Source organism: Macaca fascicularis, chromosome 5 (genome assembly GCF_037993035.2).
Source record: "Macaca fascicularis isolate 582-1 chromosome 5, T2T-MFA8v1.1".
NCBI classification, from domain to species: domain Eukaryota; kingdom Metazoa; phylum Chordata; class Mammalia; order Primates; family Cercopithecidae; genus Macaca; species Macaca fascicularis.
In genome coordinates this window covers 25,577,091-25,638,038 of record NC_088379.1, presented here as the reverse complement: position 1 = coordinate 25,638,038, position 60,948 = coordinate 25,577,091, and the positions used below count along the sequence as shown (strand labels likewise).

Here is a 60,948-nt window from a genome sequence, read left to right as displayed (position 1 = left end):
TTTTGAAATGGTTATATCATAAGTAAAATGGAGGGATAATTCTATCCAGTTTGAAAAATCCTACAATTTCAGACTCTTACATTTTCTTCCATATATAAAAATGATAAAATGACATTAAATGACATCAATCCTCCCATTTGCTCATTCTTTTACCCCACAAACATTTAGCGAATGCTTACATGCACTAACTATTGCAGAAATAAATGGAGATACAATTACAGCAAATGTGGTTGACAGGGCACTGCTCTCAAGGAGCTCAGGGTCCATCGTGGTGACAGATCGACCCTGCAGGCACAATGACATCACTGCATAGTAGGCTCTGAGACTGTGTGCTTGGGGCTATAACTACTCTGTGATCTGTAAATGCCTGTCTAAGACAAGTTACTTTCAAATCCAAGCTTTTATTATTGACAGGAGTAGAAATAATGTTTTCCTGACATTTCTCCTTTAATTGACTGGTTCATGAAAGGGTTAAAATCAAGTGTTCCATTCTGGCTCTCCCTTCCCAGTAATCAGGCCAGATAAGCATTATGGTGTTTAAACATTTCAAGGCACTTGTGTTTCCAATTGCTTTCACTTTTAAACCAGTTAATGGATTTGGTAGCTGTTACAATCCCAAAATAGCAAGTGGACTTGTGGGTGGATCAGATGCCACTGGGCACAAGTCTAAATGGTTCCCGTAAAAGCCACGAAGCTTGTTCCCCACGCCTCTGAGGAATGTGATCCTCAGGGTTTTAGTGATCCAGTGGTGCCTAGCAGCCTCCTCCTGACATGATGGGAGCATAATAACAGTGATATGGTAGGGCATTGGGCTGGCTGAGCTGGGACATAGACCTCCCACCACCCCAGGAAGACTCATCCATCCCTTTGCATCCTCTGATATTCCTGGGGGCTTTTGTCTCTTAATTTCCAGGGGAAAAAAGGGTTTGGATGGGGCAGTGCAGCAGGATAGCAGAGAGATGGAGGGCCACTGTGGGCCTTGGACTAGATTTGAGGGCTGGAGTTGATGGGACTGTTTTCCCAGGAGGCTTTCTAGGGTCTAACACAGTGGGGCTCCTTGGGTGCTCAGTCCCCACTGCTGCACACTGGTGTGCGAGGATGAGCCACTGCAGGACAGTGTCCTTTCGTGAGAATACATGAAAGATACAGAGACAGTGTCCTTCCCATGGTTCATGGCGTTCTCGTGATGAGATTCCAGTGGTTCAAGGTAGAAGTTTTCCGCAGTGGGATCCAGGGCAGGGGATAAAGTCATGGGTGGCATGAGGTAGCAATAGTTAAGAGTGTGACTTGCAGGTGTGTACATGAGGCCTGCCTTGAGGACTCCCACAGGTAAGTGGAGGATGCCTCATACTGGGGCAGCACGTTGTTGTGTGAGAAATAGGACATCTGATGGAGTGTTTGTGCCCAAAAACTGGTGCTTTTTTCCCTCGTCTCTCTAGAACTCAGATGGAACTTTCCCTCACATGCACCATCTCATGGGTTCCTAACGCAACCCTGTGAGGTTAATATTATGATCTGCACTTTGTGGAGGAGGAACTGGAAATGCAAAGGAATGAAGGTCAATGTAGAGCCCAACTGAGGTCAGGTCAGTGAAGATGGCCCAATAAAGTGGCACACTGGAGTTCCATGTGCTCACTGCGTAGCAGTGCCTCTTAGCTTCCTTCTCTGAGTGGTCCCGGAGAGCCTAAGAAAGGGTGAGAAAATTCTAAGCTAATTCTATACTGGCTTTGTGTTGACTCCCAAGTTAAGAGAACCTCCAAATACCTCCCCTAGGGTCTGCCATACATTATGAAATTTTATTCAGAGATTCATGTCCTTGAATCTTAAAGACTCACAAGCTTCCTCCTCAATTGTACTGAAGACCAGACCGGAGTAGGAACCAGTTTTTGGTCTCCGTTCCCAACCGACTCTGGAGTTTATTACGGTGATACTTTGTGCTGTTGGAGTTGGCATCAAGCCTACTTGGGTCTGAGTGCTGATTCTGCTATTATCATCTCTTTGAGACTCATTTTCCTCATGTGCAAGAAGGAATTATAATACCTTCTTTCTAGTGGCTTGAGGAGGAACACTGACCGATACATTGAGAAGTTAATTTAGTGACATGCAAAGCACAGCTCCTGTCTTCATGGAGCTTCTAGTGTGCAGACAGGTGAGCCAACAATCACACAAATTGTGATGGTGAATACTGAGTGTCAACTTGACTGGATTGAAGGATACAAAGTATTGATCCTGTGTGTGTCTATGAGGATGTTGCCAAAGGAGATTAACATTTGAGTCAGTGGGCTGGGAAAGGGAGACCCACTCTTAATCTAGGTAGGTACCATCTAATCAGCTGCCAGCACAGCTAGAATATAACAAGCAGAAAAATATGAAAAGGTTAGACTGGCCTAGCCTCCCAGCCTACATCTTTCTCCTGTGCTGGATGCTTCCTACCCTCAAACATCGGACTCCAAGTTCTTCAGTTTTGGAACTTGGACTCGCAATCATTGCTCCTCAGCCTATTGTGGGACCTTGTGATCATGTGAGTTAATACTTAATAAACTCCTATATACATACATAGGCTCCAGCTCCAGTAGTCACATCTTCATTCCAGTCAGAGGAAAGATGGAAAGGAAAGAAAAGGGCATGCTCCCTCTTTGTAAAGATGCTTTCCAGAAGCTGCACGTTCATTTCTGCCTACTTGTCAGTGGTCAGAACTTAGTCACATGGCCCTATCTAGCTGCAAAGGAGGCAGGAAAATATTTTATATATATATGTGTGTATATATATATATATGAGTTTATTGGAATATATTTTTTATATATATAGGAATATAGTTTATATATATATATATATATATATATATATATATATATATATTCCATTAGTTCTATCCCTCTAGAGAAACCTGACTAATACATAAATACACAAATCAATATTACAAGCCACAGTAAGTACTGCTAAAGAAAAGACCAGGTACCTGTGTGGGCAGCCAATGGGGAAACTTGTTTTAGTCTAAGTCCAAAGACAGATTTCCCTGAGGAAGGGCATTTGTGGGTGGGAATTCATGTGGGTAGGGCAGTCCAGACAGAGAGAAAACATGTGTGACGACTGACTGCAGGCGAGAGGAAGGGAGTGCACTAAGAGCATGGCAAGGGGGAGAAGCAAGTCTATGGCACACCCAGAAAGGAATTGGGGTGGGGAAGGGTGTAAGGTGGGGCCACAGAGGGAGGCAGGGGCCATCCAGGTCACTGAGAGACTCACCGGAAATGTCTGTAAAGTCAAGTAGGGAATAACATTCTGGCTTCTATTTTTAAAACACCACACAGGCTACTGCATGGAGGAGGGATTGGAGGAGTCATAGGGAAAGCGGGGAGCTCCAGCAACTCCCCCTGGGAGAGGTGAGGGCCACGTGCACTAGGGCAACAGCAGCAGAGATAGACAAAAGTGGAAAAATGAGGCAGAAATTTATCTTCAACCCATGAAAGGACAAGACCACTTGATTAAGTCCCAATGAGTGGAATTCGTGGTAAGGGCTGTGGAGGTTGAGAGAGAAAACCCAGCAATGAGGGCTGTAAACTGGAGAAGGCTGCTGGGAGGTAGATTGGAGTTGGGTCTTAAAGAATAGTAGACTCTGGGCCGGGTGCAGTGACTCACGCCTATAATCCCAGCACTTTGGGAGACCAAAGTGGATGAATCACTTGAGGTCAGGGGTTTGAAACCAGCCCGGCTAACATGACGAAACCCCATCTCTACTAAAAATACAAAAATTAGCTGGGAGTGGTGGCACGTGCCTGCAATCCCAGCTACTCAGGAGGCTGGGCCAGGAGAATCACTTGAACCCAGGAGGTGGAGGCTGTAATAAGCTGAGATTGCATCACTGCACTCCAGCCTGGGTGACAGAGAGAGGTGATATCTCAAAAATGTAAGAATAGTAGACTCTGGGCCAGGTGCAGTGACTCATATCTGTAATCCCAGCACTTTGGGAGGCCGAGGTGAGAGAATCACTTGAGGCCTGGAGTCCAAGACCAGCCTGGGCAACATGGTGAGATCTTATCTCTACAAAAATAAAAATAAATTTAAAAAGGAATAGTAGACTCAGATGAGGTGGTAAGGAATCAGACAGGCACATTGGGAGTCAGGGAAATATCACCAGTGTTCCAACCGATGGAAATATCACCAGTGTTGGTATGAAAGCTATGGTGATGTATCCGGACTATATTAATGGCTGTGGAGTAGTGTGAGGAAAAAAAAGACTAGAAACTAAAATTTGCAGACTCTCATTTACAGTGTTTCTGTTCAAATTAGGCTGAGAGTGGCAGAAAAATCCATAACAGCATTGGTTTTTTGAAATAAAATCCATTTTTCTTTCTTACATAAATGAAGTTTAAAGATAAGCAGTTCAGGTCTAGCTAATATACCAATTCTAAGATCGTCAGGGCTGGGCATGGTGGCTCATGCCCGTAATCCCAGCACTTTGGGAGGCCAAGGCAGGTGGATCACTTGAGGTCAGGAGTTCAAGACTAGCCTGGCCAACATGGTGAAATCCTGTCTCTACTAAAAATACAAAAAAATGAGCCGGGCAAGGTGGTGTGTGCCTGTAATCCCAGCTACTCAGGAGGCTAAGGCACGAGAATCGCTTGAACCCAGGAGGTGAAGGTTGTAGTGAGCCGAGATCATGCCACTGCACTCCAGCCTGGGTGACAAAGTGAGACCCTGTCTCAATAAATAAATAAATAAGATTGTCGGGAATCCAGGCTCCTCAAGTGTCTTGTTTCGTTACATCCAACACAGGCACCCACCTCATGGTACAAGACAGCATCTCCAGCTCCAGTGGTCACATCTTCATTCCAGTCAGAGGAAAGATGAAAAGGAAAGAAAAGGACATGCTCCCTCTTTGTAAAGATGCTTTCCAGAAGCTGCATGTTCATTTCTGCCTACTTGTCAGTGGTCAGAACTTAGTTACATGGCCCTATCTAGCTGCAAAGGAGGCAGGAAAATATTATTCATGCTAGGCAGTTGCGTACCCAATTAAAAATGGGAGACCCTATTATTATGTAGAAAGAGAAGGGAAGGAGTTTCTGCCACACGCACACACTGCAGTTTATGACAGTGATTTGCAAATTAAACATCATTCTCAGCTTTTTAGAGCTCGTATTAGGTGATGAGAAAAACTTTAAGACCACAATAACTGCCCTATCTGGAATGGTCTTCTCCCAAACTGTCTTGAGACTCTTTCCCTCAGAAAGGCCTTCCTAATGACCCATCACTCTCTATCCCCAAACCCGCTTTGTTTCCCTTCACAGCCCTTTACACTCTCTGACATAAAACTCCATTCAGTTATTTGCTTATTGCATGTCCCTCACAGAATGAGAGCTCTGTAAAGGAAGGGAATTTGTTTTGTTCACCACTGTGAACAGCACCTGCCCCAGTTCCTGCTACAGAGCAGATGTTCAATAAATATTTGTTGATGGTATAAAGAAATGGGCAAAGCATAGAATTCCTAAAAGATGCTCTGGCTTATCTTAGGTTTTGGTGAAGAAGAAATACAACTAGTAAACAAAGGTGGGAAATAGTGAGCATCTTTGATCATACAAGACCTGCACATTGGCCTTGCGCGGTGGCTCACGCCTGTAATCTCAGCACTTTGGGAGGTCAAGGCGGGCAGATCACATGAGGTCAGGAGTTCAAGACCAGTCTGGCCAAGATGGCGAAATCCTGTCTCTAGTAAAAATACCAAAAGAAAATTAGCTGAGCATGCTGGTGCACGCCTGTATTTCCAGCTACTCTGGAGGCTGAGGCCGGAGAATCGCTTGAACTCAGGAGGCGGAGGTTGCAGTGAGCCAAGATCACGCCATTGCACTCCAGCCTAGTGAGAGCAAGACTCTGTCTGAAAAATGAAAACAACAACAACAACAAAAATTAACCAGGCGTGATGGTGGGTGCCTGTAATTCCCACTACTTGGGAGGCTGAGGCAGGACAATCACTTGAACCTAGGAGGTGGAGGTTACAGAGAGCCGAGATCCTACCACTGCACTCCAGCCTGGGTGATAGAGCAGGACTCTGTCTCAAAAAAAAAAAAAAAAAAAAAAAAAAAAGGAAATAAACCAGTACTATTAAATAGCAGCCTTATAAAAGTACAAAGTATGATTTTTTTGGAAAGCAATTGCCCAGGCCTGCCAAGTGACCAGCTCCAGGGGATCATGCACCTTGCGTGGACAACTATATGAGGTTACATTTGCGTTGCATTCAGTGTGAATGCTGTGATTGTGCTGAGGGCAGCCCTGAAGTTACCAATGTACATCAAATGTCACAAAAACATGTGTGCATGTGTTCACTTATGAAAATAAAAAGCTAACAATAAAACCTAAATATTGGCCGGGCGCAATGGCTCATGCCTGTAATCCCAGCACTTTGGGAGGCCGAGGCAAATGGATCATGAGGTCAGGAGATCGAGACCATCCTGGCCAACATGGTGAAACCCCATCTCTACTAAAAATACAAAAATTAGCTGGGCGTGGTGGCGTGCACCTGTAGTCCCAGTTACTCAGGAGGCTGAGGCAGGAGAATCGCTTGAACCTGGGAGGCAGAAGTTGCAGTGAGCCGAGATGGCGCCACTGCACTCCAGCTTGGGTGACATAGTGAGACTCCGTCTCAAAAAAAAACAAAAACAAAAACAAAAAACAAACAAAAAAACATAATCATGGAATAATGTTAAGTGAAGAAAAGACATATGCAAAATAAATATACAAAATAAGATGTATATAAAACGTTTTTTTAAATTCTCCGGATAATGGGGCTATAGATGTTTTTACTTTCTTGTCTATCTAAGTATTTTTTTAAAAATACGTTTTTCCGTTATGCTACAAAAAACACATTTCTCATTTTGAGAGAAATTTTATCTTAAAATTACATTTTCAAAAAGTGGTAAGTAGAATAATTATGGTATATAGAGTATTATACCAATTCTCTCTTTTTTTAAGAATGTATTTAGAGGAAAAGGCTGAATGGATAACCACCAAACCACTAACAAAGGTTATCTTGAGACAGTGGTATCAGGGTTGGTTTTAATGTTCCTATCAATACATTTTTTGCTTGTTATTATCATTTATTGAGCCCCTATGACATGCAAAGTGCTCTCCTGGGTGCACTTTTTACACACATTGGGACAAGTAAGGTCCCAACAGCCTCTGAGGTGTGCGTTATCGCTGCGAATCCATTTTACAGGCGAGGAAATGGAGACTCAGAGAGGCAAAGCTGCTTGCCCAAAGCCCAAGTCCACTTTGCTAAGTGACATCTTCAAGCAGACACAGTACTGGCTTTCCTCTGTTCAAGGAGAAGGGATCTATTCATCAGCAAAGGTCCACTGTGCTTTTTCCAAGGAGGGCAGCTGTGGGGGAAGAACTTGAGAGGGTGGTTGCAAGCTGCCTTCTGTGGGCACCAGGGATGTGCGAGAGCCTCAGGGCATTAACTCCTCCCAGAGTAGCCCAGCTCGGCCAGCGTGCAATGAGGAAGAGAAGTCCCAGTCAGCCAGTGGCAGAAGGCTGAGAAGGCTAGAGGGAGGAAAATAGAAAAACCCTAGCAAACGGCACTCTGAGTGAGTCTGGGACTAGAGTGAGGAATGAAGAATTCAGGGAATGACAATCTGAGCAGCAGAGTGTACGGAGAAAGTGCAGAGGCAAGAGAATTTTAAGAAATGTCAGGCTGCCCTATGAACTGAGTCTCCCAGAACATGAAATTGCCTGTTCACTACCTTTGAGTGTCTGAGTTTCTCTGAAAGCGGCACCACATTGAGAATGAATCATGTAGGGCCCCAAAATGTATTTGTGTTACATTTATACCTATCTATTTTTCTTTATTATTTATTTATTTATTTGAGACAGTGTCACTCTTGTTGCCAGTCTGGAGTGCAATGGCGCCATCTTGGCCCACCGCAACCTCTGCCTCCCGGGTGCAAACGATTCTCCTGCCTCAGCCTCTCAAGTAGCTGGGATTACAGGCATGCACCACCACACCCGACTAATTTTGTATTTTTAGTAGAGACAGGGTTTCTCCATGTTGGTCAGGCCAGTCTCCAACTCCCGACTTCAGGTGACCCATCCACCTTGGCCTCCCAAAGTGCTGGGATTACAGGTGTGAGCCACCATACCCAGCCTTTATTTTTCTTTATTTTTAAAAAATGTGCAATAAGCATGTGATTAATGTCATAATGGGGTGGGGGAATCCATATAAATCCTTTAGGTGTTTTAGAACGATTGTTTCTTAACACAGAGAATAGCTTGGAGAACAGTTAATAATTTTATCAACCAGGAATCCGTGGAGATTGTTTACGTCTTTTCCTTCCAGGGCAGGGTTTGACAGAGAAGAGAGTCCCCAGTACTGAAAGGGTTTTATGGACTGCAGGAGGCACTTGGGCTTATGCCCTGTGTGTCTGTGTGTGTCTCAGAGAGAGGAGAGGCATTTATGCCATTCCAATTCAATTTAGTCCATTTGTATCAATTCATCTGGAACTGTGCCTAATCACAGGTTAGGTCTCCAGGGTGAAAAGGCATTTCCACTTTGCCCAAGTTACTCGTCTTCTATGTCCCACAGAGGACAGCGATTTCATGAGGACAGAAATTCCATCCACTTGGCTCACAAAATCCCTAGCACCAAATACAGCACCTGGCACTTATGAGACACTCACTATCATGTATGTTGAGGAATGAAACAAGGGCTGACACTTTGGAAATGCATCAGCTTTTCCCTTGAAAGTGCATTGGAATCTTTCATTGCAATTCTCTTTTGTTAGTTGAACTCTTAGGTAATACGAGGTTTTAGTCTGTTTTCATGCTGCTAATAAAGACATACCCAAGACTGGGTAATTTAAAAAGGAAAGAGGTTTAATGGACTCACAGCTCCACATGGCTGGGGAGACCTCACAATCATGGTGCAAGGTGAATGAGGAGCAAAGTCACACCTTATATGGTGGCAGGCAAGGGAGAGCATGTGCAAGGGAACTCCCCTTTATAAAAACATCAGCTCTCATGAGACTTATTCACTATCACAAGAACAGCAAGGGAAAGACCCATTCTCACGATTCAATTACCTCCCATCCAGTCCCTCCCACCACATGTGGGAATTATGGGAACTACAATTCAAGATGAGATTTGGGTGGGGACACACCCAAACCATATCACATGGGCTCACAAATTCAAAGTAAAAAATCCAGAGATGGCCAGAAAAGGAATCAATGTAATAGAATTATCAATGGGTGTAATAAGCAATGAAATATTGGCTCTTCTAATTTTTGCTGTTTATTCATTCATATTTACCAAGCACATACTATATGCCAGATTTTGTGCTAGGGTGTTGAAGATACTAATACAAGCCCTTAATCTGGCCATGATAATGGGATAAATAGAGCATCCCTAGAATTAATCTTACCCATTAATAATAACAAATAGTATCCAGCACTATGTTCCAGGCATTGTTCTGAGTTGTCTCCATGTATTGTTTTATTTATAGTAGCATTATTTTATCTCTATTTTACAGACGAGCAAGCTGAGATTCAGAAAGGTTAAGTAATTTCTTTGTTCATGCTTCTCAACCAGCCAGGGATGAAGATTAGGCTTCAACTTCTGCCTTCTGACAGCTCCCCTCACCCTCTTAACAGGTCCCAGGGAGTTTTCCCACAAGTGATCCTGAGATCACAGGTCTCCAAATCCCCAGGGATGCTGGATAAAAATGCAGATTTCCAGGCTCAGGGCTGAGGAATCAGAATCTCCAGGAGGAAAGTCTGGAAATCACCACTAATCCAGGTAATTCAGTTGTGCAGTAAAGTTTGTACAAAATAGAACTCAAAATGCTGCCATCCCCCCAACCGTGAGTTCACAAAATCGCTAACATCGACCACATCTCCCACTCCCACTTCCTACCAAACAATGAGCAGGAGGAAGAAACAGAATAGGAAGAAGGGAAAGGGAAGGGAAGGGAAAGGAGGAACTTGCCCCAAATTGGGCTCCATTTTGGTTTGGGGCAGATCGATGCTCAGCCCTCTGCTCTTCTGGTTCTCGGACTTACAGAACTACTGTCCCCCCAGCTTTAGAAGCAACTGCTGATGGGCCTGACAAGCCTCAGCAGGAGGCACCCTGAACGGCTGGTGACGTCTGCCCAGCTGGAGCAGCTGAAGCAGCAGCCGAAACCCTGGATGCTCATCCCTTCTCACATCAGAACACAGCTGCTCTGGGTCATCGCCCAGTGAGCAGGGTCCATCATCTGTGGACAGGGAGGATTCAGCCAAAAGGACTCATGGCAGGAAGGAGGAGTAAAGACGACAGCCCTGGCTCCAAACAGGCTACGTGATGCTAGAATGGGGATGCAAAGCTCCATGCCATGGGAAGAGCGGTGTGAGGATGGGGTCTGCAGGGCCCTCGAGGGGAAATCCACCACTGGTTCTCACCAGCAAAGCATGTGGCCACTGTGAGCCCCAGCCTTCTCATTTGTAAAAGGAAAATAGCCATTATTGTAGGAAGCTATGAATACTGCTGCCTGTGATTTATTGAACATTTTTTGTATGTCAGACACTGTCTTGAGTCAATCGTTCAATCTTCATAACAAATATCTATTAAATCATTCTGATCCCCATTTGACAGATGGAAATGAGTCTTAGGTTAAGAAACTTGCCCAGGCTGGGTGCAGTGGCTCACACTTGTAATCCCAGCACTTTGGGAGGCCGAGGCGGTTGGATCACTTGAGTTCAGGAATTTGAGACCAGACGGCCCAACTTGGTGAAATCTGTCTCTACTAAAAATGCAAAAATTAGCTGGGTGTGGTGGTGCACACCTGTAATTCCAGCTACTTGGGAGGCTGAGGCATGACAATTGCTTGCGACTGGGAGGTAGAGTTTGCAGTGAGCCTAGATCATGCCACTGCACTCCAGCCTGGGCAACAGAGCAAGACTCTGTCTCAAAAGGAAAGGAAAGGAAAGGAAAGGAAAGGAAAGGAGAGGAGAGGAGAGGAGAGGAGAGGAGAGGAGAGGAGAGGAGAGGAGAGGAGAGGGAAAAGCGGGAGGGAGGAAAGGAAGGAAGGAAGGGAGGAAGGAAGGGGGAGAGAGAGAAAGAAAGAGAGAGAAAGAAAGAAAGAAAGAAAAGAAAAGAAAAGAAAAGAAAAGAGAAAAGAAAAGAAAAAAGAAAAGAGAGAGAAAGAAACTTGCCCGATATTTCCTAGCAGGTAACCAGTGAAGCCAGGATTTGATCCCAAGTCTGTCTGATGCCAAAGTCTGTCCTCCTAATAACATCCACAGCTTCTCCAGTGTCCCTTCCCCTTCTTGTTTCTGTGACTAAATGCCCTGAACCATGTGGTCTTCGTGGTTTCAAGGAAAAGAGGCACCACTGTCTTTCCAGCCCCACATTGACAGTAAAAATGCGTTAGTTCCTCTGTGTCTGGCAGAGACTCAGCAAGATGTAGCATGCAGCCAGCGGAAGCACTGTCAGTACACAAGGAGCCCCACGGGTATCTAGCAAACAGACCAAGTCTCAGCACAGCCAAGCAGCACGTCAGAAACGCAGGTTCCACAGCCATTGTCGTGTGCTTTCCAAAGGGTCTGAACTGAGGAGATAATCTGTGCAATGGAGGCCGAAGGGCTTTCCAGCACCAGAGCTTCATGGAACACCCAGACCCCTGAGTTGGTCCCCCTCTCTGATCTCATGTCCTGCTGTTTGCCCCTCACTCACTCCTGCTTCTATCTATTCGTACCTCAATGGGGCCACCCTCATTCCCACCTCAGGGCCTTTGCACGTGCTGTTACCACTGCTAAAAATACTCCTCCTTTTGCCTGGGAGAAGCTGTCCCCGGATCTTCACAAGACTTTGTCCTCCTTGTGGTTCAGGTCTCAGATCACAGTCCCCTCCTTGAGACACCTCTCCTGACTACCCCTTCTAAATTAGCAGCCCCAGGCCAGGTGCAGTGGCTCACAACTGTAATCCCAACACTTGGAGGCCAAGGCAGGAGGATTGCTTGAGCTCAGGAGCTTGAGACCAGCCTGGGCAACATAGCGAGACCGCCTCTATTCTAAAACTAAAAAAATCAGCTGGGCTTAGTGGTGTGTACCCGTAGTCCCAGCTACTCAGGAGGCTAAGGTAGGAGGATTGCTTGAGCCAGGGAGATGAAGGCTGCAGTGAGCCATGATCGCACCACTCCACTGCAGCCTGGGGGACAGAGTAAGACCCTGTCCCCGCCCCCCAAAAAATCAGTCCCTAATCTGTTTGTATACATCACGTCTCCCTGCTTCACTTCCTTCATAGTACTTACTACCTGAAATAATTCTGTTCATTATTTGCTGACATGATAGAAAAGTGCCTGGCAAATGATTGACTCTCAGTGAAGATGTGCTGAACGCAAGACTTCATGAATGACGAGGAAATCTTACTAACATCTTTTGTAATAAGGACCCAGGTACCTATGTTCAAAAGTACCTCAATCCTTCTAGTTAACAAGGGCAGAGACCACGAGAAATAACACTGTGTTTAGTAGCAACTTAACAACCAGCCAGCAGTTCTATCCACAGACACACACCACCGGGCATGGTTCCAGAACTAAAAAGGCACTAATTGCTTTTCTATAAGGAGGTAGAACACAGTCCCTCCGTGTTCTTTAGGCCTGATGGTCTGCATTATCGGATCTGTTACCGTGTTAATTGTTCCTGTCTCATACAGCCAGTTTGGGCTTTCTTCTGCACATGTCTTGGATGGTGACAGGTTCCTATATAGAGGAGTACTGGGGAAGCCTGTGTGTGTGTGTATGTGTCCGTGCGTGTGTACACATGTGTGTATAAAAGCAGCCACACTCTGAGAATGGTTAACAGGCAACCAGGCTGTCTGTGCTCAGGGCCCTAAGACTGGCCCAGGAAAGGGCCGGGGGGGTCGGGGGTGAAGGTGGAGCGGGCTTCGCTTGCGCTCACTGCCTTTTCCACAACAGGAGTGCAAATGCTTGCCCAGCTGGAGTGAGTGTGGTGAACTCAAGTCGCCTTTAGGAATGGCTGAAAAAGCCCACACCTGGAAATCACTCCCTCCCTGCTCCTCCACGGCAGGTTGCATTTGGGAGACGCTTCAGTCATTAGAGAAATGAGCCGGGAGTGAGCAATTCACCAGCTCTCCAGCACTTGGTGGAAAGCAGCAGGCAAGGATGGATGTGGTTGACAGCCTTCTTGTGAATGGAAGCAACATCACTCCTCCCTGCGAACTCGGGCTCGAAAATGAGACGCTTTTCTGCTTGGATCAGCCTCGTCCCTCCAAAGGTAAGTGTCGGAAGCTGTTATTTTAATCCAGGAAACTACTGAGTTGCGGGAGAAATCAGCAAAGGCAAGGCTGATAAAAAAATATACATAACCAAGTCATTGTGAGACAAGGCTGGATAAAGTCATATGTTCAGAAGTTTGCAGAAGAGATTAACAAGCAGAATAGAGTCAAATATTCTTATTGTCCCCCATGGGAGAGTTGGGCATTCATGAATAGGACTTGAGGGAACAAAAGCAGGGGAGGAAAAGCTGAGTGAAGCAAGAGGGAGTACAAGTGTCAAAGCCTGAACTTACAAGCACAGCAGAAAAGGTGTTGTCACCATGCAGCCGTTTTCTTTTCTTGGGGGGAAACCAGCGTGAAGTGGTTACAGTGAAATCATGCTTAGCAGCCAGGAAAGAAAGTGATCACTGTTCACTTGAGGAGCTTTGTTCTTAAGAAAAAGTGGTTCCCTGAGTGATCCTTTAACAAACCAACCTTCTACAAACAAAATAATTCAGTCTCTGCTTTCCTCAGTTTGTTTCTGCAAAATGTTGTCAGGACAGGAATGGTGGGTCCAGTGATGTACACCCCGGTGAGGGGGGAAATCGGCAGGAAATCACCCTTGGCTTCGGTTTTAGCATTCTGCTCTCATCACCTCCATCCCTCCGTCTTGCTCCTGTTGCTGTCTGCAGAGTGGCAGCCAGCGGTGCAGATTCTCTTGTACTCCTTGATATTCCTGCTCAGCGTGCTGGGAAACACGCTGGTCATCACCGTGCTGATTCGGAACAAGCGGATGCGGACGGTCACCAACATCTTCCTCCTCTCCCTGGCTGTCAGCGATCTCATGCTCTGCCTCTTCTGCATGCCGTTCAACCTCATCCCCAGTCTGCTCAAGGATTTCATCTTCGGGAGCGCCGTCTGCAAGACCACCACCTACTTCATGGGTAAGTTGCTGCTGGTGACTCTTTCTGGAGCTTGCCCCAGACCCCACTCAGCCCCAGACCTTCCCAAACCTCTGACAATCACAGCAGAAGACCTCTGCTGAGGGCTGAATCACAGAACATTAGGCTGTGCACGGCTGTGTGCAAGGACATTGCTGCTGACTTGACGGTCATCCTTATATGTTCCCCGTAAGTCGGTCCCCATCATCCACGTTGGAGGTCAGTTTCTAAGAGTGAAATATATTGATAGGAAAACACAGGGGCAGTTAATTTTGCCTGATTCTATTTGAAGGAAAGAGGGACTTGCTTCCTTCTGTTTGAAGTCAAAAGTGACTTTAAGCTGCTCTATCCCTTTCTGGAAGCTGTTGACTGTGTCCTGAGCTATACCCAACTTGAGTCCTGGCTTCTAGGGAGAGTAAGGATTATGGAGGAGGGTTCTTTGTCATTGTTCCTCTTGTTTTCTTAGGGAACAGGGGCTATTTGAAAACCAGTTCTATCACAGTTCCAGATTCTCTTGCCAGGATTCACTTCTCAGCCTGTTCTCCCCAAAGCTGGGACCATCTCTGGCAAAGGGAGAGAGGTCTCTGCCCCTAGATGAGGAGTTGAATTTGCTCCTGGGGGCTGTGGGGTCGCTAAGCTGACCCTGATTGGCTGAGATATGTAGCTGTTTGCCTATGCCAAACAAAAATGATGATAATGAAAATCACAAGAGCTAAATTTTTTGTGCTTTTATGCACCCCATGTGGTACTAAGTGCTTTGACTTTCATGATCTTACCTTACCTCCCAACCACTCTATGAAGTAAATGCAATGATTCTTCCTTGTCTCATTAAGGAGGAAACAGAGGCACAGAGAGGTTCATAATGTGCCTAAAGCCACACAGATGGTAAGCAACAGAGCTGAGATTTGAGTCCAGATTAGTAGCCACACAGTGGTGAGCATGCTACCTCAGTTTGCCAACTGCTGTGGTTCTCCTGGAGTTGAACAAAGACACATTTCTTGGTCCCCTCTGGGTGCCAGATTGCCTAGTCCCTTGCCCTTTCTGAGAATTAGTTGGGAGAGGGGCAGAGGTGGGAAATAAGCAGGGAGTTATTTTTGTTCTGACCCAAGCCTTGAAGAATATGCAGCAGTGAGCTGGGCTAGGGTAGTCTTCAATGACCGGAAGGCTTTAAAAGTCTTTGTTTTTCCCAGTTGAGGAAGTGGGATTCCGCACTGACAAAATGATGATGAATTTCTGACCCTCGTGCCACCAAAAACCAAGAATGTGTCAATCCGTGTCCAAGTCCTCTGAAAAAAAAAAAAAAAAAAGGACGAAACTTACAAAGGACAAAGATCATTGTTAAATAATGAAGCAATAATAATAACTAGTGCTGTAGACATCCAAGGCCCATCCATATATATCTTATGGTAATACTATTTGGGAACCTTAACCGGAGAATGTGAACCGAGGTTTAAAACGAGTGTTTTCATGGTGGCAAAACATTCTGAGTGCCACAAAGTTGTTCAGTTTGAAATGTTTAATTTTATGTTATGTAAATTTCAACAGCATAAAAACAATTTTATTGGCCAAAAGAAAAGAAACATCATTCTGAAAGTATTTGCAATACCATAATAATTTTGTTGGATTTTTAATTCCAATAATTTAGGTTCTTCTCTTAATTTTGCAGTCTCCTCAATACTAATAATTAACATTGATTAGCTCCTAATTTGTAGCAACAAGAAAAAGAATGCTTGCCTGCCAGTGAGTTTATAGTTACTGAGGATCCATTACACAGAACTGACTCTTAGAGAGTTTTGGGCTATACTCTCGACTCTAAATGTCATCAACTCTTTAGGGTAAAATCCAGTAAAACACAGCAAATCCTATCCCCAGAACATGAGTTTTTAGTTAATGGTTTGGGGGTCATAGACTTCTTTAAGACTCTAAGGAAAGCTAGAGCCAGGCTCCCTAGAAAAATGACGTTTTTGGATATAGTTTCAGAGAATTAGTTTATATCCATAAGAATAATGAGAAACTAAGGACCCCAGTTTCAGGACCTCTGCTCCCAAATTTATATTAATTCGGAGGTTTAAGAAATCTTGGTAAGAGATATTCAGAAGAATTGACAGAATTTATAGCGGAAGGACTCTACAGGGAATTTTAAGGGAATAATAGGACATTTTAATAAGTATGCATATACAAAAATAATAGAAATTTAGCTTTTTGGACAAGAAGCACATGATTTTATTTATTTTTTATTTTAATTTTTATTTTTTCCATAGGCCATCTAAGACCAAGAAGTACATCACTTATTTTATTTTATTTTTGAGACAGAGTACCTCTCTGTCACCCAGGCTGGGATGCAGTGGTGCGATCTTAGCTCACTGCAACCTTGGCCTCCCAGGTTCCAGCGATTCTTCTGCCTCAGCCTTCCAAGTACCTGGGATTACAGACACATGCAGCCATGCCTGGCTAATTTTTGTATTTTTAGTAGAGATGGCGTTTCACCATGTTGGCCAGGCTGGTCTCGAACTCTTGACCTCAAGTGATCTGCCTGCCTCGGACTCCCAAAGTGCTGGTATTACCGGCATGAGCCACCACACCCAGAAAAGAAATACATTATTTTAAATGAGGTGTGTTTGATACCTTTCTCACTGTAATGGTGATGTTTGCTCCTTCTACAAAATACAGAAAAACAAAAACAACGAGACAGGAGACTTTATAGTCCCCCACCCAGAGAAACCTTTAGTTACTGTATGGGGCATTTTCCCTTGTCTTTTTACTACTTATTTTTTACAACAAGTTGCATTTTGAAATATAGATTGTTTCACTATTAAGAACAGTATGTACTCAAAATTTTTAGAAAAAGCCTTCATGCCTCCAGCTCAGGTCACAGTGACCTTTCAGGGTCAGAGAACGCTTGAGAATCTCGGGTTTTTAAAGTCAACTGAACTATGCAGACCGTACTCAAAATTAGAGCTTTTCTTCAGATTTTAGAGAAACCTTTTCTGTGGGGGCAAGAACAAATTTCATCCCCTTGGTTATTAATTAATGAGAGCCTTGAGCCTAAGCAGGTGTTAGGTGATAATCAAAGCTCAATAAACTTATTAAAAATTGGCAATGAGATGTATTTACAAATCCATTTCTTTAACTGCCTTAAACCCTTTCTGGAACAAAGCTGAGAATAAATCGTCTTTTAAAAATATACATACACAATATTTCTTTACCTTTTAAGCGTTTTCCTTTGATATCAAACCTGTGCGGATCAGATATATTCAAGCTAATGTGCAAATAAACTTTGGATTTCAGAGTCAACATAACCGGCTTCTTTGTTCCTTTCCCAGGCACCTCTGTGAGTGTATCTACCTTTAATCTGGTAGCCATATCTCTAGAGAGATACGGTGCGATTTGCAAACCTTTACAGTCCCGGGTCTGGCAAACAAAATCCCATGCTTTGAAGGTGATTGCTGCTACCTGGTGCCTTTCCTTTACCATCATGACTCCGTACCCCATTTATAGCAACTTGGTGCCTTTTACCAAAAATAACAACCAGACCGCGAATATGTGCCGCTTTCTACTGCCAAATGATGTCATGCAGCAGTCCTGGTAAGGTTGCATTGTTTATTTTTAAAAATACAACTTGATGTAATTTTGCAATATTATGAAAAACTGAGATGCCTTGTCCAGAGTGGTTGGGGGATCAGTTTCCTGGAGACTTTTTGAGGAAGTCATTCCAGCCTTGTTCTAGGATAATCACGATAGCAAACACTTAGCTGGGGAGCCCTGTTATAAATGCCATGAGTATATTCATTCAGTCAATCCTGTGAAAACACTCTAAGATAGGTATTACTGTTACTGTGCCCGTTTTGCAGTTGAGGAAACTGAGACTTGGAAAGGTTAAGTTTCCCAATTCACAAACCTAAGGAAGAGGCAGAGCCTCTGTGTTCAACCATCATGTAGTATGCTTTTAAATGCTGTAGTGGAGGGTTAGGCTAGATTAATTGTAGAGCTATGATTTTTTTTTTCTTTTTTTGAGATGGAGTTATGCTCTTGTTGCCCAGGCTGGAGTGCAATGGTGTGATCTTGGCTCACCACAACCTCTGCCTCCCGGGTTCAAGCAATTCTCCTGCATCAGCCTCCTGAGTAGCTGGGATTACAGGCATGCACCACTATGCCCGGCTAATTTTTTTTTTTATTTTTAGTAGAGACAGGGTTTCTCCATATTGGTCAGGCTGGTCTCGAACTCCTGACCTCGGGTTATCCACCCGCCTTGACCTCCCAAAGTACTAGGATTACAGGCGTGAGCCACCGTGCCTAGCCTTCTTTTATTTAATAAAATTTTTACTTTAAAATACAGATTAGGTCTCACTATGTTGCCTAGGCTGGTCTTGAATTCTTAGGCTCAAGTGATCCTCCTGCCTTGGCCTCCCAAATGCTGTAATTACAGGCATGAGCTACTGCACCTGGCAATGATTTTCTAAAGAATTAAGACAGAGCAGGGAATGAGTCCCAAATCCCACGTGGTTTTTCTTAGAGTTGCAGCAGCTCCGGTACTTACCCAGAGCATTTTACCAGAAATAAAAAGGCAAGATTGTAATACTGGTTCCTTTGCTTACTAACTGGGGACCTTGGGCAAGTTCACATAAGCTCTCTGAACGTCAGGTTCCTTATCTCTATTAGGAGTTTAAAATGTGGATATTTTAAAAATCTCCCTCATTGGGTGGCTGTAAGATACAAAGGAGAATGTGTGCATAAAAATATCATGATAAAAAAAGGCTACACAAATTGCAGGGTATTATATTTACCAATTCCAAGGATGTTTTAGAAGCAGGGAACTAGACATTGAGTAACAGCCCCAAACTGAGATCATCTCTGCTTTTTTTTTTTGCTTTCCTCCTTTCATTTCAACCAAGTAGCACACACACAAAGGAATTACGTTGCAAATGAGAGGAATATTTCCAAGGCTTGAAAAGGAATCTTATCAAAACATGTCAAATTGAAATGAGAAATGGCCCAGCCACCATAAGCCTCTGACAATTTTATGGCCTAATCGTGTAACCTCACACATGCCAGACTGCAGAAGTGATTTAGGGGCCAGACTCATAAAGAAGGAGGCTGTGATTCCTCAGGAATCAAAGATGTTTAGAGAAAGCATAGCTCTAGCCAGGCACTAGAATGACGATGCCACTGTGCCAGCCTCATGGGGTCATGGAGAATGGACGCCCATGTAAATGTCTGAGCTGCTTACGGGTCAGAAACAGCCAGAATGGCATGTTTTGTAAGACTCAGGAGGTTTTCCATTGTCCCTGCCTAAGCACTTGATTACTCTGTTGTTTGACAAATGCTATACTGTGATGCTTAAAAAGCATAGCTTCTAGGTTCTCGAATCATATTTTGGGGGTTCAAATTCCACCTCTGCTACCAGCCGTGTGACTTTGGACAAATTATTTAAGCTCTTTAAGTCTCAGTTTCCTCCTTTTTACTATAGGTATTAAGACAGTAGCACCTACCTCAATGGTTATTATGAGAGTTAAATGTAATGATGTATGTAAAATGCTTAGCCTATATGTAGCACATAGAAATCCTTGATGTAAGTCATTTTTAAAGGTTTTTAAAACAGCTTTATTGAAATGCTATTCACATACTCTCATTTTTTAAAGCTCACATTCTTTTTAATACATAGACTTCTTTCAAGCACAGAATTACACCAAACTTTTCCAATTAAACTAGTCCTTCATCAGAGACCTCATCTAAAAAAAGAAAAGAAGTAAACAACGTATGATGACTGAATCGCCAGACATGAAGTTGCCAAGGATATTAAATACTAGTAATTAATGCGTTTGCTCAGGCCAGTAAAAATAAACATAAACCCTATTCATTCCTTCCCATTTGAGTTTGAAGGCCTAAAGTTGCTGGTTATTGGATTTCTTCTGATTTCATTAGGCACACGTTCCTGTTACTCATCCTCTTTCTTATTCCTGGAATTGTGATGATGGTGGCATATGGATTAATCTCTTTGGAACTCTACCAGGGAATAAAATTTGAGGCTAGCCAGAAGAAATCTGCTAAAGGTAACTATCTTGTAGCTGTGTGTTTATGCCAAATGAGCACAAAAGCTTGTTTTCTATCATTTAAATAGAAATACCCGAGTTTATGTAAAGTTTGTTGGAAAATTTTTTAAGTATTCTTATGAGACTCTGTATCAAGAAGCACAGTCATGAGGCCCAGTGTCTCCATTTTCTCATCTGTAGAATGGGGAAATCTTTCCTTTCAAACGCATTCTGAGTGGAATAAAGTAACACACACATAACCCAATAACAAGCCGAGGCCTCTTCTGTGCCGGAAGTTCTGTAGTGCTGTATTCAAACAGAGCCCCTTCCACAACCAAAGCTACTTGTAATTCCAGCCTGTTTTGTGTCTCTCCAAAGGCACTGGAAGGGATTTGATTCCTAAACCACAGCTGGCTTTTTGTTGTCTCCTTTTCCTCATCCTCTCTCCTCCTTTTTATTCTCACCCGGCAGTGGCCACGAAACCTCACTCCTTCTCCATTTATTACAATCCACTGTCCATGAAAATTGACCTGGACACCCGTGTTGACATAGCTTTTCCCTTCTCACTCCATGCCCTAACTCAGCTCTCTACTGCATAGATAACTGAGTCTCTCTAGCTTCTTTGGTTTTCATGGGTTTTTTCCTTCTTATCCAAATTCCTCATAATAAAAGCAATCTGGAATCTTACCCAGCAAGCCCGAACCTTCCCTCTGGGGAGCTAAGGAAGCGAAGGAGAAGAGTGTGAATATTCATTCTTTAATCATTTTTTTCTTGTAAGCTACATGCATAAGATATTGTTTTTATCATATATTTTACTCATTTTAAGCAGCCTTTCATTGAAGGGCAGAACTAGTATAGATCAGTGCTTACCCATGTCAGTGTAAGGCCAGGTCGTCTGCCATTTTTCAGTTCCTTTTTGGTTTGGCCTTCTTCATGGAGGGGAGTGGGGGCTCCATGCCTTCTACCGGGCATGACCCATCCCCAACAATGAGTGGTCTCTTGCCCACGCAGAAAGGAAACCCAGCACCACCAGCAGCGGCAAATATGAGGACAGTGATGGGTGTTACCTGCAGAAGTCCAGGCCCGCGAGGAAGCTGGAGCTCCGGCAGCTGTCCACCGGCGGCAGCAGCAGGGCCCACCGCATCCGGAGCAGCAGCTCCGCGGCCAACCTGATGGCCAAGAAGCGGGTGATCCGCATGCTCATCGTCATCGTGGTCCTCTTCTTCCTGTGCTGGATGCCCATCTTCAGCGCCAACGCCTGGCGGGCCTACGACACCACCTCTGCGGAGCGCCGCCTCTCAGGGACCCCCATTTCCTTCATCCTCCTCCTGTCCTACACCTCCTCCTGCGTCAACCCCATCATCTACTGCTTCATGAACAAACGCTTCCGCCTCGGCTTCATGGCCACCTTCCCCTGCTGCCCCAATCCTGGTCCCCCAGGGGCGAGGGGAGAGGTGGGGGAGGAGGAGGAAGGCAGGACCATAGGAGCCTCTCTGTCCAGGTTCTCATACAGCCATATGAGTGCCTCGGCGCCACCCCAGTGAGCTGTCCCCTGACCCTCCACTGCAGAAGGAAGGAGGGGAGGAGGCAGAGGAGGAAGAACAGAAGAAGAGATCAGGAAGAGAAGGAAGCAGGGGTGATGGAGAAGGAAGGTTCCATCTCCAGTGGGAACTCTTCAAGGTCTGCTTTTCATCCTTCATCTGGATTCCAGAGCACTGCTTCAGTGGGGCCATGACTTGGTTTCTAGGCAGTTCAAAGCAGGAAATGTTAAGTAACACTCACCATCAGAAAAACCTCAGCAGGCCAGGGACAGGAGTTCAACAGGGCTCCTACTGCAAATGGAGTTGCTAAGCACATGTTCAAAATGGAGATGTGGGGCCTACTGAGCTTTCAAACCTTCTAGAACATCCAAGGTGGGCTCTCACTCCTCCTGTGACACATTTCCATGCTCTGCTTTTTCTGCTCATGCAGAATTGTGGCGGTTGCTCTGCCTGTAGGGAGCCCGTCACCCTCTCATATATCCACTGTAGCCTTCCACCACATTGTGACCACAAAGCGAACACGAAGCAAACCCTCTCTGGCCATTTTGTCCTGGGTATGACAGCAGCCTGATTTCTTCATCTTGAGGCTGGCCAAGAACATTCAGAGTCATAAGCTAGTTTTCATCAGAATAGCATAAGCAATGTCTGAAAGATGGAATTTTGAACTTATTTCTTTTCTTTTCTTTTTTTTCTTTTTTTTTATTTTTTTGAGACTGGGTCTGGCTCTGTCACCCAGGCTGAAATGCAGTTGTGCCATCTCAGCTTATTGCAAACTCTGCCTCCTGGTCTCAGATGATCCTCCCACCTCAGCCTCCATAGTAGCTGGGACTACTGGGATTATAGGCATGAGCCACCATGCCCAGCCTTGAATTTAGCATTTTTAAAAAGAAAAGAGTATAAGGCAAATAGCTAGATGGAATTCTATCTTACTTTAAGGAATGTTAAGTGGCAGAAGGTGCATGGGAATATTTTTTCTATTTTAATGATATATATTACTTAATTTCTCCTTTATGTGGTGATATTAAACCTTATGACTTCTTTGCCTCCACTCAATTTCTCATATTCATCTACACTTCCTTTTTCCCAGAAAAGATCTCCAGGAACAAAGGAGCATTGTAAGTTACATGTACCTGGCCAAAGGTAGAAACACATATAATCAGGCCCAGAATTAAATCTGGCATACTTGGACTCAGTTAACAAATAGCTTTTGAATGTCAGAACGGTCTATGCCTTTAAATGCAATCTATATGCTTGCTAATAATTGGCTAATTTTATGTATATGTGTAAACCAAGCATAAATTACATCCTTTACATATAAATATACTCTTTGATGTTCTTTAAAAAAAAAAAGAATAGTTATTGGATATAGGAATTCAGCTAGTATTATAATTTTACATTCCTTCATGACCAAGTTTCATGTGAACTTCATTTCTTAGCAGAATTAGTGTTGAAATATCTCTCCTCTGACTTAGAAATCTTAAATAAGATACAAGCTGTACATTCAGATACCAGGAAGTGCATTTCTAGAATAGTATGTATCAGTTCAGTCTACCAACACTTCTTACTTTTTTTTTAGAGCAACATTGTCCTGTCCACTTACGCAAATTAACGTGAACATATTTGACAGAAGCAAGTTTGCCTGCTACTGTGGGAAGCAAACAGGAAACAAACAAATAAACAACAACAACAACAACAAAAAAAACCATTGTTCATAGTTTCATGCCTCTAGGCATCTGAGAAGTGAGCTTTGCTTTTTCTTGTTTCCATGGGGTTATGGCCGTCCATTGATCCAGGCCCGATGCTCTGTGTGGCACACAAGGATTTCAATTCTCAAAAGAATTCAATCTGGAAAGGGGAAAAGGAAAGAGAGTGACAAGAAGTGATGATGAATAGCGTAACAGATGTATAATGGGACAAGATGTGAGTGTCACATTTTTGGAGAAGGGAATTGTCACGTGCTAACGGAAGAAATTATTGAGTGCGTGACTAGTACAGGGGACCTCTCAAGCCAGACTTCCTCAGACTGAAATCTAATTTTACTATCTGTCACTAGTCACCTCAGTCAAAGATTTCAAGGTAAAAATTCAACCGACTCAAACACACACTGCTAAAATGGTGACAATAAAGGGTGTAAGAAATGAAAATCTCTCCAATATTTGAGTAAGTCCTACATTATCTACAATTTTCCCGCCAGAAGAAAAAATCCTTCTTTCTGGCAGTGTTAGCATATAAATGAAGATAAATTAGGCCCCCATTATTAGGAAGCTCTGGAAGTTCCAAAGGCCTGTTAACCTAAAAATAGCTGCTAAATTCTAACTTCAGATTAGCAATGAATAGCTTTTAGGATGACCACGTCTCATGCACTAAAATACATCCTGTATTTTATCTGGCAACCCTACTTAAAAATATTTTTAAAGCACATAAAGTTTAAAAATATTTTAAAGCACATAAAAATAAAAACAATTTCCCAGATATAGAGTAGTAAAATGCCCCTGTTCACTAAATTTATTGGAAAGTCTTTCACATATGGAAGCTTGTTCTAAAAAGAATTTTAAAAGGCATTAACTTTTAGAATCTTTGTCCTTTAAGAAGGTCTGATTTTACTCTTTTTTTAAAAATTGACATAATTCTATTCTAGTACTTTGTTAACTGCCTTTATATCATGCTAAAGTAGAATGCTAATTTGAGTTTGAAATACAGTGGCTAATAGAGCTAAGAAAACACATTCATCATCATTCTCTGGCATTTTCTAGTGTCTTCTGGTAGCTCCCACTCATCCCCAGAGTAGCCAGGTAGAACTTGAACCCTGGAATGGAGACTTGTATCTTTGCTCTTCAGTTAAGCTGCGTGTCTCAGTGGCTTCTTGTACCCCAGTTCCTGTGGGAATCTTGTATCATAAGCATGTAGTAGTGAAAAAGCATGTATGTATTTCTGTGGCTTGTTTACATACGTCTGTGTATGTTTAACCGGTGTTCCCACGGTTCAAATCAAATGTAACCTTCATGAGGCTGACAACAGCTGTTGAACCTCCACTGTATTTCCTTCCAGTGTTTTGCCCAGTACTCTGCACTTTGTGTGTTCAATAAACGCTGTTACTGACTTCCACTGTGCACCTGTGCTTCCGGCGCCCTCTCTGTCCACAGTTGTGATTCCCAACAAGGAAAGGCACATTCTTGGGGAGGTGGAGGGGCATGGCAGCAGAATTTCTAGAAGAATTTTTCCAACTCTGGTGTATCCCCATCCAAGATTCTAGGTGTAAGCATTTGCTGCCTCCCCTTTTCTCTCCTCCTTGATGTGTGTGGGGGGAGAGGGCGAATGTAATCAAAGTGCTGCCGTTGGGCTGGAGGAGGTCCCCAAATGCCGGTGGGACCTGGACCCCAGCTTGTGTCCAGGCTGTTGACACCATCACAAGAAGGAATTCAAGGACAAGTCAGAAAATAGTGAGCGTATAGAGATTTATTGCAAAGGGAAAAGTACACACTCAAGAAAAGGGGGTGTGGGTGTGCTCAAAAGAGAGACACACAATGGAGTTTGGGGTTGCTACCTCTACTCTATGGGTTTCTTTTCTTTTTTTTTTTTTTTTTTTTTTGAGACATAGTTTCATTCTTGTAGCCCAGGCTGGAGTGCAGTGGTACTATCTCAGCTCACTGCAACTTTTGCCTCCTGGGTTCAAGCAATTCTCCTGCCTCAGCCTTCCAAGTAGCTGGAACTACAGGTGCACGCCACCACACCCAGCTAATTTTGGTATTCTTAGTTGAGACAGGGTTTCACCATGTTGGCCCAGCTGGTCTTGAACTTCTGACCTCAGGTGATCCGCCCTCCTCAGCCTCCCAAAGTGCTGAGATTACAGGTGTGAGCCACCGCGCCCGGCCAACTCTATGGATTTCTTTAACCAAGGGGTGGAATATTCATGAAGATTCCTGGAAAAAAGGTGGAGATCTCTCAAAGCTGTGATGCCACCCATTTTTACACCAAATATGGGTGGTCTCAGAGCTGTCATGGCACTGGTGGGTATGTGTTTAGTATGTTAATGAGTGAATAATGAGGTCCTAGGTGAAATCTAGTCAGATCCAGCACCATGTTGGATGCAGTCAGTCTTAGACAGCTTGGTCCACACCCTGGTTTTCAGGGTCTTATCAGCCCATAGCCTCTGTGGCTATTTCAACAGTTTCGTTTTGCTAGTCATGTGGAACTGCTGCCTGGAATTTTCTGTTCTCCTGAGACCACCCTGTATTATTCCTGTCTCAAAAGATGTCACAATGGGAGGGTGTTGCACCTGTGCATGCTGTGAAGCCACCGATGGAAGAGGACTGGGAGCCTGTGGTCTCTAGTATCCCTCAGCTTAGAGCCTCCTGCCCTCATTCCCTTTAAGGAGAACAGTCAAAAACCATCAACATGTGTCTAATCCATACTAAAGTATCCAGTTCACTCATTAGCAGTGATAAATGTTGTCAAAGCCACATGGCTTGCTTGGCCCTTCCCTCCCATCCATCTGCTCTCCCGCAGGGCCTCTCTGGGGACCGCTGGGAGATTTTCTGGGCCACCTGAACCCATGCTACATCTGCCGACTTCTGGTGGCTGGCTCTGCTCCAAGCATGGCACTCCCCTCCCTCTGCCTCCTTGAATTGGATGTTTCTGACTTCCCTGGCTTCCTGGCCCCCCTCAAGTATAACACAGAGCCTCCTGGTTTCCTAAACCTGATGCCACAGCCCAGGGCCAGCCTCACAACTCCAAGACGCACCTCAGGTCTTGGAAACCCAGCCCAGGTAGAATTTCAGATCCTCCTTCTTGCCTAGGAAGAGAAGTCAGACAAGTATACATTATTCAGCACTTAGCATTGTTCACAGAACATAGCTCAATACACATCTCAGGGAATGAGTAGATGAGTGAATCAACCAATACACTTGAATGGCATTGTTCCTTGATGCCGGTTCTTTCCTGGTGTCTTCGGGAAGGGTATGCCTTCCCAATCAAGAGGACTTTCGTGCGGAGGGTGCAGCAGTGCGTGATAAAGGAGGCAGTTGATTGGGCAATTGCGTTTCCAATCGTCCTCGCTGTATGTTATGTCTGGTAAATTTTGCTTTAGAATTCACTGACCATAAAAGCCACTTCTATGAGAAAAGAGGATATACTCTGGACTGGAAATTCTAAAGTCTGTATCCCAGTCTCAGCATCTATCACTAACTTACAGTGTGGCTCCAAGCAAGTCAGGCGCCTCCCTGGGTATCAATTTCCTCTTGTACATAATGAGGGACGAGGGGTTGTGGATCTGATCCTGTGTGACTCAGTGGGTCAGAATGTGCTACCCTTGATTGGGTGCAGTGGCTCATGCCTGTAATCTCAGCACTTCGGGAGGCCGAGGTAGGAGGCTCACCTGGGGCCAAGAGTTCGAGAACAGCCTGGGCAACATAACAAGACCCCGTCTCTATGAAAAAATACAAAAATTAGCTAGGCCTGTGGCATGCACCTGTAGTCCCAGCTACTTGAGAAACCGAGGTGGGAAGATTGCTTGAGCCTAGGAGGTTGATGCAGCAGTGAGCGAAGTTCATGCCACTGCACTCCAGCCTGGATGACAGAGCGAGACCTCACCTAAAAAAAAAAAAAGTGTGCTACTCTTTTACTATTCCACACCCTCCCTTAATTACATTCGCTTCCCATTCACTTTGCAATCAGGGGAGCTCCTTGACACCCAAGCACAGAACCAAGGCTTCCAGGACAAGAGATCAAGAGGAGGGGCCTCAGGAGGAGGTTCCAGGCTCCCGGTCCCTTCTAGGTCACAGCTTCCCAGTGCCACCAGTGAGAGGCTCATCTCTGGAACACCAGCCTCATCCAATTAAGATGTAAGCATAAAAATCCACTCCAGGCCGGGCTTGGTGGCTCACGCCTGTAATCCCAGCACTTTGGGAGGCCAAAGCATGCAAATCATCTGAGGTTGAGAGTTCGAGACCAGCCTGACCAACATGGAGAAACCCTGTCTCTACTAAAAATACAAAGTTAGTCCGGCATGGTGGTGCATGCCTGTAATCCCAGCTACTCAGGAAGGCTGAGGCAGGAGAATGGCCTGAACCCGGGAGACAGAGGTTGTGGTGAGCCAAGATCGCGCCATTTCACTCCAGCCTGGGCAACAAGAGCGAAACTCAAAAAAAAAAAAAAAAAAAAAAAAAAAAAATCCACTCCAAAACCAAATGTGGCCTAGGATTGACAGGGGTACCAACATCTATTAAAGCCTACCTTATATAGGCACTGCGAAAGTCACAAGTGACAGCAGGTGACAATGAACAGTGGCAGGAGGGAGGAATGAATGTCTGTTACATGTGGTCTCTTATTTAATTCTCCAAACAACATGTGTGAGGCATCATTTTTCACATTTCACAGGTGAAGGGATTGAGGCGCTGAGGGGCGGTAATCCGTCCAAGGTCAGACAGCTAGTGAATGACAGAGGCAGGGGTGAGCCCCGTCCTCATTCCGCCAGGCTGCTGTGGGATTAGCTGGCATCCACCAGCTAAGGAACCAAGAGCTGCCTATTTAGCTTCCTGTAAGGCTTTCTAGTTCTGAGGCCATGTGCTGTCATGGCCCTAAGGAAGAGAAATCCCCAGACTTGTTCTCTTTTCTTCCCTCCCCATGTGGACATCTGGGCCTCTCTCTGAGCTCCCTGAATCTGGAGGATTTGAAAGCTGAATCTTGCGCTTGTGTCCTGGATGCTTCCATCTCAATGCTTATTTTTAATTTTTTTTTTTTTTTTGAGACAGGGTATCACTCTATCACCCAGGCTGGAGTGCAATGGCGTGATCTTGGCTCACTGTAACTTTGAACTCCTGGGTTCAAGCAATCCTTCCCATCTCAGCCTCCTCAGTAGCACTACAAGTGTGTGCCACCGTGCCCCTCTAATTTTTAAATTGTTTGTAGAGACGGGGTCTCATGATGCTGCTGAGGCCCATCTTGAACTCCTGGTCCCAAGTGATCCTCCTGCCTTGGCCTCTCAAAGCACTGGGATCACAGGCATGAACCACCACACCCAGGCCCCTGTGTTTATCTTTAGAAGGAAGATAATATACTTTGCCATCTCGTGGAAGCCAAGTGATAGTAACAGTAAATGAACTTTCAGCAAATTATCAGCATTATTAAGGTAGATCTGTTTTCTCAGAATCATCAGAAAGGAGACAAATACAGTCCAACTGACAAATACAGTCCAAGGTGAGGCTTATTGCATCGGCCTGCAATAAAAAGCTTTCTGGTTTTCCCCTTCACCTGTTACCTTTTGAGCAAGTCCGCCCTTCCCTAGTGAAACGTGCAAGTTACTGTTACCCACAGGGCATCGCTGGGGTGTTCAACGTCCCCCACAACTTCAAACTTACCATATCTAAAATGGAGCTAATTGTCATATCCCATATCACTTCTCATCCTGATTCACTCTAACTGTTAATGGTACCCCAGCCTCCCAGGTTCGTAGACTCAAAATCTAGCTCATCTTTTGAAAGATGGTATCAGGAAGGGGTGAAGAACTTCATCTTTGGAGTCAGAAAGACTGGAATTCATTTCCTAGGCCTGGCTATGTATGGAATAGCGGGCAAATGACTCAGCCCCCAAGTCTTAGATTCTTCATCCATAGTACTCACCTTACGGGGTTTTTAAATTTTTATTTTATTGTGTTTCCAACTTTTATTTTAGATTCAGGAGGTACACATGCAGGTTTGTTACTGGGTATATCGCATGTTGCTGAGGTTTAGGGTATGAATGATCCCATCACCCAGGTACTGAGCATAGTACCTAATGGTCAGTTTTTCCACCTTCGTCCCCTTCTCTCCCTCCCCCTTCCAGTAGTCCCCAGTGACTCGTGTTGCCATCTTTATGTCCACAAGTACACAATGTTTAGCTCCCACTTATAAGTGAAAACATGCATTACTTGGCTTCTGTTCCTGCATTAATTTGCTTAGGATAATGGCCTCTAGCTGCATCTATGTTGCTAAAAAGGATATTATTTCATCCTTTTTTATGGATGCATAATATTCCATGATGTATATGTGCCACATTTTCTTCATCCGATCTACCATTGATGGGCACCTAGGTTGATTCCATGTCTTTGCTATTTTGAATAGTGCTACAATGAACATGTGAGTACCTATCTTTTTGGTAGAACAATTTATTTTCTTTTGGATTTATACCCAGTAAGGGGATTACTGGGTTGAATGGCAGTTCTGTTTTAAATTCTTTGAGAAATCTTCAAACTGCTTTCCACAGTGGCTGAACTGTTTACATTCTCACCGACAGTGTATAAACATTCCTTATAGGGTTTTTGTGAGAATTAAGTGATATTAAATAATATTAAAAGATTTGAATGATATTAAATTTTAAAGGGATACTGAAGGGGTTCTAGACTCAGGTTACGACTATAGACAGAGAATGACAAGTTGTCCAACATTCCAAACAGTGGGATGACATGTGAGTCCATGATTTGCTAAGAGATCATGAAATTTGTCCTTCAACATGTACCCCTTCACCTTTCTCCTGCCCCTACAAATATAAAGGGGAGAAAGAGAGAGAATTTCTTTGATAAGGTGGTCAACTGAATGGCCAGGGAATTCTGCGCCATTTTCCTTTTCCCTCACCATGAAACCACACCTTTCAAACCTTGCATCTGGAAACATTTGCGGAGGGTGCTGTTTTTGTCACACGGAAAATTGATCCTTCCTCTCATGGGACCTCAATTTGGGAACATAGTTCCAAGGGAACTTGTGTCTACTGGATTCAGGGTTTGTCTCTGGTGTCTGGTGCTGCGAAGTGTTAAGAAAGAGCCTGACTGGAGCCAGGTTTCCAACGATAGAGAGTGTCTTAGTTAGTTAGGGTTTCTATAACGAAAATATAGACTGGGGGGCTCAAACATTAGAAATTTATTCCTCACAGTTCTGAAGACTGGGACATCCAAGATCAAGCTGCCAGCCAAATCAGTCCCCGGTGAGGCCCCTCTTCCTGGCTTGCAAAAGAATGGCTTCTTGCTGTGTCTTCACATGGTGGAGAGAGGAATCATCTCTCTAGTGTCTCTTCTTATAAGGGCACTGGTCCCATTCATGGAGACCCCACCCTCATGCTTCAATTACCTTTGAAAGGCCTCCAGATACCATGACATTGTGGATTAGGGTTTCAACATACGAATTTGGGAGCGGACACAGGCATTCAGTTCACAGAAGAGAGGCAAAGAGGGATGGCTCCATGGACCCAGGAGACATCACAGGAAGTAGCCAGGCCTGGTCACCCTGGGGCAGAAGGAAGTCACATGGGCTATTCCACCAGAGCAGGAGCTGACCAGAGAATGTGCCTTTGCACCAGAACATGATGCAGTATTGGAGGTCCTCACACAATGTGTGTGCATGGGAGAGTGGTCTCTGGAAAATCACAAAGTTGCCCCAAAAGAGAAGGGCTCAGCATTTGCCAAAGGTCCTTTGACCACTGAAGAATTACAGATGACACCACTTTTGCCCCTTTACCACTGACCTCTCCTTCCATCCTCAAGAGGAAGAAATAGAACATGGAAGAGAGAAAGAGAGAGAGAGAGGAAAAAAAGACCACCAGCTTCTTCTCACTGCAGATGTCTTGCCTGGGACCTGTCTGATTTAGAGGAAAAGAGAGAGACTTCAAACTGAATGTGAGATGAAATTTTGGATTTGTATCATACTAAATACCTGAAGATGAAGTTGTCCTAATGAAGAGATGAAATAAGCAGGAAAGATGTGGGGAAAGCTATCGGTTGGGCAGAGATATCATGGCCGGGGCAGAATATCTAACAGACAGGGAGTGAAGACAGAGGTAGAAGAAAAACAAAGCTGTTTCTTGATTGTTCCACACTTTTCAGTAAACTAATTACATGTGAAGAGTGTCTGACAAACAGTAGGTGCTTAATGAGTGATAGCCATTGTAAGTGATGTCTAAGACACTAATTTCAGTTATTAGCCTGGTCCAGTTGGTCTTTTTTATTTTTATTGAGAGCACTCTAAATCAGAATTAACTTTGTTACTGATAACCCAAAATGTCACAGTTGCTGACCGATTGGCCTCTCCCCCTCCCAGTTCTCTGTCTCCTCCACTTGACCCCACTCTCTGGTAAGAGACTGGCCTTACCAATATAAGGTTTGGATCATTTTTCTCCCTGCCCAGTGGCTCCCCAGTGCTTAGTGGTTCGATTTCCTTAGCCTGGTATCCAGGTCCCCAGCAAGCAAGAGTCAATCTCCCTTCCCTATCAGTCAATTTCCTCTTCTTTTCAGAACAGAATGATTTGCTGTTCCCAAGCACTTCTTTGCGTGCATGCCTCCCTCAATTTGGGGCAGTCTCCTTTCTTTAGCACTTCCTGATAAAATCTTATCATTCTTCATAGCTCTGCTCACCTGTTAACTTCCCCCATAAAACCTCCAAAATTCTCTATCAGAAAAGATTTCTCTTTTTTCTGAGCTCTCATAATGCTGTCTTTGTATATTTCTTGTCATCTAACAACAGCTCAGTCCCCCCACCCTACTCTTTATTGCTTGCTCATGAACTCCATAATGGTACAGTACAGGTATTGACAGTTGCTATGCTTTGAATGTGTTCCCCAAAAAGCATGTGTTGAAAATTTAATCTTCAATGCTACAGTGTTGGTAGGTGGGGCCTAATGCGAGTGCTTGGGTCATGGGAGCACTGCCCTCACAAATGGATTAGTGCCATTATTTCAGGAGTGGGTTCCTTATAAAAGGACAAATTTGGCCCCCTCTTGCTTGCTCTCTCTCTCTCACCCTCTCTTTGTCCTTCTGCCAAGTTATGACTCAGCAAGAAGGCCCTTACCAGATGCAGGCCCCTCGGTATTAGACTTCCCAGTCTCCAAAATTGTGAGCCAATACATTTTTGTTTATTATAAATTACCTAGTCTCAGGTATGCTGTTATAGCAGTACAAAATAGACTGAGACAATGGCATTATGTTCAGAGAAAAAGAGCCCATGTCCAGGAGATAAATCATGATAAATCTGTGCCAGACATGATAATCTTATTCCCTTTTGCTAGTTATCGGTTTAGGGGTAGGTTTGTGTCCCAGTCTGGCCAGGGATGTTTAACAACTTGCCCTCCAATTGAAAAAGAAAAAAAAATTCTAATCTATAGCCAGTTTGCTGATTTCTATTGCATAAATATGATCACAGACAGTTTCAAGTTACCAGCATGGCCTCATTGAACAGGGAGCTGGGAGAGACGTGCTGTAACACATCACTTTATAGTATTTCCACCACGCAGACGTAAGAAACATAAATAACAAGAGCATAGATAATAGCTACCTGTAGTAAAATAATTAAAAAGTGATGCTGATACACTTTGGATATTTGTCCCGGCCCAAATCTCATATTGAAATGTAATCCTCAATGCTGGAAGTGGGGCCTGCGGGGGAGGTGATTGGATCATGGGTGAGGATTTCTCATAAATGGTTTAGCACCATCCCTTTGGTACTATCCTCATGATAGTGAGTGAATTCTCACAAGATCTGTTCGTTTAACAATGTGAGGCACCTACTTCTGCTCTCTCTCTCTTGCTCCTGTTTTGCCCGTACAGCCTGCAGAACTGTGAACCAATTAAAACTCTTTTCGTTATAAATTACCCAGTCTCAGATATTCCTTTATAGAAATGCAAGAATGGCCTAATATGGATGCATTTTGAGTATCAACTACCATGTTTTCTGGAAATTTAACAACTGGCCCTTGCAAGTCAATACAAGCCAACCCTAACACACCATTGGCTCTAGCCAATGAAATGTAAGAAACTCTGCTTGAGGTTTCTGGGTTTATTCATCAGTGTTTGTTGTCTTGTGCTTGAATAAAAAGCAACCCCCAAATCTAGCACAGGACATCATACATGAAAGTGTCATGATGACCTCATGCACACCCACGCACAGAGAGACAATCATGTGAACAGGCAGCAAGAAGGTGGCCAACTGCAAGCCAAGGAGAGGGCCCTTACCAGAAACCAACCTTGCTGACACCTTGATCTTGGACTTCCAGCCTCCAGAACTGTGAGATAATACATTTCTGTTGTTTAAGCCACCCACTAATGTGCCTCCACTCCCTAAAGGGTGTAGGATTCAAAAGTCCGCTCATTCCAAAGGCTCAGAACCAGCCCAACATGGTCAGAGAAGATGGAACCTTAATAATGCCCCTTACATGGCACTAGCAGAAACCACTGAAAACTTGAGCCAAGTCCTCACATCTGTTCTTTGACTTCTTCTTCATCAACTGCTTCTGTCTTTCTCTCCTATTCTCGAATTTCAATGACTTTTCTCAAGCACACAGGCAGCAGCTGCAACAAGAACACAGTCAATTGAGGCAAATAAAAAAGGTGGGCAAGACAGAACACAAATGGCTAAGGGGCTTTTAGTCCAGCTGAAAAATTCTCCAGGGGTGGAGCAAACAGATCCCAAGACCTAATTCTGCAGGTGTTTTCTTGGGCACCTTCCAGGTGTAAGGTTGCCAGATAAAATACAAAACGCTATTTCAACTTGAATTTCAGATAAATGGTGAATAATGTCTTAGTATAAGCATGTCTTGGGCAATGTTGTATTTTTATTTGCATACTCGGGCAACCCTAACCAGGGGCTGTCAATGGGGTAGGGGTAAGCAGCAGAGAAGAAAGATGAAGATATGAGAAATTACATATGAATGAGGGCTGCACTACAGCTGCGCAGGCAGAGGACATGACCAGGGTGGTCACATAACAGGCACTGCGCCCATCTGGAAGGAAAGAAAGGAGTGCCTCTGGGCAATAGGTCTCTGTCAGCTTCCCAGACTTCTGGCCCTCATTTGGAGTCAAGTCCAAGAATCCTAGCTGAAGCATTTTCTTATGGCTGCTTTAGCAAATGACCACAAACATAGTGGCTTAAAACAGATTCGTGATCTTATAGTTCAGAAGTCTGAAATGGGTTCCAGTGGGCTAACCTCAGGATGCCAGCAGGACTGTATTTCTTCTAGGAAGTCTAAGGGAGAATAAATTTCTTACCTTTCTCAGTTTCCTGAGGCTTCCTGCAGGATCCTTGACTTGTGATCTCTTCTTTCATCTTCAAGGCCAGCATCAGCACAGCATCTTCAAATCTCTCTCTCTCCCTCCCGCTCCCTTCCCATTCCTCTCCCTCCTCCCCCCTTCTCCACATGTTCTTCTCCTTTCTTTCTCTTTTTCTTTCTCTTTTTCTTTCTTTCTTTTTTTCTTTCTTTTCTTCCTTTCTTTCTTTCTTCTTTTCTTTCTTTCTTCTTTCTTTTTCTTTTTTTCTTTCTTTTTCTTTCTCTTTCTTTTTTCTTTTTTCTTTTTCTTCTTTCTTTTCTCTTTCTTTCTCTTTCTCCTCCTCCTCCTTCTTCTTCCTCTTCTTCTTTTCCTTCTTCTTCTCTCTCTCCATCCCTTCCCTCCTCCTCCTCCTCTTCCTGCATCTTCTTCTTTTCCTCCTCCTCCTTTCTTCTTCTCCTTCCTGTTCTTCTTCTCCTTCTCCTCCCTCTTCTTCTTCTCCTCCTCCTCCTCCTTCTTCTTCTTCCTCTCTCTCCCTATCCCTTCCCTCTTCTCTCTCCTCCTCCTCCTCCTCCTTCTTCTCCTCCTCCTCCCCTCCCTCCCTTCCTCCCTTCCTTCCTTCCTTCCTTCCTTCCTTCCTTCCTTCCTTCCTTCCTTCCTTCCTTCCTTCCTTCCTTCTTCTTCTTTTCTCTCTCTCTCCGTGCTTCCACCTACCTGTCTCCCCCTCTCTGACTCTGACTCTCCTGCCTCCCTTCTATAAGGACCCTTGTGATTGGTGACATTGGCCTGCCTGGAGAATGGTTACAGTAGTAGGTTCCGGGGATTAGGGTGTGGTGATCTTTGGCAGGGGGGTGCATTATTCTATCTTCCAGCATTGTTTCTCTCCTATGACATTTTCCTCCTGTCAAAGTTACTATTAGGAAAAAATAGTTTGACCAGGGTCCGCCGCTCCTAGATATATACAAGCACAGTGCCAGCAAATCCAGGTTCTGAGTTTGGTGAGTATTGTTAACCTCATTTTATAGTTGAGACTTTAAGAGATCAAGAAGCCTGCCCAGAGTCACATCCCTGGTGAGGGCAGAGCAGGAATGTATATCTTTGGAACACATGTATTCATTGTCCCCAGTCCTAGAAGAGGGATAAGTGAGCAAGGCTCAGGACTGGGACTCACCAAAGGGTATACCCTTGCAGGGACCTGAGTACCCTCTAAGGAACTGAGTAGGTACCTGGGTCTAGAATGTTCTGGCAAATTCTTTGAAGTGCAAGAAGCACTGCCAGCCAGGGAACAATTTACTGTGGAGTGGGCACGTGGGAAGCCTGAGTGAATGGGGCCACCAGGCTCCAGTGGTGATGCAGCCTCCAACTGCGCCTATAGGCAGAAAGTGTGGTCCTCAGCCCCACACCCACGGACACACAGCTTGGCATTTGCCATTCTTAACTCCCAGATGCCACACCACCCTGCCGATGAAAATGACGGTCTTTTTAATTAGAAAAATAGCACTACTTCCCCAGACCAAAGCAATATTGGAAGGACTCCCTAGTAAAAGTTACAAAAGAAGACTAGCATTCTCAAATGTGCACAGAGAGCATGGGAAGCGTTTCATTGAAATTCAGGTTGCTGGGCCTCATCCCTAGGGCCTGGTGTGGGGCTAAGGAACATGCATGATTAGCAAGCTTCCGGCTGACATGGATGGCGGGTGGTTCATGGGTGCACTTTCAGAATTCCTGTTCTGGAACTTCCTGCTTCTCAGCAGTTTTTTGTTTGCTTGTTTTTTGTTTGTTTGCTTGTTTGTTTGTTTTTGAGACGGAGTCTCGCTCTGTTGCCCAGGCTGGAGTGCAGTGGCGTGATCTCAGCTCACTGCAGGCTCTGCCTCCTGGGTTCAAGCAATTCTCCTGCCTCAGCCTCCCAAGTAGCTGGGATTACAGGTGCCCACCACCACGCCTGGCTAATTTTTTCATTTTTAATAGAGACAGGGTTTCACCATGTTGGCCAGGCTAGTCTCGAACTCCTGGCTTCAGGTCATCCGTCATCCACCTGCCTCGGCCTCCCAAAGTGCTTGGATTATAGGCATGAGCCACCGCGCCCCTCCTCTTCAGCAGTTTAGACTCCCTGTTTCCCAAGAGGAGGGTTTACGGGGCTGTGGATCTCACTACCGCCCCCCACTGCCTGTGAGCCACTGGAGGGGCCCCCGAGTCACAGACTGAGACTGACCCAGGACTGCAGTGGTCCAAGGGCAGGGAAGGAGTATCAGCCTTCCTATTCCATAAACATTATGGGACAGATGAGGAATGCTGGCATTGCCGGGGAGACTGGTGTCATGGATGTGGGGGGACACAAGGTGTAGGAGATCATCCACATTCTCAGCACCAGCCTCTGACTCTCCCTCTCAGACTGGACGCAAGAGATCCATTGCCAAACCACCAAGACCTGCGTAGTAATGGCGGGGTGGCTGGGGAGAGCCCACCACAAGCTGAGGCCCTATCCTCGCTAATTTAGAGAGTGTTGCTGTGGTGAAAAGGGGACAGGTAGCCTTACAGGGAGGACTCCAGAGCCAGACTACCAGGTTTACTCCCAGATTCTTACCTTTGCTGGCTGTGAGCCCTTGGACAAGTTAATAACCTCTCTGTGTCTCCATTTGATTGTCTATGAAGTGGGGGGAGGAGAGCAGTGTGTATTTCAAAGGGAATTGCAGAGAATGAATGAGGTCATCTTTTCAAAAAGGACTTATCATATCAAAAGTGCTCAAAAATGTTAGCTAACAGGCCAGGCACAGTGGTTCATGAGTCTCTACTAAAAATACAAAAATTAGCCAGGTGTGGTGGTGCACACCTGTAATCCCAGCTACTCGGGAGGCTGAGGCAAGAGAATCACTTGAACCCAGGAAGCAGAGGTTGCAGTGAACCGAGATCGCTCCACTGCATTCCAGCCTGGGCAACAGCACGAGATTTTGTCTCAAAAAATAAAAATAAACAAATAAATAAAAGAAGTTAGCTAACTAAAATTACTAATCAATGAGACAAGACATGATTGGAATTATCAATTTCGCTTCTGGCAAGCCCATAAAGAGGAACATGGTACAGAGGAGATGCTCAATAAATATTTTTTGAATTTTGCAGAGAGTGTTGGTAGAGTTTTGCAGTAGGATTTGCACCTGTGCCCCGCTGGTCTGCGTGTTTGTAAACCTTCTTTGCATGTTCTTCCTGTCTCCCTGCTTAGGTCCAAAGCTGGAAGAGCAAGTTCAGTGCCCTTTGATCTTCTCCATGGTCCTCAGCCCAGGGTTTGCCCAAGGTGAGTCTCAACGTCACGGACCAGCTCCCCAGACATCACTGGAACAAAAGCCAGATAGAGGCAGATCCCATAAGACAGTTACTTCATTTCCCCTAAACCTTCCTCTCCTATTTTGAAAGTGGGCTCCCAGGGTTTCCTTCCATATAAAAGTGGAAACTCAGCGTTGCTAACTCCTCACTCAGAGACTCCTTCACTATCCAAAATACTCTACTTGTAAACACATGGGGCCCTCCCCTCCTTTCTCACCCAGTCCTCAAAGGGCACCAGGCTGGATCTGCTGTTGGAGAAGAAGGGAGGTGACAGGAAGCCTGTTCCCGCTTCTCACAGGAATTGGGCAGGGCAGGTATCCACGCCGCCCAAGTCTCTCCCACTGAGTGAATTTGCACAACATGAGCTGGGTCCTGCTGATTCACTGGGGGCAAGGACTGCTGTTGCCCACTGTAATCGGCAGTCAACACCACCTGGGGAAGCAGAAAGCTGCTGCCATGCCTCACAGCCCTTTAGGGTTCCCATTCCTCCTGTTTACCTAAGTGGGTGCCTGTGAACCCAGCTGCTCGCAAATTGCAAGATCAAAGCCAAAGGTGAGAGGCACCGCGCATGTGCGCTGCAGGGCAAACAGGAAAATGTGTTTAGGTTTTGCTGTTGTCAGTTTTGATATGTCAATTTCTCATTTTTAGCTTGGCAGTAACAAAATACACTTATTAACTATGAAAATAACCTTTCTATTCAATTTCCTGCAGAGAAAGGAAAATCTCATTAAGGTGAGTCTGAAACTCTAGCTCCCAGGTCCCTGAACCCTTGTTTGTTTAAGGGGACTTTTGAAAAATTCCAGTATACTGAGCAATAGCTAGGTTTTCTATGGGGGTAGGAGGTGGCCCTCAGTATTCAAACCAAGAATATAAAGGTCCAGAGAGGGAAAGGGAATCTGAACCTTTTTAGGCCAAGGAAGTACAGTAAGCAGGGCCTGATGTCCTAGAGTTCAAAGTGAGTGGTGGAAACAGAGGAGCATTTAGGAGAGAGGAGTTATTTGCAGAATAAAATTATAGTGCACTGACAGGGTGGCGGGGCAACATGACATAACTATCCTTGACCTTAGTTAAGGTTCAATGTCCTAATTCTGTGAGGACCCAAGGAAACTAAAAGGGATAAACGCAATGCAGGATATATTGTGAGGCTGGTAAAGGTGGCCTTTGATATGCAGGCTGCCTGTGGAGGATTAAATTATTGCTCAGCAAACATCACCACTAGCACCTCCATGGGAGGCATACACTTCCCTGTCCCAGCGATATTGGGATTGACTGTGTGACTTACTTTGGCCAAAAGAATGGGGGTTCGGAGTGACAGTGGGCAAGTTTTAAGCCTAGGACTGAAGAGACTTGAGTGTTTCCACTCATTCCTCAGTACGAAGCTGGTCCAAGAAGGACAAGAGAGACCCAAAGCCAGATCAGGTTCTTATGTGCAGCTTGGAGCCAAGCATAAAACAGATCAGCTGAACCCAAGTTGACCAATGACCACATGAGGGAGAAATAAATGCTCAATAGATGTCACTGAGTCTGGATGTTTTTGTTACACAGCACTACTGTAGTGGTAGCTGACTGATACACTGTCCTTTCTTTATTTCCTTCCACCTCTCTCTATGTGCCTCCCAATCTTTCTTGTCTGCCTTCTCCCTACCAACACTTTTCAACCTAAAAGTCTGGGGTTGAGCTTTCACTTCTTAGACTGAATTTCAGTTACAGACTTTCTCTTCCCAAACATATGAGCTTTTCAAGTCTTGTGTCTTTGCAAAAAGAAAGACTTTGCTATTAGGATTTGAGAACTCAGCAGTCTCATGAGAGCAACATTTACAAGCTGAGGACATTTTATTTGAGTCTCCTGGTTTCGTACTCCTAGCAGCCTAGAGTGAGGCCGACTCCAGAATAGAGCTAATTTTTCAGGAAGTCTCAAAATCCTGCAAGAAGGGGTTAGCAAAAGCCATGCATCTGTTTCATTCTATCATTTGCTCAGGGAAAGTTGAAGCCTGTTGGCAATTCTAGCTGGGCGTATAAGGACTTCTCTTCCTCTTCACCCCTCCCTCAAAGTTTGGCCAGATCCCCAGTCCACATGGCAGTATGTGTTCAAGAAGATGATTAATGTGAGCAGAAGGCTCCAGGAAATCTCTCAGGGCCCTTCTGTTTATTAAATATAAAAACTCATGTTTAAATAGAATGTCAAAGGTATGACATGCAACAACACGATCCAAGACAGACTGTTGGCTTTAACATTCAATAACTAGAGGTTCTTCAAGGTTTGACTTCCGAGCTTAAAGTCTCTTAAAGATTTTCCAGGAAGGCTCAAACTACTCAAGGAAGAAGTCAGCAGAGGTCAGTGGAGTCCATCCATTTGTTTCCATCATCTGTTCTTAATGGCAGAAGCTGTGGCTTTTGGGTTGGGGTACAGTGTCTAATTGAGTCAATGTCATGCACTGTATCAGGAAGCCATTCCCTGACAGCCTGGCCGGAGCTAGAGAACACAACTGCATTCTCTCATAGCACCCCAACTTCTCATGTCTGTTCACTCATTCCTGTAGGACATAGTTCTTGAGAACCTACTGTATACCAGACCCAGCTCCAGGAACTGGAAATGCATGGGATACAAGACAATGCCCAGGTCTCCTGGCTTAGATTCTAGAGGTGGAGAGACACACAACACACAAATAAACACACAGGTAGTTCGGTCACAAGGACTATGAAGAAAATATAACAGCGTGATGTGGTACACTTGAATGGAAGGGGGTGTGCTGCAGGTGGGCAGGGTGGGTAGGGAATAACAGAGGAAGAAGTTTCTATGTTGCTTATGCTTTGGCACACACCATTCTAAGAACTTCGTGTATATTAACTCATTTAATCCTCACAGCAACCCTATGGAGTAGAAGCTGTTACCGCCCCTTTTCCAGATAAGAAAAGTGATACCCAGAGAAGTGAAGTAACTTGCCCTGCTTCACACAGCTGAAAAGCAGGAGAGCTGGGAGGCAGGCCCAGGTATTGGCACCACGAGTCACACTGTCACCCACTACCCCACACACTGCCTCGGGGAGCAGGTGAGGTTGGGGTGCAGGAAAGGGCCAGCCTCATAAAGAGCTGAGGAAGAGTATTCTAGACAAAAAAGCAAGAAAATCATTGCAGTCCTTTAGGCAAGAGATGAGGGAGGCAAGGACCAGACAGCAGCAATGGACACAGTGAGACGTGGACGGCTTCAGATCTGTTTTTGCTCCGTGGTGGCATTTCTTATTTAAATGCCCACCTTTCCTGATAAGCTGGTAGCTCCATAAGGGCCGATGCCTCATCTGTTTTGCTCACCTTATGTCCCCAATGCCTGGTACAGCATTTAGTTCATTTTTTTTTTATAGAGATGGGGTCTTGCTATGTTGGCCAGGTTGATGCTTGAACTCCTGACCTCAAGCAATCTTCCTACCTTGGCCTCCCAAAGTGTTGGGATTACAGGTATGAGCCGCCCCCAACACAACCTACAGATTTTAAAATAATTCTGTGTTGAGTAAGTAATTAGATAGTAAGTAATTAATGAGCATTAGGCCAGCCTGATGTTGGTTCTAATCCCAAATCCTTCACCTCCTTCACCTGTTTACTGTTCAACTCCGGCAAGTTACTTAAGTTATCTGATCCTCCTCTGATTGTATCTACGATGGGGATAACAAGGCAATCACAGGGTTGGGTGTGGAGAAGATTAAATGAGATAGCTTTTGTAAAGGGTCAATAGCAAGGCAGTCACAAGATAGTGACTACAGACATGTTGGCATCCAACTTTCTTTCCCTACTATTTAGAAAACCAGAGTCATTTCAGTCATTCAGTCATTCAGACATGCATCGGTTGTAGAATTGAGAGCTGAAAGGGACTGAAAGCCACTATTACTCAGTATGGTCCAAGGACCAGCCCCATGAGCATCCTGTGGGAGCTGTTAGAAATAAAGAAACTCAGGGGCCTGGTACAGTGGTTCACACCCGTAATCCCAGCACTTTGGGAGGCCGAGGCAGGCAGATCACATGAGGCCAGGAGTTCGAGACCAGCCTGGGCAACATGGCAAAACCCCATCTCTACTAAAAATACAAAAATTAACTGGACATGGTGGTGTGTGCCTGTAATCCCAGCTACTCAGAAGGCTGAGGCAGGAGAATCCCTTGAATCTGAGAGATGGAGGTGGAGGTTACAGTGAGCTGAGATCGTGACACTGCTCTCCAGCCTGGGCAACAGAGTGAGACCCTGTCTCAAAGAGAAAAAATAAATGAAAAAAAAAAAGAAATAAAGAAACTCAGGCTCTACCCCAGACCACCAAAGCAGAGCTTCTGTGGGAAAGGCCTCATTATCTGTATATGTAATCAGCACTGCCACCTCTCCCAGGGGATTTTTTTTTTTTTTTTTTTTTTTTTGAGATGGAGTCTCCCTCTGTCACCCAGGTTGCAGTGCAACGGCACGATCTTGGCCCACTGCAACCTCTGCCTCCAGAGTTCAAGTCATTCTCTTGCTTCAGCCTCCCAAGTAGCTGGGACTACAGGCATGCACCATCACGCCCGGCTAATTTTTGTATTTTCAGTAGAGACGGGGTTTCACCATGTTGGCCAGGCTGGTCTCAAACTCCTGTCCTCATGATCCACCCACCTTGGCCTCCCAAAGTGCTGGGATTACAGACGTGAGTCATTGTGTCCGGCCTCCCCCAGGGGATTCTTATCAAGGAGAAAGTTGGAATAGGTTGAGCCTGCTGCAGTCAAGGGTCTCATGTCCTTCGTACTGTGCTGAACACTTTAACCCCCACCCTCTCCCTCCCTGGGGCTTGGTGCCTGGGCCTCCACACTTTGCTGCCAATCCATCTGCTGTGCTTCAGACACCTGCCGCTCCGAGCTGGGCTTCCAGTGAATTGAAAGCAGCCCCGTCAGACTCCCACCCTGGACTAATCAGCCGGGGCTAGGAGGTTCCAGTAGCATCACGCACAAGGGGAACCTAAGCCTGGCTGGCTTGGCCACCAGAGTCATGGCATCCTGGGAGACGTGCCTTCTGTCCTTGGCAATCCTCCTGGACCACCTGCTGTACCTGAAAAACACAGCAGAATATGATTCTGACTGTGGAAGGCGTCTCCCTTTCTGAATTATCCACCCCATACACAAGCCCTAGAGACAGAAGAACAAGAGGACACATTCTTCCAAGCCTCTGAAACATTATCCAGACCTGTCTGTGCCGATTCATCAACTCTGAGCTCAAGGAATCATAAAAGTTTGTTTTTTCATATCTAAGAGATGATCCAACCTTCTGGAAACTAAACTTTCTTCTCTTAGTTCATGCAGAAGTCATTTTAGTGAGCCACAGGATCTGCTTTTCATTCTCGATGACTGTACCCATTTGGGATTGTGGGGAGAGCCAATAAATAACGTTTTTAAAAAGCTCTCTGTAACATCTTCGCTTTGCACCTCAATACACCTACTTCGAAAGGTCATTTAGAGACCATTTGCATTGGGATGATAAATGAAGTGATTGTACTAAAATGTAACTTTCATAATGGCAACAATCCTGTGTGCCACAACCGCCCCTCCTGGCACAAAGTGGGCCTTCAGTACAGATTTCTTAATAAATGCCATAAAGTATAGAGGTGCAAGCGGACTTTACAAAGATGCTCATTATGATCATAATTGGTGGTCACATTTCAGTTCACGTTTTTGTCGAAAGCTGTTTACCTTTAAGCCTATGCTATGCTCAGGCTGACTTGTGTGCTCTGTTACCTCAAACTACAGAAAAGCCATTTCCCAGATCAAGTTCAAACTTACTGCCATCTACTGGCCAACACTTAAAATTATCCTTACCAGCATATGTTTAAAATTTAACTACCTGCGTAAAACGGCAAACATTTGCAGAAAACTGTGGAAACATAATCTACTATAAAGACTTGAGGCTGGGCGTGGTGGCTCATGCCTATAATCCCAGCATTTTGGGAGGCCGAGGAGGGCGGATCACCTGAGGTCAGGAGTTCAAGACCAGCACAGCCAAGATGGCAAAACCCCATCTCTATTAAAAAAAAAAAAAAAAATTACCTGGGAGTGGTGGCGCATGCCTGTAATCTCAGTTACTCGGGAGGCTGAGGCAGGAGAATCACTTGAACTCGGGAGGCGGAGGTTGCAGTGAGCCAAGATCCCGCCGCTGCACTCCAGTCTGGGCAACAGAGCGAGACTTTGTGTCAAAAAAAGAAAAAAAAAAAAAAAAGACTTGACAGTAGTATTCCATTTTCAAAAGAATGAACAGAAACTACTATTTTGCATTAATAGTGTTTTATATATATAATCTAACCTTTAAAATAGATATGTCTCCCCCAAGTATTCCTGCAAAAAAAAAAAAAAAAAAAAAAAAAAAAAAAAAAAAAAAAAAAAAAGCTTAGGCGCTCAATGAAATTTCTAACCAATAAATTATGTGACAGCCTCCTTTGAGAGATGTGCTGTTTCTGCTGGGTTTGATGCTACTCCTTCATAGACAGTGAGTCTGGGAAGAAGCAAATTGAGGTTGAAAGACGGAGAAGTTCTCCTGAAGATGCTCAGGCCTGGAATGTGGAGATTCAAAAAAGCCTGGCAGGTGGAGCTGCCCACTCAAGAGCATATGCCAGAAGTCCCCCTACCCCACTCCCCAAAAAACGTGTGTGTGTGTGTGTGTGTGTGTGTGCGTGCGCGCGCACGCACACACATGTGCTTCCAATGCTTTTTAAATATCTGCAACTGACATGGAGGGGAATTTGCAGAGAACAGCTCCCTTCACACTGCCCCCTACCTCACACTGCATATTTAAAGGAAAGTCTGGCCCAACTTTCCTCTGAGTGCAGAAGCAGCAAAACACACAGAGACCGCAGCAGAGAAAACCACACAGACATGTAAGCAAACAGACAGCTTCAATTTCAAAGATTCTTGCAACACGCAGTGTGGCTCAGGAACGGCCATCAAGAAGCTGATGGTTCTGGAATGGGCCCTGATGTTTATACACTCAAGGCCTGGCTGCTGGTTTTTTTTAGACTGACCAGAGCGGCCACTGCCTCACAGAAGCACTAAAAGCTCACTCTACCAGGGGCAGGCAGGCAGACTCTGTTGTAGTCCAGGAAATGTCCTCTTTCCTTGAAAGTAGATTTAAACTTTCTGAGAATTAATGTTTGTCCCTAGGAACAGGTGTGTGTGTATGTATGTGTGTTTAATGGTTGCCTCTTGGACAACTTCTCACCGGTAGGGAACACAAACCCCTCATCCCCTCAACCGAAGTGACCTGCTGGGAAGTCCCCATAGAACTTCATTTATTCTATAAATTCATCCAGTAAATATATCTGGGGCCTTTACAGACACTGTTCTTGGCTCTGGGAATACAGCAGTGGAGACAGATGTTTCCATTCTCTTGGGTCTTGCTGTCTGGTGGGTGAGAAAGACAATAAACAAGGACACAAATGCAGGAGCCGCAAGGGCTACACAGAAAACAAAGCAGGGCATAAGAGAAGAGTGAATGAGCTAGGGGGCTGGAGGACAGAGAACTCTTAGGCTGGTTGTCTTTGAGAGGTGACACCTGAATGAAGTGAGGAAGTCCACCATGAGAAGAATCCGGGAAGAGCAACTCAAGCAAAAGGAAAAGTGGGCATGAAGGCTCGGGGGGTGGGGGCCCCTTGACATGTTCAAGGAACCAGAGAAAAGTGCTTCTTCATATATGATCTCAATATATCTTCGCAAAGATACTAAAAAGTACTGCTACGATCTTCATGTTAAAGATGAAGAAATTGAGGCTCAGAGAGGTTAGGTAACCTGTCCAAGATCATCCAGCTGGCAAATGGCAGAGCCAGCAAAGAACCCAGGCAGTGTGGCTGTGGAGTCCAGGCTGTTAAAGAATTTGCCTGGATATAGTAAGAAACCAGCGCTACCTATTACCTGCAAGAGTTGGGTGGGAGGGACTGAGTAGGAGGTGGAAGGTGGATCCCAGGACCAAACCAGTCTTTGTGGATGAAGGGTGGAGTTTCCTTCCAACTATGGGGCTCACGGAAAATAATCTTTCAGAAGAGCATGTACTGGCTAAAGACGAAGGAAAACGGGGGCCTACAGTGTGTCTACATGGGTCCCCAGTGAAATGCGTGTGTGTTTCCTTGGATAATGGAGATAGTCATACTGAGTACATCACTTTAAATTCCTCCCCCCTGGAGACACATGAGCTCTCATTATCCAGCCCCTCTGTAGAGTTTTGCAGCCCCACGGGGTGTCCCCTCCCCACATCCCTGACTCCCTCGAGCTGGTGACAAGGTGGCAGCATAGGTCAAGGAGACTGTTTCTAGAGATTCTAGAGAGTGAAGAGATGCCATTCTGACATCTTTTGCAAAATGGAAAATGTGAGGGAGTTAGCCCACGGGAATCCCTCAGCCAACGGAGAACAAATCTAGTGGGTAAATGCCACCCCCTTTCATTCCTCCAGGAAGCAATTCCAGTTGCATTACACATGTCTCCCAAGGTGGTTCCCTGTGGAGTCAACCTCAGTGGCCCATAGTAGTGATCAGCTGGATAAGGCACCTTTATGTGGCCTCTCTTTTTTATTTTTATTTTTTAACACTATTCCCTGTCTCCCACTACTGTTTCTTAGGAGGATGTCCAAAATAAACTGCCTGCTAGCTGTTGTCTCAGGCTCTGATTTTTGAAGGAAGCGAGGCTAAGACCATTGGGACCAGAAGGGTTCTAAATGCTGGCCAGGTGCGGTGGCTCACGCTTGTAATCCCAGCACTTTGGGAGGCCAAGGTAGGTGGATGACCTGAGGTCAGGGGTTCGAGACCAGCCTGGCCAACATGGTGAAACTCCCATCTCTACTAAAATACAAAAACTAGCTGGGCGCAGTGGTGCATGCCTATAATCCTAGCTACTCAGGAGGCTGAGGCAGGAGAATCGCTTGAACCCAGGAGGCAGAGGTTGTGGTGAGCCGACACCATACCATTGCACTCCAGCCTGGGTGACAAGAGCGAAAACTCCATCCCCCCCCCCAAAAAAAATTAAAAAATAAAAAGTAGACGCTGTGGATAAGATTATGGAACCTCGGTGACAGGTTGATTTCTCCAGATCTCTTTTACCCTGGAAGAGGTTGCGATTTGCCATTTCTGGAATTGACGTCTATATCAGATATAAGCTTGCTTTCCCTGCCAACAGTACCCTTGCTGGCACCACCACCCACCAGGACGTGGGATCCTGCCTATGATTGCTTCAGATCAAGAGATCTATTTATGGCCAAGAGGCATGACAGTGGGTGCCCAAACATGGGATCCACTGGCCCTACCATAACACTGCATCACCTGGCAGCAGCTCCTCTAATAGAATGATGGCACGGACTGATAGTGGTTGAGCTAAAATGCCAGTTTAAGCACCCGCCCTATGGGGCTGGGGAGCTGTCCTTCAGGAGGTGGCACAAGCTCTGAGTCAAAGGCCACAATGTGCCACTGTATTCCCAAGAGCTAGAATACTCAGGTCCAGGATCCAAAGGATGGAAGTAGGATTTTCCCCTCTCCCCATCACTCCCAGACACCCAATTGCAGAATTTTGATTTCTGTTTCGCCAAGTGGAGGCTTTGCCCAGCGCCTCAGAAGACTCAGTTAGAGACTATGGAACCAAGAGAGCCCACCATTTAAATCCTTTTGGAAAGATGATAGATCCAGGGCTGGCAAAATAGGAGATAAATAACAAAGAGAGAGAAAAAGAGAGAGAGTGAATGAGAATGAATGAGATGGATGTTCTGGAGGTGTCTATGAGGGCGGTGGGTACTGGCCATACAGGTGGAAGTCAGCATGCAGAGACCCAAAAGAAGTGGCCACAGCCATGCACAAAGGTCACACACACACACACCCCAACCCCAAAGTCTAGGGCAAAACTGAAGCATACGGGAGCTGCTTGAGAAGGAACCGTGAACATGAAGATGCTGGTCTGAGACAAAACAGCCGGGGAAGGGGGCCCAGGGCCCAGCCCTCCAGCCTTCTAGTTTTTAGGTAGCCATCCAGGTGAGGCCACTAAGGTTTGACTGAAGGCAGGTATCTCCAAGGTACGGGGCATCCAACAGGCGTCCTTGGCCATAACTGACAGGTCCTCTAGCAAGGGACTGTGACAGCGTGGGGTTACAGGGTGGTCAGCCTAGCTCTCCCCTTCACAGGAGGCTACAATGTAGGCCTTTGATACTACTTCCAAATAAGGATATAAGCCATCATTGTTTTTAAACTGGGTGTGATGAAAATGTTGATTTGCAAAAAGTAAACATTTAAAATATACCATGGTTATGAGAACCCTGTTTTGGCATTCCTTCTCTTTAAAAAAATAGATTTATTGAGGAATCATTCACAATTGAGGTATCATTTAAGTACAATTAAATTGTTTTAGGTGCATAATTCTATGCATTTGACAAACACATGTAGTTGTATAACCATGGCCATATTGAAGATACGGAGTATTTCCCTCACTGTTAAAAGTTCCCTGGAGCCCCTTTATACTCAATCCTCTCTTCTCCCCTGTCCCTGAAAACCATTGCTCTGATATCTGTCCCTCAAGTTTTGCCTTTCCTGGGTCATATGATGGAATCAGAGTTCACGGCCTTTTGCGTGCGGCTTCTTTCACTTAGCACAGTGCATTTGAGATCAGTGCGACTGTTGCATGTCTTAGTCATTTCTTCTTTTAATTGTTGAGTTGCATTACATTGTAGATGCATTACCACACAGTTGGTGGCTTAAAACAACAGAAATTTATTATCTCACAGTTTTGGAGGCCAGAAGGTGGAAGTCCAGGTGCCAGCTCCAAGAAGCCCAGGGCTGTGCTCTCTCCAGAGGTCCTAGAGGGGATTTCAGTTTCCTGTCTCTTCCAGCTTCTGATGGCTCCAGGAGGCCCTTGGCTTGTGGCTGCACCACTCCAGTCTCTGCCTCCATTGTCACATGGTCTTCTCCTCTTCTCCCCTTGTGGGCCTCTTACAAGGACACTTGTCATTGGATTTGGGGCCCACTCAGATAATCCAAGGTGGTCTCATCTCAAGAGCCTTAATTACATCTTCAAAGACCCCTTTGCCAAAAAAGGTCACATTTACAGCTTCCAGGAATTAGCACGCAGATATAACTTTGGGGAGAGCTGCCACTCCACCCACCACACACGGATAAGACACAGTTTGATTATTCTTTTGCCAGTTGATGGGCATCTGGGTTATTTCCAGTTTGAGGACATTATAAATACAGCTCCTCTAAACATCCACTGTTCTTTGCTGGAACCCATGCTTTCATTTCTCTTGGCTGTGGGATTAGGAGGCATTCCTTCACTCTGTAACATATAAGGAAGGTGCTGCAAAAAAATGGAAGTGAATAGTCGGGCATGGTGGCACAGGCCTGTAATCCCAGCTACTCGGGAGGCCGAGGTACGAGTATTGCTTGAACCCGGGAGGTGGAGCTTGCAGTGAGCTGAGATTACACCACTGCACTCCAGCCTGCGCAACAGCAAAACTCCGTTTCAAAAAAAAAAAAAAAAAAGGAAGTGGCCTGTGGCCTTGCCCTGGGGCTTTGGTTCCTCAGCTCATAGCACACTCCTTCCCTACCCTGGCTGCAGGCATGTTCAGGTCCAGTTGCCTGCACTGCTGCCCCTGCTCCTGCCCACACATCCCTGAACATCCACAGTCCAGCACCGTCCATTTACATAAATGGGCTTCTACAGAGCAGGGAATGGAGACAATCTCATTTCCTGGGCCTGCTTCCTTGTGTGCCAGGGTTTCGGCTCAGATGTGGCAGGTTCTTTTTGTCACAAGCCTTGACTCATGAGACCTCGGTGGCCTCGGGAAGCAACAGGTACAGGGGTATCATGCTGCTGTGTGGGCCTCTGGCAGCCCCCCTGTGACCACAACCAGGCTGACCCAGACAGACTAATGGGAGATTAAACAAAAAAAAACAAGGCACACTGCTGAGATGCAATTTCCTAATCAGCCTGTAACTTGATTATCTCAAAAATACACAATCAATACCGCTAAGCTCAGCATACTCCCCTGCTGAGACAGGGAACTTGAGCCTGGCTTGTGTTTGGCTACCCATGTCCCTCCTGTTGGCTCAAAGGAGTCTTCTGTTTAATGTCAACATTTGCTTTTGTGCCTTTTTATGTATTTTCATTATTTGCTTCTGCTTGTCCTTGCTCTGCGTGAGAAAAGCCCAGTGCAGGGGCCTTTCTACTCTAGCTGGTTCCGCATTTGTGAGATCCTGCACACCTGTGTGACCCTCAAACTCTGACTTGTCTCACGCTGATTAGGACACATTCAGGGGAGGAAGGAGTCAGTGAGCTTGTTTAGAAACACGGCTTGCTGATGACGGCACCTGTTCCCCAGGGAAAGCTGCCTCCTAACGGGCAGGTGAGAAGGCTGGTGGTGTGAGGAGGGGCAATAAGCCCTGTTGCATCCTCTATTCCGGTTCCATTATTGACTCAGGGCTCTTTAAATTCTGTCCTTGACTTTCTGACTGCATCACCAGCAGTAACTCAGCCAGTCTGTGCTGTGTATCATGGAAGGCTCCACTTCACCATTTCCCCCCAGGATTCTTTCCCTGTACTAAAAATCCCCCTCCCTAGCCCTTTATGGCTTGAAATGCCTCGGAGTTTTGCAGGGATTCAAATTCCTCGCACAATCTCCCTCGAGCAGAGCGTCTGTTTCTACAGCAGAGGCAGAGAGATCTATCCTAACTTCCTCCCAGCTCAACTTTTATATTCTCGGCTACCCCAGGAGCTTCCTGAATGTTATGCAGCTTAATTCATGATGATAAACATGGGTTCTGGGAGGCTGAGAACAGGGATCATTCACCCTTCTTATTAGAGAATACAGAGGGCCGCCCAGACACGGGTGAAGCCCCCTCACCTCCTCCACCAAGGGATAAGTCTCGGTGGGGTGAAAATTCAGCCGCCTTCCTTCCCATGTGCAGGTCTGCCTTCCACCCCAAAACACAGCTGAGTTTCCACATTGCCCAGATCAAACCTAGAACTAGCTGAAGGTAAACTTCATGCCAGGTACTTTTCATATTCCGTTTTTTATGTTTATCAGCAACCTCAATGAGGCAGATAACATTACCCCATTTTACAGGAGGAAACTGAGGGTTAGAGAAATATAATAAAGTGAGCTGTCCAAAACCACAGAGCTGGGAGGAAGCTTGAATCTGATAAAAGTCCAAAGAGGTGTGCCTCTCGGGTTCATGTTCCTTTCCCATACCATGCTCCAGCTGCCCCTACAACTCCCCAGCTCTCACATCATTGACACTGTGCCCTTAGTCACGTCGTTTATCTTCTCTGTGCCTCAGTTTCCTCATCTATGAAATGGGTATAAGAAGTCCTGCTCTCTGGAGTTGCTGCTAGTTTTAGAAATGCAATCAGGCAGATGAAGTATTTAGCACACTTTCTGGTACCTAGGTGTTTAGCAAGTAGCGATGATGATTATTTTCTAGCAGCAGCATTGACGCTTTTGATGGTAGTCATAGATCACAGAAACTTCCAGCTAGAAGTCACCTTTGAGCCCATGTATCACAATCTTCCCCTTTACAGAAGAAACAGAGGCCAGAGAGTCTAGCTGACCTTCCTAAGCTCAGGGGGTCAGGGGCTGAAATGCAGGCCTGACTTGGGAAAAATAAAATATAAATATAAAATATAAAGTAAAAAATAAAATAAAACAAAAAAACTGTTACGCCTGTCCCCTGAGCTGCCTAGCTGTATTCTGGGTCGCTTGGTCTTTTTTTTTTTTTTTCCTTTTGGTGTATGGGCTGGCGGGCTGGGAGGTGAGGGCAGGAAGATACAAATCACAATTGAAAAGAAAGTGGCAAAGGAAAGGTAGTTACAGGCTAACACTCCTAGACTGCTGGGTCTCTGAATTTGCATCAGCATCACCTGAAACTTCTTAAACAGTTTCTTGGGCTCTAATCCAGACATCCTGAATGAGAAACCCTGGGGGAGGGTAATCTGAACTTTAACCCTCAGGTGATTCTGTTGCAGGGTCAAGTTTGAGAACCATCACCCTAAGGCCAAGGATGGAAAATAATTGGTGTTTGTGCAGAGAGTCTCCATCTCACACACCAGGCATCACTGTTCACAATGCCCTTCAGTTAACCACAGATGCAGCCTCTGAATCCTTCTGTTTTTATTTTTAAGTTCTGGGATACATGTGCAGAGCATGTATGTTTGTTACATAGGTATACATGTGCCATGGTGGTTTGCTGCACCTATCAACCCATCATCTAGGTTTTAAGCCCCACATGCATTAGGTATTTGTCCTAATGCCCTCCCTCCCCTTGCCTCTGACCCCCCGACAGGCCCTGGTGTATGATGTTCCCCGCCCTGTGTCCACGTGCTCTCATTGTTCAATTTCCACTTATAAATAAGAACACGCGATGTCTGGTTTTCTGTTCCTGTGTTAGTTTGCTGAGAATGATCCTTCTTGACACACAGCACTCCTGACGACTATCACCACTATGGGCGACGGGGAGGGACTGGAGCTAGTCATGTGTTAATCCACACAGAGAAAGAGTCACTTCCCTGGACTCAATTGTCCATTTCGGGAGCAGCTCCTGACATTTCTGCTGTCATGTTCGAGCCCAGAGCCTGGTACAGATCTGGGCCTGTTTCGAGAACTTTGTTTTCTCAACTGTCCCGTCTCCTTGGGTACTGGGCTTCCCTTGCTAAAGAAGGAGCAAAACTCAAACAAACATGGAATGGAGAGCAGTTCAACTTGGCAAGGCTGGGTTTGATCAGCAGCGGGGCTGTGGACCAGCTCAGAGGTCCTAGGTGAGTCTCCAGCCTCATTCAACTTGTAGTTCCCCCTGTAACGATGAAAACCTGTGAGGTGTAAGGGGCGCGGCACAGGCTTTTGGAATCAAATTTCAGCTTCTATCCCAGTTCTGTTGTTTTTCGGCTGTGGAATCTAAGGTAAGTCACTTAAGGGATCACTTTCTTACCTGTAAAACAGAAATAATAACATCTGCTTCTCAGAGCTGTTTGGAAGACTAAATAAGATGATCTACGTAGAGCCCCTGACTCAGGGCCTAGTTTATGGGACAAAAATGATACATTTACTCCAGGAGGAAGCCTCTGTCTTTTGTCCTCCACACCTCAATCAGGATCTTGAGTCAGTGAGTGGGAAAAAAAAAAAAAAAATCAGCTACAGTGGAATATTCATAAAAACAAGAAATAGTATAAGTTTTAAACATATACATATTAATTTGTTTGATCTTTGATATAGGGCTAAGGCCTTTTCTTTGAGAATGTGCCCAATAATTTACATTCTCCATGATTTTTCTTGCAAAAATCTCATCCCCAATCTGTGACTTCTGGTTTGGGTTTATTATTATTTTTTATTTCAATAGCTTTTGGGGTACAAGTGGTTTTTGGTTACATGGATGAATTGTGTAATGGTGAAGTCTGAGATTAGAGCACTAATCACCTGAGTAGGATATATTGTATCCAATATGTAGTTTTTTAGCCCTCACCCTCTTCCTAGCCTTCCTGCTTCTGTCTCCAATGTCCATTTTACCACTCTGTCTGCCTTTGCATACCCATAGCATAGCTCCCACTTACAGGTCAGAACATACAGTATTTGATTTTCTATTCCTGATTTATTTTATTTCGAATAATGGCCTCCATCTCCATCCAAGTTGCTGCAAAAGACATTATTTTATTCCTTTTTATGGCTGAGTAGTAGTCCATGGTGTATATATACCACATTATCCATTCATTGGGCAATGGGCACTTATGGATTGGTTCCTTATCTTTGCAAGTATGAATTGTGATGTGATAAACATATGTGTGTGGGTGTCTTTTGAATATAATGACTTCTTTTCCTTTGGGTAGATATCCAGTAGTGGGATTGCTGGATCAAATGGTAGTTCTACTTTTCGTTTTTAAAGAAATCTCCACTGTTTTTCATAGAGGCTGCACTAATTTACATTCCCACCAGCACTGGGTAAGTGTTCCCTTTTCACCACATGCACACCAACATCTATGTTTTCTTTTTTTCCTTTCAATTTTTAAAATAATGGTCATTCTGGCTGGGGTAAGGTGGTATCTCACTGTGGTTTTAATGTGCATTTCCCTGATTTTGATGTTGAATATTTTTTCACATTCGTTGGCCATTTGTATTATCTTCTTTTGAGAAATGTCTACTCATGTCATTTGCCCACTTTTTGATGAGATTTCTTTTTCCTGTTCATTTGAGTTCCTTGTAGACTCTGTGTTGGGAACAGGCCCCCAAAATCTGGCCATAAACTGGCCCCAAACTAGCCATAAACAAAATCTCTTCAGCACTGTGACATGCTCGTGATGGCCATGATGCCCACGCTGGAAGGCTGTGGGTTTACGGGAATGAGGGCAAGGAACACCTGGCCCACCCAGGGTGGAAAACCGCTTAAAGGCATTCTTAAACCACAAACAATAGCATGAGTGATCTGTGCCTTAAGGACATGCTCCTGCTGCAGATAACTAGCCAAACCCATCCCTTTATTTTGGTCCATCCCTGTGTTTCCCATAAGGAATACTTTTAGTTAATCTATAATCTATAGAAACAATGCTTATCACTGGCTTGCTGTTAATAAATACGGGGGTAAATCTCTGTTTAAGGCTCTCAGCTCTGAAGGCTGAGACCCCTGATTTCCGACTCCACACCTCTATATTTCTGTGTGTGTCTTTAATTCCTCTAGAGCCGCTGGGTTAGGGTCTCCTCAGATGCCCATGCTGGAAGGTTGTAGGTTTAACGGAATGAGGGCAAGGAACACCTGGGTCACCCAGGGTATAAAACTGCTTAAAGGCATTCTTTGAATGTGTGGTAGAATTCAGCTGTGAATCCATCTGGTCCTGGGCTTTTTTATTATTGTTGGCAATTTTTTAATTACTGATTCAATCTCACTGCTTGTTATTGGTCTGTTCAGTATTTGTTACTTCCAGATTCAATCTAAGTGGGTTGTATGTTTCCAGGAATTTCTCCATTTTTTTTTTTTTTGATGTTTTTAGTTTGTGTGCATAGAGGTGTTCATAGTAGTCTTGAATCATCTTTTGTATTTCTGTGGTGTTGGTTGTAACGTTTCCTTGACATCTGAATTGTATTTGAATCTTCTCTTGGTTAATCTAGCTAATGGTCTATTGATTTTTTTTCAAAGAACCAACTTTTCATTTTATTGGTCTTCTGTACTTTTTTGTTGTTTCAGTTTCATGTAGTTCTGCTCTGGTATTTGTTATTCCTTCTCTTCTGCTAGCTTTGGGTTTGTTTTCATTTCTCTGGGTCCTTGAGGCATGACATTAGATTGTCAATTTGTAGATCTTCCAGACTTTTTGATGTAGGCATTTCATGCTATGAACTTTCCTCTTAGCACTGCTTTTGCTGTATCCCAGAGGTTTTGATAATTTGTCACTATTATCATTTATTTCAATTTTTAAATTTTCATCGATTTAATTTTTAACCCAGAAATCATTCCTGAGTAGACTAATTCCCATGTATTTGTGTAGTTTTGAGGATTCCTTTTAGAGTTGATTTCTATTTCACTGTGATCTGAGAAGATACTTGATATGATTTCTATTTAAAATTTGAGACATGATTTGTGGCATATCATATGGTCTATCTTAGAGAATGTTCCATTTGCTGTTGAGAAGAATGTATATTCTGCAGTTCTTGGATAGAATGTTCTATAAATATCTGTTAGGTCCATTGTTGTAGAATGTAGTTTACGTTCAGTGTTTCTTTTTTGACTTTCTGTCTCGATGATCTGTCTACTGCTGTCAGTGGAGAGTTGAAGTCTCCCACTATTAATGTGTTGCTGTCTATATGCCTTTTTTTTTTTTTTTTTTTGGAGACAGAGTTTTGCTCTTGTTGCCCAGGCTGGAGTGCAATGACTCGATATCGGTTCACCACAACCTCTGCCTCCTGGGTTCAAGTTATTCTCCTGCCTCAGCCTCTTGAGTAGCTGGGATTACCGGCATGCACCACCACTCCCGGCTCATTTTGTATTTTTAGTAGAGACGGGGTTTTTCCATGTTGGTCAGGCTGGTCTCAAACTCCCAACCTTAGGTGATCCACCTGCCTCAGCCTCCCAAAGTGGTGGGATTACAGGCGTGAGCCACCATGCCTGGCTGTTTTCTTAGGTCTAGAAGTAATTGTTTTATAAATCTGGGAGCTCTAGAGTTAAGTGCATATATATTTAGGATTGTAATCTATTCTTGTTGGGTTGACCCTTTTATCATTATATAATGACCTTCTTTGTCATATTTTACTTTTTTTGCCTTAAAGTCAGATATTAGGTAAGATATAAAAATAGTTTCTCTTGCTCACCTGTAGTTTCCATTTGCCTGGAATATCTTTTTTCACCCCTTTACCTTGAGTCTATAATATACCTTAGGTATTAGGTGACTCTCTTGAACACAGCAGATATTTGTGATTTCTTTTTTTACGCTTTCTGCCAATCTGTATTAAGTGGAGCATTTAGACCATTTACATTCAATGTTAATACTGAGATGTGAGATGCCATTCCAGTCATCGTGTTGTTACCTACTTTGTTTTCCTCATTATGTTATTGTTTTATAGGCCTTGTGAGTTTCATGCTTTCAAGAGGTTCTATTCCGGTGCATATCAACCTTTTGTTTCAAGATTTAGAACTCCATTTAACATTTCTTGTAGGGCTGGCCTGGTAGTGACAAATTCCCTCAGCATTTGCTTGTCTGAAGACCATTTCTCCTTCATGTATGAAATTTAGTTTTGCTGGAGACAAAATTCTTGGCTGACTATTCTGTTTAAGAGGCTAAAAATAGGACCTCAATCCCTTCTGGCATGTAAGGTTTGTGCTGAGAAGTCTGCTAGTAGTCTGATAGGTTCTCTTTTACAGGTTATGTGATACTTTTGTCTCACTGCTCTTAGAATTCTTTCCTTCACACTGACTTTAGATAGTCTGATGACAGCTGGGCACAGTGGCTCACGCCTGAATCCCAGCACTTTGGGAGGCCAAGGCAGGCGGATCACAAGGTCAGGAGACCAAGAGCATCCTGGCTAACATGGTGAAATCCCATCTCTACTAAAAATACAAAAAATTAGCCGGGCGTGGTGGCGGGCACCTGTGGTCCCAGCTACTTGGGAGGCTAAGGTAGGAGAAGGGCATGAACCCAGGAGGCAGAGCTTGCAGTGAGCCGAGATTGCAATGCCACTGCAACCAGCCTGGATGACAGAGCGAGACTCCGTCTCAAAAAAAAAAAAAAAAAAAATAGTCTGCTGAGTATATGTTTTGATGATGTCCTCTGCAATGAATCTCAGGTTTGGGTTTATTTAAAATGTAATTAAGAAGTTCAGAGAAGGGTGTGGTGAGGAGGGCATGAACATACAGTTGCCAACAGAGATTAAGTGAAGGTAACAATGATTCTTTCCTTGACCAAATGCTAGTCAGGCTCCTCTCACCCCCTTTCTCCACTAGATCTCAACCTTGGCCTATAAAGATTTGCACAAACACAAACACAGTTTCTAACAGCTCAAGATCACATCTCTAGGATGACCATAGCCTCCCTTAAAGTGCCTGCCTGAGAAAACTCAAGGCTTCCAAACGAACTTAGTTTATGCTAGTCAACACCCAAAAATAGGGCCCCATCTCTCAGTCTCTGTCCAATGCCAGCTGGCAAGCCCAGATGCGTTTCTCATGGACCAATTCTTCCCCCAAACCCTCCATACGTTTTGAAAAAAATGGGAGCCAAAATGAAAAAGGGAGAGCTGAAAGGAAAATTAAAGGAAAACTCTGAATATGGGAAGAAAGAGTAAAGAGATAGAAAACAGATGATAAAAGACAATTAAAGAATTAATCCAGAGTGACAGGGTTGTCTGACTAGTAGAAATTCTAGAAAGAAAAGACAGAAACAATGGAAGGGAAGAAACTTTCAAAGAAATAACACTAGAAAACTCCATCGAAGTTCACAAGTATCCACTTTGAAAAAGCCCAGTGGAATGCTGAGCACCTGTGTGTGAAAAAAAAATACAACAGCACATATGTATCATTGTGAAATTTTAGAAACCAGGGATTTTTTTTTTTCTTTAAATCCTAAAATCTTCTGGAGAGTAAAAAAACAAATAGAACCAAACATGTACACTGTAAGGGAACAGATATAAAGGAAAAAGCCCACAGAACAAATGGCAGTAAAGCAGAGGCCTCTGGAAGGAAGATTTTTAAGATAAAAAAAAAAAATTAATGATTATTTGATATGTCCAAGTATTTGGAAAATAACTGATAGGAATTTAACCAAGTATCAGCTCCATGAGGGCAGAGATTTTGTAATTTGTTCAGTGCTGATCTCTAGTGCCAGGAACAGTGCCTGGTGGATACTGGAAACTTAGAATTAATGAAACTGATGGACCATTCAAAAATAGAGACTAGGTGCATAGAAAACTGAGTAGGGGAAGATGATGAACTAATTAATTCCAAGAAAAATAAACAGTTGTACAAAAAAGAAACATAGTATATACTCTACATATTATTGTATACTCTCAAGAATGAACCATAAAATATAAGCATAATGTAAGCACTCATCAATAATTTAAGTGAAAACTATATTGTATCTACAAGTATATTTGGAGGAAAGGAAGAGAGGAATAGCCACAAGGTACAGGCGAGCAAAATCTTCATCTGTCATAGCAGTAAGATGATAGATTTTTTACAATCCCATATTCTTGGGATTTTTACAATCTCAAGAATCTCTTCGATCCCGATGTTTCTGTTGTCTCTGTGTTGGATCTCTGGTTTTGGGTAGTTGCTGTCACTTCCAGACACTTCTGTCACTGCCGTGTTCTAGGGTATGTTGTTCTTTATCAAGCTTCTGAATTAAAGCAGGGATCTGGATTGTCAAGATAGATTGTCCACACCATCCCGAAAACAGTCATCCATTTGGCAAATATTTATTGAGCATCTAACATGTGCTAGGCACTGTGCTAGGGTCTGGGGACACAGTGAAGAACAAAGTCCCTAGTCTCAAGGAGTTTTCATGCTGGTAGGAGGAGGCAGAAATAAACAAGTGGCCAAGTGATTACACAAAATGTCAAGTGATAAGTGCTGTGAAGAAAAAGCAGGTCAAGGGTAAATTAAGTGATGGGAGTAGAAATATAATTTTGCACATCTATGTAAATAACCTTCAGGAAGGACAGATGAAAAAGTGTTCCAGGCATAAGGCACACCAAGTGCTAAGGCCTTGAGGTGAGAGCAAGGTGAGAGAGTTCAATGAGTTAAATCAGTGTGTTGGCAGTACAGTGAACCCAGGGAGGGGGGCAAAAGAGGACTGAGAAGTAGGAAGGCAGAGGATGATCTTGGTGAGCAAAACAGAAAGTCTATGGAGGCCTTTATGCAGCAAAGGGACATATTTTCAGATAATTGGTCTGAATAGACTAAGATGGGAAGAGATGAAGTTGCAGGAGCAGTTTTGGACCAGTGCCAGTCAGCAAGCCCAGACGGGTTTCTCATGGACCAATTCTCCCATCTTAGCAACTATTCAGACCAATTCTCTGAAAATTCTTAGAAAGATACTATAATAATCAATGTGAGACCATGGTGGCTTGGCCCACAGTGGTAGTGGTGGAGGTGATGAGAAGTAGCTGGGGTCTGAGTATGTTTTGAAGGACTCAATGGCTGGATGTGGGATGTGAGAGAGAGAACCAAATCAAGGCTGCCTTCATAGTTCTCCTCTGAACAATTGGAAGAATGAGGCATTATTTACCCAAGGGGAAGGCTGGCTGGGTATGGTGGGATTAGGTGGAGGCAAGGGGAAGGAAATAATGAGCTAGTTTTAGATTGGAATGCCTATAGCCTTCAGATGTCAAACAAGCAGTTATATCTACATTTCTGGAGTTCAAGTGAGAAGTCTGGGCAGGAACTATGAATTATGAAGTCATTTCCATATAGCTGGTGTTTCAATGTGAGACGGGGAGAGGTCACCATGGGAGGAACACAGTTGGGGAGCACCATCGCTTTGGTGATTTTATTAGGTTAAAGGAAGTAGGTAGGACTTCCCAGTAACTGGAAGGATAGATGGTCCATTTCCTAAATCATTTTAGATAATTTCCATCAATATAGAAAGGGGGTGGGATTTGTAATACTTTCAGAGAAGAAAATCACATAGCATTATTTTGTGTTTACATAAGTCAGGGGATAGGACTTTGTTGTGGAACTGTCCAAGATGCAGAGGTTGGGTAGGTGAGAAGGAACCAGCAAGGCGGACTGAGAAAGAGCAGCCTGAAAGATTGGTGTCCAGGAAGCCAAGTGAAAAGAGTTTCAAACATGAGAGAGTGATCAGCTGTGTCCAGTGCGTTAAAGCCTACGATGTGCAATATTTCAGGCAACGCTATAACAAAGTGATCTGCACCTAGTTAACAAAATGTGAGTTTGCATTTTTTTTTACATCTCAGAAAACAAAGTATTTCATATGCCCTAACATGCTACTTTCAATCTTTTAAAATATCTCCACATTTATTACAAATGTTAAAACAAACACAGAAAACAAAAGCAAAGCCCCAAGTTTGCCTGGGCTCTGGCGCCTACAAAGTCGTCTTTCTCTCCACTTGTCCACGATGAGTCAAACTCCAGTAACTGTGCCCGAAGCTCTGCTCTTTGCACACCTTTGGCTGGTGTTCAAATCACACGACAGAAAATGTTAAGCATCACATTCCCAATAGAGACTCCTTGGTTTTGTTGAAACATTTTCAGAGAAGGAGATTTGCAGTGTGTAGTGGTAGTGCGGATGCACACCCACACACGTGTGTGTTCCAGCTCTCATTAGTGAGGGGAGTGCACATCTCAATTATCTTCTGACAATCCGTCTTTGGGACCTCCACATTTCTGGGATCTCTCCCTCTACTTTGCTTCTCTCTGCTCACCTTGCATCTACAATCCCCTCCTTAGAAGG

The 60,948-nt window shown here is 44.4% G+C and overlaps 1 protein-coding gene across 2 annotated transcripts; it reads left to right on the top strand.

Moving 5' to 3' along the window:
* The first annotated feature begins 12,951 nt into the window (after positions 1-12,951).
* On the top strand, positions 12,952-24,852 carry CCKAR (cholecystokinin A receptor). 2 transcript variants are annotated; one of them, XM_005554633.5, is made up of 5 exons: positions 12,952-13,256; positions 13,929-14,180; positions 17,501-17,762; positions 20,100-20,227; positions 21,218-24,852. In XM_005554633.5, exons 1-5 carry the CDS (start codon positions 13,145-13,147, stop codon positions 21,748-21,750), a joined length of 1,287 nt encoding a protein of 428 aa, XP_005554690.2. In that variant the 5' UTR covers positions 12,952-13,144; the 3' UTR covers positions 21,751-24,852. The 2 variants fall into 2 exon arrangements, with proteins under 2 accessions (XP_005554690.2, XP_065400913.1); XM_065544841.2 differs by lacking the exon at positions 12,952-13,256 and having other exon boundaries at positions 13,587-14,180.
* The last annotated feature ends 36,096 nt before the right edge of the window (positions 24,853-60,948 follow it).

Excerpts from the sequence above, each read along its gene's own strand:
- CCKAR (XM_065544841.2), top strand. The coding sequence starts at position 13,802 with ATGGTGGGTCCAGTGATGTACACCCCGGTGAGGGGGGAAATCGGCAGG. Across the intron at positions 14,181-17,500 it reads GACCACCACCTACTTCATGG|GCACCTCTGTGAGTGTATCT; the intron begins GTAAGTTGCTGC and ends TTCCTTTCCCAG. Across the intron at positions 20,228-21,217 it reads CCAGAAGAAATCTGCTAAAG|AAAGGAAACCCAGCACCACC; the intron begins GTAACTATCTTG and ends TTGCCCACGCAG.